The following is a 60,948-nucleotide window of genomic DNA, read 5'->3' as shown; positions in this document are numbered from 1 at the left end:
AAAGTCCTTCCAACTGCTTGGCACCGATCTCTTTTGGCATGTTATACAGCCCTGAAGCAACCAGCGAAGACCTCAGCTGTCTGCAGCTATTTGCAAGCAATACACAGAACCAGTGCTGTTTAAAATAGAAGTTCCTTTGAGGTTATCTCTAACTAGTTAACACAAATTTTGATCCAAACGGAATTCTAAATCAATGTCTCTCTAGCTTTAGGCAGTAAAGAATTCCAATAGAAATTATTTCTTTAATTTCCATTTACTTCATCATTTCTCCAACAACTAAGTACTGTTAGTGAGATCTGCTTTGTCTTTTATATTTCAGCTATCAGAAAACACTAGGTTGTCCAGGTCTTATTTTAAAATGCTTAATGTCAACTGAAAAAAAGAAACTGTCAGAAAGCTTTGATCAAAGACTTTTTTACATTAAAAACGTACATTACTATTATTATTCATGACCCCTTACATTTCTTGTTTCCCCGTCCCATGCTGAGACTGCACAAGTGCCCACTTCCCCTCGTACTGTACCCACTACTGTGTTCCCACTGCTGGCAGGGATCACTGGATATGTCTGCAGTATGGACTGGCTGCCAGCCCAGCTGCTTGGTACTCCTTTTTCCCTCTTGCTTGAATCTTCTATTTAAGAACTTCACTGCAATCTACCTTTGTAGTGCACGGACAGCAGCAAACAACTTTGTCTTCCACTCTCTGAGGAAGTACAACACCTAGAGAAAGAAAATTTAAGGACAACCTACCCACTCTCCACAAAAGCTGCACATCAGCCACACCGTACAGTCAGATACAGGGCTAGATGTCATGTCAGGTGGGTCTCCTGTCATGCCAAGCTCTGCATAGCTCAGAAGGCAATAGCAGTTCCTAGAAAAGCTTACAGCTGTATTTCAAACATACACATGACATTGCCTGTTAATTCTTCACTTTTCAATCAGGTATTTTCAAGCCACAATACCTTTGAGCTCTGTCTCTGCTCACCTCCTGCTGATTGTAGCCTAGGAGAGGTCCTTTGTCAGAGCCCAGAGTACAACTCCTCACCTTTCACTACTGCTGTGGAAACTTTATGAGGTTTAGACACAGGCGCCGGGGTGTTTCCAAGCAGGAGTTGGCTGTCCCCTCCCAGACAAGTCATGTGAAGCCAGTACCATGTCACTGTTAGCTCTGCCACTGCTCCCTGTGCATATGCACATGCTGTCACTCAGTTAAGCATTCAGAATACATCTCTGCAGGTAAGAGTTCTTCATCAAGAGTGAATGGCTGTATCTGAGAATAAAAAAGACAGCTATAACTTAAAGATAAGTAGTTTCTACCATACACTAACTCGTTTTTTGAGCACAAAGATGATGCCAGTGCAACTGAATGGGTCAAAGGTTTATTTGTGAGTTACAGAGGAGTTTGGCAAAAGCCAGCAGTTCAGTTTTCATCATGTCTCCCTAAATCTATAAACTTCACCAGCTGTCGCTACATCAAACAGTTACAGGAGTTGGTTCTATCTATGAGGATAAAATGCAAATAGGTTAGAATGTGGTTGGGCTCAGTTGTGTTTAAATATGCTTACCAACCATAAAGTCTGTAATTACAGGATTGCAAGATGTAACTTGCAGGAGTGTTGTCTTTATTATGCAGATGTGGCCCCAATCTATACTACTTACCCAATATACAGTGTCCTACTATAAACTAACCTCTGAGAAATGAGTGTTACTTGACATAACTTACCATGTTTTTTTTTCCACAGGAGGAAAAACAAGGACCACTTCCTCTCACAGTTAGCATCATACAGCCACTCCTGGGTGAAGCAACATCTGCTGCTGTTTTGTAAGCAGCATCTCAAGGTAGCAGCAGTTAGAACTGCAGAGAGATCTTCAAGCATGAGTAGTGGCCATGCCTTGTTGCCTCTGCCTCATTTCTTGTACCTACCATTATATTTTTACCAAGCAACATTTTCTTGAAGGAATATCCCTGAGCTCCCCCCCCCCCAGCCTCACACCATTTCATTTTACTGTTGCTTCATTTCTCTATTTGAGACTGTGCTACTGTTTCCACCGACACTTTCTCTTGACTAATACAAACTATTTCCTAGTGGGGTAAGAGTTTTTAATTCTCAGCTGCTGCGACTAATTGTTATTTATCATAGGCTTAATATGAAGCAACATGACTCCTCCAGACCATTTAGGTACATGCAAAGGAGGAAGAGGAAACTGGCATTTCAAGAGAATAAAGGTTGTCCAGGGTGTTATCGGGACTTGGTCTTGCTGTGGGAGCACTGTTAATCTAAAGCAGCTGATAAGAGTGAACTCTGCGGACCTCAGTGCTTCTTTTTAACCTCTGTTCAATTCAGACACGGGTTACATCTGAAGGATTTACACTGTAACGTCAGGGTAAAGGACGTCTTCGTTTACTTCGTTACCCCAATTGGGGTTTAGCATAGGTCAGCACGAAACGCAAAGCCCCTTACATGCACGGGACTTTTCCTTTGCTCGAGGTGGCAGATGCGTTTCTGCACACCCAGCACACAGTGTACGTCACAGAGCAGCAGAGACTGCAGATCTGAGCTGAGCAGGCGAAACACCGACTGTCGACCACAATAAACTGAACCAAATGACCTCAGAAGATGCTGACAGCACCGAGGCCAACTGAGAGCGAGCAGCGAGCAGCAAAACATCGCATTTCAGGGCTGCTCCCGCTACGAGCACCAAACCCGAGAGGCCCATCGAGCTGCCAAGATGCTCTCGTGGGTGCTGCATGCTAACAGTAAGCAGCAGCTGAGGCCACGCGAGACAACGAACAGACAGCAGTCCGGAGCAGCAGCAGAAACGCAGCGTCACAGACGCAACGCTGTGAACGGACAGTGACTCCAGAGCACGGAGAAGCTGAGCTCCCCGGACTGCTGAGCTCCCCGGAGCACCGCGCACCGCCACGTCACGCGCCACAAGCCCAGAGCCAGGCAGACTCTCCACAAGGACAATGACACTGCGCATGCGCGCCGCGGCAGAACCCCGCGTGGCGCTCCGCCTTCCCCGCCCCCTCCATTTCCATCCCCTCCGCGGGAGCGCGCACCAGGCGCGAGCCGCAACGTACCGCACCGCGCGCCTTCGCAGTAACTCTCGCGAGAGCGAGGCGCCGACCCGGAAATCCCGCCTCGGCCGGACGCTTCATCGCGCCTGCGCGGGGACGAGAGGCCCGGCCCCGGCTTCCGGGCAGGTAACGCTTGGGGGAGGGGATGGTGATGGGGAGCGGCGGAGCGGACGGGCCGTGGGGGGCGGGCGGGGCTCGAGATCCCCGCGGGAGGCGGTGCGGAGGGGCCGGGCGGGCTCCAGAAGGTGTGCGGGGCACTTCGAGGCGCGGCGGAGGCGGCCGGGTGGGCCCCTGCCCTGAGGCGGCGGGGCTCGTGAGGGCGAGCGGCGCGCGGGCTGTGGGGCGAGGCGCGCTCCCGCCTGGGCCGGCGCTGCGGCGATTGTGCGCTGCCGACAGCCGCTGGTGGGAGCCGTGCCGCGCCGTCCCGTGCCGCCTCGTTCCTTCGTGCAGCTCTGTCTTCACGCGGAGCGCTGATCTCTCTGTTTGATGCAGCACGCTGATCTGATCCCGCGGTTTGCGGTTGTGCGCTGCCATCTGAACTCCTGGGGAGCTGGCTTTGCCCTGGGCCCGGCAGGATGCCAGCAGCCCTGGCGGAGAACAGCCAGGTGATCTGTGAGGTGTGGGCCAACAACCTGGAGGAAGAGATGAGGAAGATCCGAGAGATTGTGCTGAGTTACAGCTACATCGCAATGGTAAATGTTTCGTACTTGACCACTTCCTCATGTTGGAGTAACTGGGTAGTGTGATAATTGGACCAAGAGACCTTTTCAACCTCAGTGATTGGTGGTTCTTGAGCAAGAAGCTATTGCCATCATCTCCTGTCAAACAAAGCTAGCAGTTAATTGGTGAAACATTAGGAAACGTTCCGGAAACAGCATGTCTTTGTTTTGCATTGATGGAAAGGTGGAGAAGAGAGAGACCACCTTAAGCAAGGGAATTAATTGGCAATCTAGCAATTCAGCATGTATTAGTTTATAAAATAGGAAGTGGGACAGGACAGCTGTACAGATCTTTAGATTTCCCCAGCATATTCATTCTGCAGATTTCTTGCCCACTTTGGCAGTGGAAGTTGACATGAAACTGTAGGACAGGAAACCCACAAGTGACAGCTTGTGAGCAGAGTTGGCTCCTTTTTAGTGTGCTCATGTATTGATTCTTCCAGAAGAAAAATATTCTGACTGGAGATACGACAGCGTGTTTCAGGAAGTTTTATGTCAGAATAGCAGAATGTTCTCCAGATGGGAGGAATCTCTTTCAGCTCCTAAAAGTCTGTATCTGCTTGGCAGCAGGCAGGCACTCGCATAGCTAACTGGTTTTAGTTATGATACTCTTAAGCTAAGATAGCTTTTACTGGGGATGCTAAACTCAAAGTTATGAGAATTGTGTAATCAAGGCATGACATAAAATTACATGTGCCTTCAGATTGCATAGAATTCAATGCAGAACAAAGTGGTGTAAGTGAACAGTAAATATATATATATTTGTTTGCTGGTTTGAAATGAGCTGTCTTGCTTCAGCGTGCTTTCTGTTTCATTTCATTCTGACCTGTTCTAGTTGCTGTGCTCTAAGAGTGGATACAGGAAGATGTGCAAGAGAGGAATTCTTTCATTTACTGGATTCTCTGAAGGTTTCTGTATGTGCTGTAGTCAGTAGATCTTATTTGAGCTGAGAGTCAAAATGAGTATGGTTGCGTGGTTGTTAAGGTCTGTTTTGATCTGCAGTAATTTCCATCCATGCAGGTGTTGGCTCTTTTTTCAGTAACTACAAAGTTTACTGTGATCTGTACTGGTGGGAGCACGGAATTTAACTCACATTTGGAACATGAAAGGACACTATTTTTTTTTGTTCGAAATAAATCATTTTCAGTAGATATTGGGAAAATAAAATATTGGTGCTTTGTGAGTAAGAGATGCTTAAATTATGTAGTAGCTCACACTGGACGATTTTATAACATCTCTGTTTTGGAAAGAAACAAAACTACAAGAAAGGTCACTCATGAGAAATGAATGAGTGCTATCATTTGACAAACGATGTGGGTTTCATTTTAGTTCTGACTTGGAGCAGTTTGAAGTCCATACAAGAATATGAAGCAGCATTAAAAATAAGTGGGTTTTTTTAATAGAAGAACTTATGGATTGCAGTACTGAGATCTGCAAGTGTGGATCTGAGCATACTCCTGCCATATGTGTGATAAGAGTTCTTCTTTTCTAGGACACAGAGTTTCCTGGGGTTGTTGTAAGGCCAATTGGTGAATTCCGCAGCTCCATAGACTATCAGTATCAGCTTCTTCGGTGTAATGTTGACCTTCTGAAAATTATCCAGCTGGGCCTGACTTTCACAAATGAGAAAGGAGAATATCCTTCTGGGATCAACACTTGGCAGTTTAACTTCAAATTCAACCTGACGTGAGTCTTCTGAGCTAGGGAATTACGTCTGCTTTGTACTGCTGGGAGTATGTGTGTGTTCACCATCAGTGGTTGGTTCTGAGCACTGAAAACTGAGATACCAGAACAAATTACGTGAGACTCAGTTTTGCCATGACAGGAATTGCAGTATTTCTGGAAGTCCTTGCTGTACTTTCCCTTGAATAACGTATACCAAGTAACTCTGTGTGCATTAATCTTGTTTTCTGAAATAGTTTTATGATCTTAAACTTAGCACGCTTCTTATATATTTCCATATATACTATATAATCAATTAAGTGCATATATAAATATGTAAATCTCTCTGCCATATAAACGTGGATGTGCTATTTTCAGCAAAAAGGAAAACGCCTCTCTGCAAAGCTTTGCAAAAGTGTAAACTGGCATCTAAAGGAAAATGTGTTGGTGGAATTACCACACGTGCTTGGGTTAATTAATTTTGTTAAAAGGTATGTGACAGTTGTTCTTGTCTCTTCCATACTGTGATTTCCTGGGCTACAGTTGAAGCAAGGTTCATTATCTCTTCCTGTATAATTACAAAGAGAAGTTCAGCATGTATGCCACTAAAGCTGCCTGCAAATAGATAAAAGTTTCTGTGGCAAATGTGCATGCTCTTTGGGAATCAGTGTTCTTGTGAAACACATTAACAAAGAACCTGCTAATGTAAGCTGATATACTATTCTTCAAAACAGGAGTTTTTGCTTCCACAACTCTGTCAGCCTCTTAAAAGCATTGAAATCACAACAAAGAGGTTTTGACACTGTGAACAGTATTTGACTCAATAATCATATTTGATACGAGTTTTGTTCTGTGTTGTCGTGTCCCCCACCTCCAGGTGGAGCTGGTCACTGGTTTTCCAAAATGAGATATGTGGGAAGGTTTTCTGAAACGTGCCTGACTTGTTAGTACCCTGACTGCAGAGATCTGCTCTTCTCCTTCAGGGAGGATATGTACTCTCAGGATTCCATTGACCTCCTTGCAAGCTCTGGGCTGCAGTTCCAGAAGCATGAAGAGGAAGGGATCGATACTTTGCATTTTGCTGAGTTGCTTATGACTTCAGGGGTTGTCCTTAGTGACAGCGTGAAGTGGCTGTCCTTTCACAGGTAGGTCTGGGGTGGTGCTGCAGAGTGGGATGTCTCTTTTTTTATTTTTAAATACTGCTGCTTTGGTGTGCGGGGACTGACACAGATTTTTAGAGAGACGTTTCAGCAGCTTGTTTAGAACTGTACAGGCAAACATGAAGGACACTTGGTACTTGGTTTTGTATCGGTGCATACTGCAGTCTGATTTTTGGGCATGTGTTGCTTGCGAATTCTTTTCTGTTACAGACTTCTTCTATGGGGAAAAAAGGTTGCGAGTACAGAAAAATACCCTCCTGCGAAGAATGTGACAGTAGTACCAGCTGAGTATAGGTGCTGCTCCTCAGGTTTCTGTACGTGTTTATTTTCAGTGGTTACGACTTTGGCTACATGGTGAAGCTGTTGACAGATTCCAGGTTACCTGAAGAGGAACATGAATTTTTCCACATCTTGAACCTTTTCTTCCCATCTATCTATGATGTAAAATACTTAATGAAGAGCTGCAAAAACCTCAAGGTACTTGCATCTTCAATGCAAACAAGGGGTGGGTTGGCAGCACCCCTGAGCATATGCAGGAAGCCCAATGACAGAGCTGTTGTCTCTCTAAACTGGAGTACCAAATCCAGTAGTCACACGCACACACTGAAGGCTGTTTGTATCTGATAGGTACTGCCTCCACAGTTATAAGCTTGTCAATACATTCATTATATTGGGAATGTTCACATAACCATGCGTATCACTTTTTTTTCTCCTGTGCAAAGTGGAACAGTTTTGTCATAAGTGAACTATTGCACAAGTTGATTAATTGCTAGGCACTCAGAGGGCTGGAAACTATTTATGTACTGAATCACAGCCTTGGTTCAGGAAAGGGTAGGAAAGGTGCAGCATTTGTAACCTGTGAATGTACCCACAGTCATCTCGTGTATCTGCAACAGGAAAGCAAGGTACCTGCTTTTGAATGGAGTATTTCTGCATTCTTGAACCGTATTTATCATTGTATTTCCCTCATAGCTGGGGTGTGTGTATTGCTGGAATCTGCATATTTGACAGCTGTGTTCTGGAGAAGTGTGGCACATATGGTAAGACACAGATTTCTAGAAAATAAACAGGTCTGTTTTCATTGTAGGGCGGCCTTCAAGAAGTGGCAGATCAGCTGGATTTGCAGCGAATTGGAAGACAACACCAGGCAGGATCGGACTCTCTTCTCACTGGAATGGCATTCTTCAGAATGAAAGAGGTAGTGCAGTAGTTTTGGTTCTCCTTTCTCCACTCTCCATCCATCAGTGTCAATACAAACCATGTGTCTCGTTTCTTTTTTGAGCCTTGTATCACAATTTAGAATGTTCAGTAATAGGAATTGTTTATATTGGCACAGAATTTTTCCCTTTATTCTTCTTTCCTGTCCTTGTTTTACTGCCTGTGCTGAATCTTAGAGGTGAATGACTTCAGATAAGCTCTGTAATTAAGTTAAGTTTAGGTGCTTTCCAGTTTCGAGGAACAATTTAATAATTCTTCTTCCTTCCTGTTCTTTTTTTTTCTCCACAGTTGTTTTTTGAGGATACGATTGATGATGCAAAGTATTGTGGGCGGTTGTACGGTCTTGGCACGGGAGTGGCTCAGAAACAGAATGAAGATGTGGACTCAGCCCAAGAGAAAATGAGCATTTTGGCTATTATCAACAACATGCAGCCATGATAAGTGGTAGCCCTCAGCAGAATATGTTTTTTGTATTGGCAGCTGCTGTCCTCAACCATTTTCCCAATTAGTGTCTCAAAGAGGCACAGTACACAATCTCCAGAAGGCCTGCAGTTTTGCTGAAGAGCTGCATCTTCATTTGAAACCCTGGAGAGAGTTGACTGAATTCCTAATGCCAGCATTTGTGATTTGCCATCTTTTTACTCTGAAGGGCAAAAGACAGAAACTACTGTGTATACCTCTGTTGTTTTCCTCTTTATACTGTACAGAATCTGCAAGGAAGACTTGATAGTGTAATACTCCTTTAAGATAAGGACCTGGAAATCCACTGAAGTCAGACACAGACATGCACATGAACTTACAAATTGTGCTTTAGAAAGCTTATTTTAAAACTTCTGCATGTTGTGAGGGTGACAGCTTCACCTCATCTTTTGCTTATTTTATCTTTGTGTAGTCTGTGGAAAATATGCTCCCTTTGATCACTGCAGAGGTTTGGGAAAGGACAACATTAAAAACGATCCTTGCAGCTAAAACTATTTGGAGATTTGCTTTAACAACAGTGGGAATGGATATTGCTAGAGGCTGGAGTTGATTTGGTCAGCTTCATAGTTTCTGCTTCTGTATGGTATAGTCCTGGTCCATAATAGCCTTGGCTTAGTTCTTATAGGTGTTAAACTGTTATAGGAGATTAAGAGGGCCTAGAAATCAACTTCTGCTTGAGAACCTCTTGGCAGGACCAACATTCTGACTTCAGTCTTCTTCAGCTTGACCTACAGCTTTTATTGTCGTGATAACTAATTTAGAAGATGGATAAACTTGTTCCTCTTCTCCCCCTTTTTACTCTATACTTAACAACTTGCAAAACAGCTCTCCTTCTTTTCATTGAAAGCACCTGAAACAAAGCTAGAGAACGGAAGAACAATGTGGGATTCTGACTTCGAAAAATCAAGCCACTCAGTCCTTTTTTTCTTCCTTGTCAGCTCTGCAATGATATTTAACAAAAAAAAAAAAAACCAAAAGTTTTGGACACAGCAAGCTTAAAATTTTGACGTGTTCATGCATTTTAAACAAGCTTAACCAATTCATTATTAGGAGCGAAGGTTTAGAGCTGGTATTTGAAATGCTTGTAAATAAGTACTTGTTTTTAGTTTTTGTAAAATAAATTTTTTTAAACAAGCCCTTGTTTGGGAATTTTAGTACTCGATGGAACTCAGCCTTTGAAGTCCAAATTCAAGAGATACCTGCATGCGAGAAAGGGAAGATGCTGAAGTTTCTTTCTTTCTTTACTGCTGCTGATATTGAACTGGGATAGTTCTTAAAATCTGCTTTTATCAGCTATTCTTCAGAAGCTTAAAATCTCTTTGATGGACTTACATTCTTGTTCTGACCTTCTGTTAGCTCAGCAAGCAGCTTTGCCACTTAAAATGACAACCCTATTGCGCTGATGGGTCTGCATGAAACTCCTGCTCCACCTTCTCAACAATACCAGTTCTTGTTCAACGATAGAGCTGTTTGGTCAAGCAGTAGCTCCCCCTCCTGGTTCAAGCAATTTCAAGTTAGCAGGAACAACTCACCGGGTGAATACATCTTTTGATACAACTCCCTGCTTTTACCTGCTGCTGTCTGAATCATTTGGCATTTTACAGCCTTGTTCTTTCAGGAAGAAGTTTCTGTGATGGGAAGGAAGCTGTAAGAATGGCCAAAACATTTCATGTTCAGGACTGCAGAAGCTAGGAATGCTTCTGACACATGAAGAAGAGAGGACTTGTTACTACCTCAAGTTTATCCTCACTATATTTTAAAACTAACAAACAAAACACAAAGCTAAGTTTGGTATGCAACAGACATCTGCTTTATCTAGTGTATTCAATTTCTATTGTTTTTGAAACAACAAAAATAGTTACTTTTAATTACATCTCATGAAATGCTTGTAGACTTTATTTAAATAAGGGGAAATAAAGCCACACTTTTCTTAAGTACAGTACTGGTTTGTACTGGTTTAAGGGTCATACTACTTGAAGGAACCATTATTTTCTTCAGAGAGTAGCTACTCCTCCTTCTGGAAGACTGATAGAGCTGCTCAAAACTATTCTGCATGTAAATTCCAAGAGGTTTCCTTAGCATAACTTCCAACAAACAAAAGACAGAAAAAAAACTCTTGTATACAGTTTCAAGGCTGTAAGCTACTACTTTTCAGTTAACACGATCTCATTGAGCAGTTGATGACCATGAATGTGCGAATAGAAACCTGATTTTTTAAACAACTGTATCCAAAACAGCAGCCATCAATAACTATATCCATAGAAACGAGCCTTCACTTTGAAGAAAGAACAGTCTTGGTGTTAATTGGTGCTAAGCTATTGTGGGCAGCTCCAAGGAGACGTGTCTGGTCTCAAATGTTCATGTCAAGAACTTCCTCACAGCCTTTTCGTAGATGTCAGCACTGCCATGTTTCCTAAGGAGATCCAATGCCTGTTCATGTAATTCAGGAGGACACTGGGCTCCAGTGTGAAGGAGTACAAGGCAGCACTCCAGCACATCAGGGAACGGAAAGACCTGCACACACAAAAAACAGAAAGTGAGGTCTATGCTTTCAGTTAGAATTGCTCTACTACAACATATTCAAGCAGCCACATCTAGAAACACTGCTTTATGATATCTTTGGAAGGGACACTCATGAGTCACGTGGATTTCTTCCTCTTCTTCCCCAACATTAGCACATGTTTAACCAACTTTGCTCTCTTGTGCTCTATCACCATGACTGCTTTTAGTTATATTATAGCCTAGACAACAGGGATGATACAGCCTGGAGACAGGGCTTTCAATCTCATGATGTGTTCTTTGAACTGTTTCTAATCGATGTAGGCCTTACCTGACATTCGTGATTTCACTATCAAAACGGTTTCCCTAAGTGTAATTACTCTACATAGCAAAGGATTGCTTTTAGAATACACAGGAGAGATTCATACAAGATATCCCATCGACTTGTCTCATGCAGAAATTTTATCTACATGCTCAAACTGCATGGAGAAAATCATGCCTGAAGCAAGAATCTAACTCTGATGCCTCGAAATAGCTACAGGGTTAGTTCAGGGAATGGGAGGGTGATTCTTCCCACCTATGTCAGCCTGCCTGTATTTAAACTACTAGCACCTTTATCTTACAAACCTACAGTGCAGCTGTGGCACAAAGAAAGACCCTGCTCCTTCAGTATGTATAAAAAAAGATTATAGGACTGTAGCAGAAATACTAAGACACGGCCTGAAGTAGTGATGGAGCACCTGGTGGGAAGGCAGGGCCAGCCCAGGGGAGCTCGGACATGCAGGAGCCAGGATCCACCCCATCCCAGACCTCATCTAAGGGCTGGCAATGGAGGCAAGGCGTTCTCTTACTGGAGATCCCTGTCTACCTGAGGCCTTCCAAAGGTAAGCAATTTTCTTTTCCTTTTGTTTCTGTGTCCATGACTGATGCATTCAGGCTTGTCCTCGTTTGTTACAGCCTAGCACTTTGCTACTCCACTATAATTGCTGTACTTTCCCTCACATTACAGCATTTCAATGACTTAAAAAAAAAAAAAGAAAAAAAAAAGGCTGTTTTCTTTCAGAACGAAACTTACCTTTAAACTGTCTGGAAATTCTGCTAGTTTTTGCTTTGCTTCCAAGAGTCGCTTTGTTAGCTCAGGGAGGGTAATTGTTTCTTTTATCTCATCTTTACTGTTAAAAAAAGAGCAGGTGTCATGAGCAACTGTTTTGTTTAAATGACTGCATAGCCTCCCTGCTATAATCAGAGCATGGAGAGGGAAGGGAATGAGGTTAGACAAGCGTTGCACTTTCCTGTTCTTCCTGAGGTCCCAAATAATTGTTCAACAAAGAAACAGAACTCTTAAATCGTGGCTGTTCTCCCTGTTTCAAGCTGCCCTGCTTATTCATTGCATCAACACACCTATCAAAAAAGTTGTTCAACTCTATTTTCACACACATTTAGTGGTGCCTTGTGGAAACGCAAGACTTCTCAGACATACATTAAGTGTCCCTGAGCGATCAGTATGAGATGAAAAGTAACCTGAGCAAGTAAGAAATCCACTGCACAAACTAAAAAGCAACACTTTTCAATTCATTTCTTCACATTCTAAAGCTTACCAGTTGATCTGGCTGCTGTCAGAGCATGGTTTATCTGATTCATTCTCTGAACTCTGCTGCACGTTGTTTTCCTGGATATTTCCATTTGTGGCTTCCTGGAGATTATTCCTCTGATGCTGGTGGATCATGTCCGCTAAAATCTTCTGGACCTCAGCTATATCTCTCTGTGTGCTCTGTAAAGCAGCAATTGCTTCTGAAAGAAGCACTTTGCAGCCACTCAGTTTTGACTGTCTGTCTGCCAAATTGACTGGGCTAGTTCTTGAGTCACTTTCTGTCTTGCATCTATGAAATTCAATAGTATTGTTGAGGTTTTCATTCATCTCAACTGCAGTTTGATCAGGGGTTTCTTCAGGAGAGGAGTGATCAGGAATACAACTCTGCTCAAGAGCTGTCTGCTCAGTGGGACACAACGCAGGATCCAAGGCAGCCTTTTGCAAGGCAGGAGAATCTTTGGGTGGGTTCCACCATAGATCGTACAGCAGTCCATAAGCCACAAAGCTCTCTAAACTTCTGCAAGCATCAATGCTTTGAGAGTTTGCATTGTCCAGCTTGTCTCTCAGGTAATCACAGCCTAATAAAAATAAAAAAAGTTACAAATATAGAAAGATTTCCAAATAAAAAAGACCAGATCTAGTAACTGAATGGCTATCCAGAAGACCCAGATGAGAGATTTACTCAGATGGCAGCAGAGCGATGCTGGAAGCAGAAAAGCTGAGCTTCCTTTCAGTCAGGAACCTTGATCACACAATGGCCACCACCCTGATTCCATGGGCCATTAAGTGACACAGACGTAGCATGGAACAATGCCACAGGTTTCCATATAATGGGAATGTTTTACGCCTTCAAATTGTTGTTATGCCTGTAAGATTAATGGACATACAGCTCTGCTTATGAGGCAGATTCCTGTATGTGTCACTGCCAGGAGATGTACAAGAAGAGACTTACCTTCAGGAAGGAAGATACTGCAGATCTCTTGCATCAGAGTAAAATTGCCAGCATCATAACTACGGGTCACAGCACCAAGAATACTTTTCACTACCTCATCCCAGGCAGCAGCCTGATAGCTCAGTGCTGCGAGGGTCAGATCATGGGAGATATAGAAAAGCACCTAGAGGAAGCAGCAGAGAGCACAATTAATAGTTTTACTGCTAAGTATGAATGGCTCCCTTGTTAAAACCTTTACAGAGAAGACCAAAAGCATATGACTTAACCAAGAGAAATTTTAACAGTGATGTAACTTATATAGTCTCCTTTATATAGGAAATCAGAGTGTCTTTAGATGTCTTGTCACTGTAATAATGAGCAGCTGTGCTTGTCTTTGTCCTCTTAAGAGGCTGAGAAGGTTGCTAATGGTCAGTGACCCACCAAGGGCAAGGATGCAGGAACATCAGTCTATGACCTGAGCTCTATTGTATTTTAACAAGCATCCCTGCCTCTCCTGGCTGTTCTAAACAAAACTTTGTATCACAGCTGAGAATACTCAGCTACACTAGTTGCTCCCACCCAGCACATGTGTGATCTCAGTGCTCATCACTGACACCACATGTCAGCTCCTAATCTACGCAGAAACACACTGGCAGTATGGAAGCTGCCCAGCTGTCTTATCATTAACTCTCTCAGACTGTAACCTCATCCTGCAGCAGAAAGCCATCCCCTGGAAACAGCTCACAGGACACCACAAAGTGGCTGTGTGGCTGCACACATCGTAGGGAGGCTTAGTGTGCATACAGACCTCAGTCCAATTACCTGCTTTGGGTGAGTGTTGCTGGTGGAAAGAGGATGCTCAATACTGCGCAGTTGCTCCCACACACATGTGGCTTTTTCAGTGGTGTTCATGCCCAGTACCTTCTGCCAAACTTCTATTACCATGTCAAAAAAGGAGGCAACTCTGTTCAGCTCCCAGTCGTGGTAACAGGGAGGCACGGGGCTTTTTCGATTGCAGGGATTTCTTTCACTAAGGCACTTACAAAGCAGTTCGTTGAGGCAGAAAACAAGTCTTTGCCCCTTTAACCAGAGAAGAAAAAAAAAGAGCATTGAGCTGAAAAGTAATCTCTTACTGATTACTCCAAGTGGCCAAATTAAAAAACAAGGCTAGTAGCAGATCGCTGGTGATAGCATACTTCACAACTGCAGCTCCAAAGGAAAAGTACTGACAGAGGCTCTAAGGTCAGAAGGAAACATCAGAACAAGCAAAGGTAACATTCTGCTTCTCAGTCTGTGCTATAAGAAACTCCTGGATTAAGCCCCTAACAGCAGATGGAGGTCCAGTGAGAACATTCATTCATCTAATGGAAACAGTGAATGCTCTTTAATTTGTCTCGTTATGATCAGAATTATGTACTAAAAAAAGAAATTTGTACTGTATAATTATAAAAAAGAACCACAATAAAACAAAAGCAAACAAAAACCTTCTGAACCCCCTCTCTTAGGCATGTAGCACACCTAGAGCCTGTGTTCCTCCTCACACACCCCTTTTCTCTGCAAAGACACCTTATTTTGAAGTGTCACTGCAATAAACTAGCAAAATGTTTTGAGGCAGAACAAGCTCAGGGCTACCTGTGGACTGCTAATACACAGGAAGACGTGTAAAGTTAAACAAGTTAATCTGGAGAGAGATGATGCTAAAATAAAGAAAGGAAAGAACAAGACTCACAAATAACGTTTTCTGTTCCTGAAGGACTTCCTGCGCTCCAACCCAGTTCCTGGATAACAGCATTTCTTGGGCACATCTGAAAGACAAACTTGCTGACAATTCCTCCTCTCCAGATATCAGAGCAAGCTCAGCAGCAGTTTTAAGGGATGCCACATCCCCCTTCTTTGCCAACACCTTAACTGCATCGTAGGGCGAGGAAGCCCCCAGATAACTGAAACGAGAAAAAAGCAAATTGACTCCAGGGCACACAGCCTAATGCTCTAGAATGAAACTTCTGGTGGCATGTATACCATGCATGGCTCAGAAGGGTAATGCAGATAGAACAGATTCAACAGACAAAAATTAGTGCCTCTGTCTGTATACCAACTGAATCCTTTTCAGAAGTGTGAAAACTCCAAAAATTGCCAGAGCTGAAATCATTGTCAAACAAAGCCACTGCACTATTCCAGGCCCAAATATTCCAAATATTAGATATTTCAGTAATCACAGATGTGAAGCCCTCCATTCTGTCTTCTAACTAGTAACACTTACCATTTAGCAGCCATGGAATAATGACCATCTTTTTCTAACAGAGCTGCCCAACTGGTGTAGAGATCCTTCAGAATTGGATCTTCTGGACGCAACCTGGCCTTAGCAATTACAATTGCTTCCCTAATGCACATAAGAGAAACCAGACAGAAGATTGATTGTATTAAAAATATATATAAATACCTTCTCCTTTCATAAAGGAAGCATCTCTTGTATTAAAAAAAAAAAACCTACCCCAAGTATTTTATGAAAAAAAAAAAAGAAGAAAAAGAATCTAAACAAAAACATGCAACAACCTGTAAAAATTATTCACTTTCAGGAGCTCGACAGCTTCATACACTTTATGGATGGACAGGAGATGGGAGGCAGCCTTCACATACTGCTCCTGAAAACACAGCTGCTTTGCAAAGGCTTCTACTGTCCAAACCCAAGCCTGATATCCAACTGCAAAAGAGAAGGCAATACAATTACAGGCAAAATTCCTGGTTTCTTCAAGAATTCATTGGTTTCTTCAACATGTACTTCTTCTCTACCCCCACCTAGGTACTTCATTCACCTCTCTAAGGCAAGCTATTTGAGGCAATAAAACAGGACAAAGCTTGGACTTGAACACAACTTTAGGACTTCACTAACAGTGAAATAACTTAAAAATTAACTTCTAAACCAACAGCAAGCCAGGACTGCTATGTACTGCAAAGTACCATCTTTGTCCTTGGAAGTACAGCCTGCTTCTCTGAAAAGCCCCAAAGGAAATCACTTTATTTTCTGCTGTACTAATCAGATGGTGCTTGTGGGAACATCCAGGCTTTGTCAAAAATTTGTGCTTTATTTTCGTCATCGTACTGTTAAAGAAGCAACCAGTATCCAGTCCAGAAGAGTCATGAGTTTAGAACCCAGAGCTAACACAACGAGGTGAAATTTGGCAGCTAATTCCATCTGCTTATGTGTTAAAAGAGCAAACATACCCATGGGTGACATTGCTACCAGCTGGTCTGTCAGCTCTCCCCTCTCAGCAGCAGCCTGGAGCACACCCTTCATGTCTCCTTTCCACAACATAAGCTGCTGAAAGAGCTCTGGATGTCCATTCTCCAAGTGATGTTGTCCTGTTTGAAGTAAACACACTTCCTAGTTACGTGTCAGCATGAGTGCACCACTATTATTTGACACAGTAAAATACCTTGTCAGAAAAGAGCTAGTTGAGGCTTAAGGCATTTTAAGATTGCATTTGAAAGCTGTAAAAACTGTTTGGGAAAAGTAAGCCTTTTGTTTTCTTCAAGCAGACCCGCATTCTTAATTCTGCACTTAAATACACAGTAGAAGTTTTCTCCTTAAATATCACAGTGACAATGGACATACTGCCAGACTGGGCTCATTATTCCACTTACCTTCCACATCAATCATGTTGTGCAGTGAAGCTCTGTCTGTGAACAGCCCCAAGTGGATTCGATTCTGGAGGTCAGGGGACACATCTTCATTATGATCTAACACAGATAAAGATAATGAACATTTAGGATTTGATACAACACAGGAAACCAGGATGTGCCAAGTCAGCATACTGCTCTGCTATACTCAACTACTGCAAATACTTCTGTCTTCCACTTTCCAGCAGATTTAAGAAGCTTGCACATTTGCAGATCGTCACTCAGAACTAAATTTGAGTAAAAGAATGTTGTGTGTGCAGGATATTTACTCCAAATCAAACGTAGGAAATTCTCTTGCATGCTCTGAATCTAAGGAAAAATACTGAGATGAGAAAAATATCTTCCTGATGATTTATTTTCCCTTTCACCTTGTGAGGGTAAGATTGTATAGCTATCTCTGTACTGCAGGATCCTAGACAAAACCTGTCTGGAGTGCCTTCAGAGTGCCACAGCATTACAAGAGATCACCATTTCCAGAACTTAATGCCAAGCTGTCCAGATCGAGTCCTTGGATTCATGACATGCTTCTGAATACTTTAGAGCACCTTCCCTTCAGGTATTGTACCCAGTTGATCATAGAGGGGAAGCTGTAGTTTAAGACTGATACCTTTGGTTTTCAGACATGTAGCCAGCCTCAAGCAATCCTGATGCAATTCATCTTTTGATCTGTGATCCATGGATGTGGTGAAGGGTAAAATAGAGCGAGGTTTCCTCTTCTTCAGAGAGGCGTCAGGAGCTGAAAAATCCATATATTTTAGTCACTGTTGCACAGAGAGAGCACAACTCTGATATATGCAAAAGCCAAAGACAAAACACCAAACCTACCAGTTCTTCACAGAGGAAAATAAAAAACAGATGCTCAATGGACACCTGCATCTCTATTACGATAATGCTAACTTTCAAACACTGATGGCTTTGTCTGTTTTCCTGCCCAGCCTGCCTGGACTAAAACTTACAACTAGAAGGCCCACATTAAACAACTATTCAACTGACTTGGCAAGCAGGGCAAGTGAGAGACTTGAAACATTTATGAGAATCTAAGAATACACTCTTCTTTTTCCACTACTCAGTAATAACAGAAGATGCAGTCAAGCCAGTCAAGAATGAAGAACTGTTTTGAGACAGGGCTGCTGCAAGTACATGAAACATACTAACCTGGTCTCTCTTTAGGTGGATCCTTTTTCACAGGAGTGGCTTTCTGGGTTACAAAAGGTTTTGACAAGCTGAATGAAGAGTAATCATATGCAGATGAAGATGTATCCTTGGACACTGCACAGTTAGATGATTAAAAATGATTAAGAAAGGATAAACAATACATGGAGAAGCCTGCAGCCATAACTGACATATTAATGTTCTGCAACAGCAATTTCAGATTATGCAGAAAGCAAGCTTTGCTTTGTCATGTAACTTAATAGCTTTTCAAGGAAAGGAAATAATAAGAAAACATTACAGAACTGTAAAAAAAAAAAGTACCTAAGATAGAAGACATTAATGACATTCTATTAGCATTAAGATTTATCACCAGAAATCAACAGTCATCAAAAATGACACTGTTCCAAGGCAAACACAGTTAACTTTGTATGTTAGTCCAGAGTCTCTTATTTAAAGACAACTAGTTCCAAACCAGTTTCTAAAGCTATGAAAGGTGTTATGGAATCATACTTCCTTCAAGTGGACTATTTCAACAAAACTGTTTCCTGCAGAAAGATGTTAGGCTTGCTGATGCTCTGAAGGCTAAGCATTCTGGAAGCCACTAAACAGAGTCAATTAAATTATTACCAGCCAAGGAATCTTTATCAGGCAACTCTGTCTCAGGAGCTTCTTTTTCTCCTTCATGGTCAGACACTCCATTTTCCTCTAGCAATGTATCCTTCACGCTCTCATCTCCATTCATGGCATCACTTAGATCTTGCTTGCCTGGACTCTTTCCTATAGGCTTTTTCTTCTTCTTGGCCTTTACTTTTGGTTGGATACTTCTTTTTTTCTCCAATTCTATACTTTTTCTGCCTATAAAAGGTCACAAGAAAGTTACTTAGATATTATCTGTAGAGATTTTTTAGGTATATGCTGTTTGCCTCTCAAGATCAACACTGAGTTTGCAAATAAGAATACAACTGAATTTAAACCTGACAACATTTATTCCTAAAGGGGCAGCAGGCAGAACTGAATTCAGCATAAAAGCTTCACTGTCATTTCAACATAGCAAACCTCTATTTCCCAGCTCCCAAACCACCTTCAGGAAAGGATCTTTGAAGATACTTACCCTGAGGGGGCCGTGTATGCTCCTGCTTTGAGATGAGCCACTTGTGAACAGAAAAATCATCAGCTCCAGTGTAAACAGTATCTGAATCCACTGGTGACCACTGGACACACAGCAGCCGGCCCTGATGCCCTCGGTAGTTGCAGAGTGGTTCTTCCTTCATAACATCCCACACCTTATGGGCAACACAGAAACCTAATTACTTAGAAAGCCTCCTCCACCCATAAAACTCTATGCTCCCTGGTTAGCAGTTTGCATTTGTAGGAGCTTGTCTAATGAGCTTGTAGAGATATTTCAATTACCAGCAAGGAAAAAGAGGAAATTCAGAAAGCTTTCTTTTTTTTTGTACCAATATGCTTGCATTATGTATTTCTTAAGAATCCAAGAATGCTAATATGAAAATGATAACAAATGGATTTACAAATCAAATTGCAAGGTGCAAAACCACACCTACTGCCCAGCTTCCCTCTGCTCATTCCCATAGGTCTGAACTAAAAGCCTTCTTCGTAACATTCTCACTTGTTCAGTGTGTTGGAAAAGTAGGAATAAGCAAAAGGAAAAATATATACCTCTGTATCAGGCATCCAGAATAAGATTGCTGCCAAGGGTACATATGCAGTAATTAAGTAGCTAAACTCACAAAAGCTTTGCTGTTCAGTCAACTTGGCTGTAAAATAGTGCAGAAAGGATGATTTGGAACTAAAAGAAATACACTTCTGAGTGTCTGTAGAGAAATACCTGTGCAGTGCCATCATAGCAAGCTGATACCAATCTTCCCTCATGGTGGGGACTCCAAGAGAGACTTGTGACTTTTGCTGTGTGTCCCGCCAGAGTTCGAAAAGGCTCTGTTATTGTCAAAGGACTTTCTGAAGTACTCTCTGAAAGAAGAAATAAAAAGATAATCTATGGCTAGCAATACAAACCAAGAATAAACCAAAACAAGATGCCAAGACATGGTATAGAATCTGCAAACCATTACCTATGACACTCTTCAGATTATGCACATAGATAATGGCATTGACTGAGCCTGAAGCTATCAAGTAACTCAACTCTGGATCACTCCCATGCTCGTGATGCCAACGAATAGCATTAATCAGTTTGTGATGCTGCTGGATAGTGCAGAGCAACTTCAAGCTTGGAGCCTGAAATATTTCAATTGACCTGAAATGCAAGAATAGCAATGTAAGAAATCTTCTAGTCAGTGAAAACGTGATCTTCTTTTGTTTGTCCTGCATGAGAAGAATGACGATCTATGAAACTAAATGAGATTTTCTGTTCTGGATCCAAGTCACACTCTGATTTAGTACATAAAGAAAGTGTGCTTCAATCATGAGTAGATTCTTGAAAAATGAAGTAACGTGATGTCATAGATCCTCCATACCAAGAGCAACTAAATGTAATATCAGCGAAGAGCCAAACCAGGACAACAAAAGTACTTTTGCCTCATAACAGTGATTTCTGTGGGTTACAGTTGTGTATGCACCAATCCTGACAAGTGAAACATACCCATCTTCGTTGCCAAGGGCCAAGAGTTTACCATCTGGTTTCCAGCTGATCTCTGTACGTGCAGGCAGTTTGTGCTGCGGAGAGAAGACAGGGCTATTACCAGCCATCACACAAACTCCTAGGTCTTTCTTCCATACATCAACAAAACACAACTGGCAGCTAGACAGAATTACTATTAGCCTGCAAAACAGAAGCCACACGAGTGTCCGCTGCATTCTGTAGCACTGACATAAGTTTGAGCAACTGAGGACGGAATGAACTGCAAGATGATGCAAGAACCAGTGACTGTTTTTATCAGTGCAGTGAAATGTCTCAAATGAAATCTGCCTGGATTCCAAAAGGACCTTGATGCTCCATCTCCTTATGCTTCTTAGAAAGCCATAGATGTTCCAAGAAAATTCAGAAGCCTACAACTACAGAGCTACAGCAATTATATAGCCACAAATCCATAGAAATAGAAAAAAATGACACTCACTTTGATTGAATTAGTGTCTCTGATGGTTTTGTTGATGTCATTTGCTTCTCCACTAAGTTTCCAAGGATTGTGTTGAAAAACAATACCTTCTCCAGCACAACTATATAAAGTTACTGAGGGGCTTTCACCTTCTTCTCCTATTCCACAGAGAAAAAAAAATATCAGAAAAAACTATGTTCTTCATCAGTCTTAGGAAAAGCAATTACTCTCACTATAAATCAAAACATTACTTTAAAATGCTGTATGTCTGCTTTGATTCTCTATGATCTGTAAGCAAGAAATTCTCAAAATACAATCCTCTGAAAGGACCTCTGACTCAAAATCTCTCCATAGCACAATTGCTGCACATGCTAAAACTCCCTTTAAGTTCTGGTCAATAAAAAACCCCAGGTTGCATAATATGATCAACGGAGCTGTTCAGTTCTAAAGATAGAAACACACTCATGGAGCTAAAGAATCTGTATCTGATCCTACAATTACTTTGGAGAGCCTATACTGATAGTTACTTGTTTGCAACATGCTGAAACATGTGGTGTTGTACTCTACTCCCACCTACTTCCTAAAGCTACTAGAATTCAAAATACAGAACAGATTATTTTGTTCCCTTGCGAAACTATTCACAATTCCTCAAGCAGAACACATCCTTAGTGGATAGAAAGTCAGCTACCAAGGAAACGAGGCTCATATTCTTAAGGAAGGAAAGTACACCAACTCTGTGGCATTTGTGTGCTCTGTATGGATTTCCTAATTTGTAACAGGACGTTGTAACACTCACCAGAAGACAGAGGAGGAGTTGGAGGTCCCCAGGCTAATGTGTATACAGTCCTCTTGTGGTAAGTACTGGAGATCTGAGGTGGCTTATTCTTAGCACTGTGCAGTAAGTAGATAAGGAAGGAGTAGTCAGATTTCAGCAAAGGGAAATACAGAATAAAATACAGAACAAAACAAAAACAAACCAAAACTAAACCAAATCCAAAACAGCAAAAAAACCCCAAAGCAATCAAAGTAATATATTTCCAGTGGTGAAAACAGACAACAGGTGCTGTAATATACTGAAGCAATGGCTCAGCCAAGCCTTGACACCTCCTGCAGAACAATACTAAAATCAGAACCAAAATGTCTTAATGAACTGCACCTGCACACTGCTCATTTTATGAAACTTTTTCTGGCCAAAGTCTTCCTTGACTGATGACTTCCAGCAGCTGACTGTTACACAACCTGACAAGGTTACCTTAGGAGCTACCAGACATAATGAAGAGGTGAAAAGATGCACTTAAAATCCATCTGACTACTTTTAATTTATTTTGAACTATTACCTAATAATAAGTGTATTCCTCGGGAAAGACCACATCACCTACTCATGCTGCCATACCAACAGGATCTGACACTAATGAATTTGAAAACTACTTCCTTACCTGCTGGAGAAGGTGTCAAATATGCCAACTTTTCCATCATCTGTTCCAAAAGCCAAGCAACCTTCTTTAGCTGGATGCCATGCTAACTGCAAGAAAAACGGAAAGAGCCCCATGACAACAAAAAGAATTGACAATTTATTTTAAACAATAAACAAAAAGTTAAGCATTGAAACCAAAGAGCAAACACTGTCCCTTATATCCACCCTGCCAACTACAGGGACTCAGTTTAACAACGCTGTGATGAGAATCAAAGACATTCACCAGTTACTGGGGCAAGATGAAGGGAACTCAAATCACTGAAATACTACCTGATATCTACATTACAACATAGAAATAAAGGATATTTTAAAACAGTGAGAAAGCTTTAGGCATGATCAACTACCATGTTTTGATGCTACCACCTTCTACTAGACATTAGCTTTTAACCAATTGCTGGTCAAACACAAACTGAAGACCTCCATGCCAGTTTTTCACATGTCAAACTTCTTAGCACACCAAAAAAAAACAGAGGGTGATGCAAGGAATGATCACAAAAGTGTACAACACCAAGCAGGTGATAAAATAACAACCTGAAATTCAGCTTATTTTCAGTATGTGTAATGTAAATGCTCTAAAAAGGTCTAAAATGTATTGTTCAATCTTAAAATTTGTATCAAACGAATTAAGAACAGAAGTAACAGCTTGGCATTACAGTATTTAGCTGGGAAAAACCTTCTTCAGAGTGAAAGAAAAACATTATTAAAAGAGAAAAATGGAGGAAGGAGAGAAAAAAACAGGAATCAAAAGCACACTTACAGCTGTAACCTTAGATTTTATGCTTTGCCAGTAGGTTTTAACATCATAGATGTTGCTCATAGACAAGGTATTCCACACACGGATCATGCTGTCTCCAACACCAATGGCAAGACAGCCTGGGTCCACAGGGGAGAAGGCAAGACTATAAACAAATCCCCCAAGTGAAGGCATCGTCCAGCTACAATCCAGAGTTGATAGGTCCCAGCACTTTACCTAAAGAATATTTAAGGAACAATGAGTGATAAATTTAAAGCAGCCGGTATGGTAGGGAAAAAACGAAGCACAGGTGAGAGGAAGACTCAAAGCATGCAATGTATGGTTTAATTCTCTGATCCTCTTCTGAATTCAAAATAGGAGGCTCTCTGCTGCCTTTAAATGGAAAACAAACCACTCAAACCAAACAACACTCCCCTCCTACCCTGCCACCCCCCCACCAAAAAAATAAAAATAAAAATAAGGCAGATACAGTAATCTCCAGCTACTAAATGTTTAATTTTCAAGCTCAGAGGGCATAACCATTCTGTCCACCACGGTAAAAGCTTGAGCTTACAAACTAACAAAGAAATGCACAACTTGTGCACAGAATAAACCTTGAGCCATGCTGTTATAAAAGGCAGAGATAAGCCTGCTTTAGGAGGAAATACACGGTGATAAAAGCAGTAGTTGCACTCCATCAAGCTGAACTGACCCTGTTATTTTGATGTTAATTTAAAAATCGGTTCTTACATCTCTATCCATTGAAATGGAAAGAAGCAGGTCTTTGTCTTGATGCTTCAGGGAACACAGATTGAACACAATACGGGAGTGATTTTGTCCTTCTGAAGATCCCAAAAGCGTCCACTTGCGTTTTCCAGGTTGGGTCAAATCCCAGTGCAGCAGTTCTCCTCTGCAAAATATAAAGTGCCTATCTCTCACTGCTCACTTTAAAAAACAATTAATACAGACTATCAGCGCTAATGCACAGACTGCAAAGTGTAGGTAATACACAGACACATGCACTACACATCCCTCTACAGAGATAAAACTACTCTACAGATACCCATTTTTAATCACATTGGAAGTGTACATGTCATATATTTCCATTAAATGGGCACAATTTAAACACAATTAAAAAACACAATTAGTACCATTAGCAGTCAGTACCCAGTTAGGTTATTAGATGAACTGTGGGCAAATAACAGTTCTCTATCTCAGCCTGTCCTCTCTCTGGATATACCAGGAAGAAAGGAAGGAATGAAGATGGGGGTGTCAGTGTTTCCTGCCAGTTCTTCAAACATCTATGAATTAATTTACAATTGCTGTCTGCACCTAACCTGCTTTGTCTCCTACTTACCCAAAAGAGCTGGATACAATTTCTGTGGGACGACCACAAGGCCAATGAACAGTGAGCCAAATACGTTCTTTAACAGCAGGATCAACAGCTCCACCTCTTCTCTTTGTGGGTGGCAACTTCAGAGTCATTACACCTGCAGAAAAGAAAAGGATCATCTAGACTTTGTACATCAAAACTTTCTGATAGAAAAAAAGTCATGTGAATCTGAAAGTATGCTTCCCACTCTTTCAACTACTGGGTTAGCAAATGAAACCTGCAGTTAGGCAAGAGCACTTCAACCATACTATAGTCTCACTTAGATTATTAATCTGACTTACTTCTGCCTTTATTACAGCTCCATATTCGTATTGTCTGATCTTTGCTTCCTGAAGCCAAGTAACAACCTTTCTTCATGGCTGTATCTTGTTTCAGCTCCCCATTTGGAACATCACCTTCTTCTGAAGGAAACAGTATTGAAGTCCGTTATTATACTATAGAAGTGAAAACTCTAAAAATTAACTGAAAATCTATTATTCTGGATCAGAAAACGTTATATCTGAATTCATCAGTTACCTCTAATTAGCTACTTACTGACTCTATAGGGATAAGAAATTCAGTTCCCCAACAGGGACATTTTCCTGAGTTAAAACCCACTTCACACACAGTGTATCATTTCTACATACCATGGAGCTCATCTTGCCAAGCAGGTAACTTCCCTTCACCAGGCACAGGGCACCAGGCCAGACAATGAATTTCATCATCATGACCTCTTAACCGATGAAGAATTTCTTTTTTCCTGCTGATATCAATTATAACCACCATGCCATCCTTGTAGCTAAAAACAGAGATTTCAATTAATGACTAGATTCTCAGACCCTTGTGGAATAACACCTAATCTGATTACTAAGCTATTACTCAGGATCAGTATCTACACATTACAGAGAAACCCAATCACAAGTTGAAGGGAGACTATTCAACTTGAGCTCAGGTGTAGCACAAGCACAAATGCAGCTGCTTTCTCTTCAAGACGTGCAACTAGATGGTACATTTGGCTCCAAGAATAACACCAATTTATGACCAATAATGTTTTCAGAGTCTTAAAAAACAACGGTGGCTTTTATAAGAGGAAAACCTTTTCCTTTTCCACAAATAACTTTCATTCCCTCCCATCTCTTCTCTTTGTTCTCTTTCGAGAGGAGAAATCTGAGGGGCTTCTCACATTTCTGCTTCATTCAGTATAGTCTTGGGTGCCAAAGGACAGGAAAGGCAGTAGTTGACAAACACCTAATAAAACTATGGAACTCTCTTCAGATGAGGTAACCTGTGACAACCATTAAGGAGGTCTAATTAAAAAATACTAGTTTTAAGTAACTGCAGAGTTTAAACCAAACTCAGTCCTGTAAATTGTTACAGAATTGTACACATTGCACGTGTACGAATCAAAATGTCATTTCTACATTGTTGTATACAATTTGGAATAGAGCGAAAACAACAACAACAACAACCAGCCAATTCTTAATAACAGCCCTACAACTGTGTAGCAAAAAATCCAGACAAGACCCTTTCAGGTGAAGAACAGAAAGCAAAACGTAACACTTACCCAATAGCCACCAGGTTTTCATGATGAGGAGAACAAGTGAGACAAAAAATCGTCCGAGGCTCTGGGAAGAATTGCTGGCTATCGCTTCTGCTATGCCAGTAACAAACAATTACCCCTTTCTCATCACCAGATACAATCAAATCTTTCACAAGGGGTGACCAGTGTAACGCTGTGATTGCATTCTGAAGAAAGGCAATTGAACACATGTAAAGCCATCTAGCATGCTTGGCCACTAAATTCATTTTGTAGGTTCTTTAAAGAACTAAAGAACAAAATAAAGCAGCGGGCTCTTTTGAGATTGAAAACAGAATGTTGCTCTAACAGCCTGACTTTGTCGGCTGGCTACAGATCATCCTCAGAATGTGGTGAGGCCCTCGTGCTGCTGCCCAGAGAGCCGGGGATGCCCCATCCCTCGAGGTGCTCAAGCCCATGGATGGGGCCCTGAGGCTCATTTGGGCGAAGGTGTTCCTGCAGCAAGTCAGAACCCGATGGTCTTTGAGATCCCTTCCAACTCAACCATTCTGTGACTATAGCACAGGATAACGAGCAGAAACAAACCTGCAATCACTCCCCGACCTAAGCTGTCAGAGTCCACCTATCTGCCGCCGTCCCGAGCCGCAGTAACCACCCACGTGCGCGCTCTTCCCCTGCCCCGCGTGAGACGCCAAAGGCTACGGCTGCAAGGAGGCGCCGACAGCGACGAACCGCCCGCGTACGCCTAAGGCTACGGGAAAAACCCGCCCAGCAGCTCGAGCTCCCCCGCGCCCGGCTCTCACCTGGTGCAGGCCGTGCTCGCCCCGCGGGCTCAGGCCCGCCGCATCCCACAGCCGCACGCTGCCGTCGTCCGAGCCGCTGGCGCACAGAGAGCCGTGCTCGCGGTGCGGGCAGAAGGTGAAGGCGGCGATGCGCTCCGTGTGCCCGATGAGCTCCCCTGCACCGAGAGAAGCGCTGTGAGAACGCGGGATCCCCCACCCCCCACGCGCTCCATCCATCCCCCAACAGGGGCTCACGGCCGTACCGTGAAACGTCGGCGTAGCGCTGCTGACATCCAGCACGCTGATGCGGTGCCTGGCGGCGAAGCCGAAGAGCCGCCCGTCTCCGCTGGTGTCGCTGCAGCGGCTGCAGTACCAGTTGGGCGAGGCGGGCAACACCCGCACGGAGCCCGCCGCCATGGCCCCGCGCCGCGCCGCCGCCACACGCTCCAAGGGGCGGCTGGCGCCGAGCAAAGCGTCGCAAACTGTGGCAAAGCCGCCCAAACGCATCGCTACGCGTGCGCCGGGAACGGCGGCCGTAAAGCGAGGCGGGAAAGATGGCTGCGCGGTGTGCTGGTGGAGGCGGTGAGTGTGTGGGGGGCGGGCGCGGTGCTCTGCGGGTATCGCCCGCTCCTCCCCGGGCTCAGCTCGTTTCTTCCTTGCAGGTAGCGTCTGGCTGCGGGGCCTCCTCGGCTGGGTGCGGCCGGAGAGGTGAGTACTGGGCTCCGCCGGCCTGCAGCAGTACCGGGCGGGGGCTGTGGTTGCTGGGCCGCTCACCGTCCCTGTACCCGTCTTCTTGTGCACTCGGGCTCTGTGGCACGGTGAAGGTCTCTCTTTTGGCCGAGTTCTGCCACGTGCACATGTTTTTCTCTGTTCCATGGCTCATTGTGTGCTAAGATGGCATCTCCTGCACCCGTCTGTGCCCTCCCCAGTCACTGCTCTCCACCAGTAGCCGATCCTTTGCTCTGGAGGAGCAGCATAGGGGAGTGCTGATCGCTGCCCACTGCATCCCCCGTTTCAGAAGAAAAGCTGAGTGTGTGGTGCTTGAAATGCAGGACTTTTGTCTGCTGGAGCCTGCAGAGGTCAATCACAGAGCTCTGTCACTGAAGAAAATAAAATAAAGGCATACGTTGTTCTTGTGTTACTGTCCTTCAGCTCAGCTACATCTTTCACTGGTCTTGGTCAGTTCTTTTATTCTGTATGTCTCCCACCTGTTGCTTATGTATGTTTCTTCCTGTGAAGTTATGTAGTATTAAACTTACCCAAAAGAACAATTTGGATGTAGAGTATGAAAACTTGTGTTGCTTGTCACTTTCTTTTTCTGGCATTGTGTTTGTTTCCGCTTCCCTCTCTTGGAATTATGATTAAAAAAAAAATTGTTCTCTGGTGCTTTTTTCACTGTTATTTAGGCTGTGAAACTGCAAAATGATATTCCTGTGCTGGTCAAATATTGTCCCATATTAATCGATGGCATTATGTCTGGTGATGGTAAACTGTTGTTTTGATAAATAACCGGGGAAAAAAGTGCCAAACACTTTTTATTTAGTATCCTTTTCTCTATTGATATGTGAACACTTCCTAAGGTGTACAACACTTTTGTGAAGCTAATCAGCGTGTTCTGCTTGCCAGTCATTTTAAAATGTTTTGCCCAACTTGGCAGTCCACATAGAGTTGTTACAGCCTTGTTAAAGCTCCAAGGGTTTCATTTTGAACTCGTCAATTTCTTGCCGTTGTGAGCAGCTGCCAATACAGCTCGATCTGTCTGAATCTGAGTGAGCAAACTGACTGAAAGCTGAAAAAAAATTTATTTGCTGTCTTACATTGGTTTCCTTGCATTTTGAAAGCTGAGATTATTTTCCTTTTCAAATTTCAGGCAGTAGAAGTGCTTACATGCTTCTGATGCTTTTTTCTTCTCTCTCAGACCCTTAAAAAGCTAGAAATTATTGCTATTAGAAGGTTTGTTGTTAAAAGTTAAACGAGTATTGGTTAGTCTTGGGAAAAGTACTTGATATGAATTGTTTATGCAAGTAATGAACTGCACCCATGAGAAGAGATGGTGGTGTCTGTGGTGATCAGGCGACACTAGTATCTGATGCTATATAGATATAACTTCAGCTACTTGGCATGCTTTGGGAAGCCTAAAGCTTTTTGTTAAATTAAAAAGCCCTTCAATGTAAACTGTAAAGGACTTTAACAATGTTACTTGGAAAGTAGACAAATGTGTCAGTTCTCTTTATCAAGACAAGCAAGTTCACAATTTTTTCAGGTAATCTGGACAGGGACAAAGAACTGTTACGTTCAGCAGCAGTGACTGTGGTGTTGTCTTGCAGGTGGTTTGCAGCTGGTAGTGTTTTCCCGCTGTCATGCATCCACACAAGTACATCTCTGCAGAAACTTGGGAAGTGGGAGAAAAAGAACAGGATTGTTTACCCTCCTCAGCTGCCTGGGGAACCTCGCAGACCAGCTGTAAGCACACACCTGCAAGTTTCTTTACGAGAATGTGTTTAGCAATTGCAAAACAGATTGTCTCTGGATGACTCCAGGAGGCACATGTATGGCAGCTTATTCATGGATTAAGATTTTAGTCTGCTTCTAATGTTGAAATTCTAAGAGTTAACATTGCTTTGGTTGTTCTGTTTCTAACTTAATTGGAACTTGAAGCTGCTGTGCAGCTGATCATCTACTGAGGGTGCTGTGAGCTGCACAGATGTCATCCTCTGCTTGTAGAATTCTCTGAACTACAGAGATGAAAGTTACCAAGAATGTGTTGTTATACGCTTGTGCTGTTCATACCAGCAGTAGGTAACCAGAAAAGAAGACAGAAAAGAAGACAGATGGATTGTTTCTTGTGCATAAAACTATAAGTGTAACTTTCCTTCAGCAGTGAAAGTAATGGTGCTTGTTTAAATGGAGTGCATGCTTTTTTAATTTCTTGATTTATCTGCTTTATAGGATTCTCTGAGGTTTGATTCTCTGTTGCTTCTTGCTGTGGCCTCCCTCTTAATGGGGCTGTTCATAGATTGTCTACTCTCATAATGGTTGCTTCATTTGTTTGACGTGTGAGGGATTATAAAGTTGTGTGGGTACAGACATGGGAGTCAGGTAGGGAATGAGATGGCAGAAGTCTCCTTTCCTTAAGAAATTATTTTGTACAATGTACAGAGGAATTGTTCTCGAGTCTGTTACACAGTAACTTGTGTTCACTAAGTCATAAATTGAAGCAGAGAGCCTAATATCAGTGAAGGCCTGATAGCCATTGAAGACAACTTTTGGAGAAGTAAGTTTAAGTAAAATGATTTCTTTCTTTTTTAAAGGTCGTCATAACAGATAATACTAGTTTTTGATAGCAGCAAGTTTATGCACGCTTCTCTCTGTCCCCTCTTCTTGAGCATCTTATACCTGGGAGGCACAAATAAGTGTGAATAGAAGCAAGTCTTCTAATCTCAGTCAATTGTGGAAAGTTCAGTGTCGTCTTTGGTCACTGAGGAGGGTAATGATTGTTTTCTCTGTACCTTACCCTGAGAGTATTTTAGGTGAATTTTTCAGAATTTCCTCATTCTTGAGAACTGACGTATTGGATTTTCATTTTTTAAATTGTACTTGGGAAGCAATGTCTTGTGTCCTTTTTTAGATGTGCTGCTTATCAAAATAAAAGTATTTGCATCTCACAAGAATATTTTTTTTCCTGACATGCTTCTGTGAACCATTAGCATCTATCATCTATCAATATTATGGTCTAGAACTAGAAATACATGCTGTGCACTGTGCTGACTAATGCAATATGTATGTGAAATTGGAGTTACCAACCATCTTGCTTAAATTCTTTTCCTGTGCATAAAAGATTCCACATCCTTCAAATTTGTCTCGATGTTAAATTTTACTAGCTGCTTTTGCTCTCTTGGTACAGTAATAATGTTAAATGGCTCTTTGGAGACACCTCGTCATGTCAGTCAAACTCAACCCCTCCTCACTTCTGATGTGCTAATTAAATTCATTTGGTGTCGAGTTGCTATCCCAGCAACTCAACTGTGTGACAGCATGGTAATACCTTTAAGACTGAGTGGGCGTGAGTCTTTAGACTGCTTCAAAAGGTGGGGAGGAGGTAACAAAAACATAATGAAAAAATGCACTGTGGTTTTTAAGATCTTTGTTTATAAACTAATTTAATTATTATAAGATTGTATGATATTGGTAAACTATAATGCAATATGAAAGTTTACAGTTTAAAATGACAACAGGATCCCTACCTTGGTCAGTTCGAGGTATGAGTAATGGGAAAGCCCTTTTTTGATTTCCTAGAAGGAATATGCATTGCATAGTAGACATGTGTGCTTCATCCTTGTTCTCACAGTAAAATTACTTGTCCTCTGTTCTATGCACCTAGGAAATATATCATTGTCGGAGAGAAATAAAATACAGCAAAGATAAGATGTGGTATCTGGCAAAACTGGTAAGCAAAAGTACTTTTTTGTGTTCTAAAATTCACAACAAATCTTAATTGTTGTATATGTTCTGTCTAGTTACATCAGAGTGTAATCAGTATCTTTATGATAGAGTACTGAGGATGCACTTCTGCAGCAGGGAGTTGGTTGTAGTTTGGTTTAGCCACTTAATCTTAGTATGCTCTCAAATAGGTTCTCAGGGATCTTTGAAGTGGAGGAATGTGCTGTTTTTTCACTCTGAGAAAAAAGGAAAAAAGTTGAGTCATTTGTCATTCAACATTTAGCTGGGAAAAGCTGTATGTATGACACGGCACTGAAGAAATGTCAGTTGAGGAATCTTAAGTCTTCTGATTTGTTCTTTGTAACAGCAAAATAATTTAAAGACTATTTTCCTCCCTTCTTTGGAGAAGGGAAGTATTTGTAATGACACACGTTAACTTTAACACTTGCTTTGCAGATTAAAGGAATGTCCATTGATCAAGCTCTTGCTCAGTTGGAATTTAATGATAAGAAGGGAGCAAAGGTGATAAAAGAGGTATGTGGAAGTGTTCTCTAACAAACCCAGTTTCAAGAAAACTTTCCAATTATTGGTGATAGGTGTTGGTTTTAAATGTTTCTGGTAAGCCTGTGAGAACCCATTGAAACCACATTCTTAAAGCAGTCATGTCTTGTTGTGACTTTAGGGATACGCAGAAGTAGTTCGTGCTGAGTGTTTTAAATTGTTGATACCAAACAACATGTGGGCACCTCTGCTGTAACAGTCTTTGGATTTAAAATCATGGTAAATAATACAGAATCTGTCATTAATAGCTGCTCTGTCAATGTACTTCATTTCTTCAAAATCATAAATGATGAGGAATATCACTGGGGAAGGGATTGAGCTTTGTTAATGCATAGGAATTTTTCATACACAGTAGTTGATGCATCAGATTGTTTGCTTTGCCAAAGCATTGGTTTCTGGCATGAGTAAGTAGCATTAAGTTTTAGCTCAGAAATATTGAATGGCATGAGTTGATGTCTACCTATATCTGTTTCTAGTCTGATATCAAATCAATTGGAGGTCCATACCCTGACAGCTGTTGGTGGGAGCCATCTAACTCGCTTCCTTTCCTCCCCAAAAACGTAATAAGGTTGACCTGAAGTTTTTCAGTTTTGTGTGCAGACAATGTAATATAAAATGTAAGTCTGATTTGAACAATTCTGATGTCTCTGAAATACTTTTCTGTAATTGACTTAAACTTGAAAATTTCTTCATCTTATCCAGAGATAAGAAATAATGTTGCCTCAATTCCTGTTCAGTACTTCTGTCTCTTTTTGTTACAGGTTCTGTTAGAGGCTCAGGAAATGGCAGTAAGAAATCACAATGTTGAATTCAAATCAAATTTATATATAGGTAATTTCTTTTTTATTTTAGCACAGAAAAACATCATCCTACTCTATGAAAAATTTATCCTTACTAAGACTTTGTTGCTTCAAATTGGCAGAAATGGATAGATTACAGTTCCTAGTAAATATCTGTAGGAAAACATTAAAGATGTGCTTTCTACTTGCAGCACATCTGACTTTAATTATCTTCGCATGCTTACTTTCTAAATTCACCTTTTGGTGCTTCTGAAGTGTTAGTTCAACTCCAGGGTTTCCTCTGTAGCAGTCATCTGCTAGATGTTATGGAAGGTGGAGAAGAGAAACAATAATTCAATTAAACTTTTAATTTGCAATCATGGAAAAATCCATTGGTAAGGCAGTGTTCCAGTTGCAGATATATAGTGCTTAATCTGAGATTGACTAGTCCTCTCCTCCCCACCTGTTTTCCTTCAGCTGAGTCACTGGCAGGCAAAGGCCACTATACCAAACGGATCCGTTACCATGGGAAAGGCATGTTTGGCATCATGAAAATCGTCAAGTGCCACTACTTTGTGAAGTTGGTGGAAGGTCCTCCTCCTCCTCCAGAGCCACGAAGGACTGGTTTTGACCAAGCAAAAGAATACGTGCAACAGCTGCGCAATAGAACACTTGTTCATACACTGTGACGAACTTTTGTGACTGTATGGGTACTTCTTATTTGAATGTAAATTAATAAAAACTTGTTTTAGGTGTATTTCTGTTGCTGTTGGAGCTGGATGATACAAGAGTGATCATAGGTCTCTTATTTCTCAAGCCTAAGTTGCGAAAATGTTGGAAAAGTGGCAACAGATGCAACAGAAGTTACTTTTTGAGTTACTTGGACTACAACTTTCCACTTCTCTGGGCTTAAAATTTAGCAGGAATTCTGTGGTGAAGTTCATGCACTATCTTTGTTGTGCATGTTCAGGTCCTTTACTGCAGAAGCATACAATTGGCAGTCAGGTTGCAGGCTCAAGATTTGGAGTAAAATTACCAAAATTGGACATCTGAAAGTAGCTACGACAGTACAACAAAACTGGCATTGATCTTAGATTATCAGGCACCAGATTATGATTTCATTATCTGGGCTGTCATGACACCTTCTCACTGTTTGTTGTGTACCGTAGGCATTGTGTTTGGGAGCGGGGAGTGAAAAATTCCAAGTTGAGATTTTGGCATTGTCAGTAGGTGGCATTGTTTAGTTTGTCAGGGAGGGATGTGGCAGTGAAAACTTGCAGTACATTGAAACAGTTTTTGATTCTGACCATGGCATTAATAGTCTGATACGTGTGTGGAGTTCACGCTGTTCTCTGTGGAAACTCAATATATGAGTAGTGAAGAGTGAACTGATTCTACTGTCTGGGAACAAATTGCTTTTGTAATGTTGTGGGAAGTAAAATACTGTATGGATTTAATGTGGAATGGCTCGTTGCATACACGAACTAGATTTCCAGTTCTCTGGGAAAAAAATGATAAAAATAGCATTATTACTTTAATGAAGAGAAAGTGGTGAAAAGGTCTTTACCCTGTCATGTTTTCACCCAGGTAGTCAGAGGTCTTGAGCATCAGTGTAGAAAGAATTACAGTTGCTTGTTTATGAAAATGACTGATATTTAGACCCTTCCATTCTGAGAGCATTAGAATGGAAGACAGCTTACCTCATTTGGGTCTTCTTACCATACTGACTGAAGTGACAACTCTTCTTATCTTTATATCCATCAGTACTTGAATGATGGTAAAGGGACAGTTCCTGTAAGAAAACAGGTGATCTTTTCTGTCCTAATGGAAGTGGCATACAGCTGTTTGTTTTGGTGCCTGAGGAGTCTTATGATCGAAGGGATTGTGAAGTTGTACAAGAAGTATATACATGGCTCCTACCACTAATGGTGCATATTTACCTTCTATTCTTCTGTAGAGTGCTTGCAGACACTACTTGTTTTGATGGAGAGTTGTCAATGATCTGAGGAAAGATTAAAGAATTGCAAAATAATCCATACTTAACAGCACTTGATCTGGAAGTCAGGTTTTACATGCTCACGTGACATTTATCCCAGTACCTCTTTCAGGAGAAAGCTGTTGATTTTCCTTCAGATCCCTTTTGGACCTCCACACGATTTCTCTGAAAACTGGAAGAAAAGTGAGAACGTGGCTGATGCCTTATCCACCTTCATGGTGCAGCTGGTGGCCCTGACACTTCTTTAAATGGTCTCCAGTCAAAAGGCAAGATGCTTGCCTTCTGTGGTTGTTGCTTGTCATTTGTTTTCTTCCTCAAAACAGAAAGTAGCAGGACTCCTTTTGGCTGTGCTTTACAGTCCTCATCTTACCTCCTGCTTCTTCACGATGTATAACATGTAGAGGATCCTTATGGTATTGGCCAAGGAATGTCCACAACCTTGGCTGTAACAGCACACTGGGAGGTCTGGTGATCTAAGGAGCTTGAACTGACTTGATCCCTTCCCTTCACTTGTAGGAGGGTAGAAGTGTCTGAAGTGATTTATGGAGCCTGCCTGGGTCTTGATTTCAGTAAAATCAAGTGATAAAGCTTTATACTGTCAAGTTCTATATATATAAAATTGTTTGGCTTTTATTTATTCTGCTGTGCTTTCTCGCTAATTAGTACATCTGCACTTGTGAGATGGATTCAGAAGGGAAGTACTGTTAATTGCAACAAGTCTTCTGCAGAAGGTGATTGTTTATTCCTGTGACCTCCAATAAAAGAACATTCTTAAATGAGTTGTCACCAGACAGGAGGGGAGAGGCACCTAGGCCTCTACTTGATGCCAATTTTGTTAATAGCATCTGTAAACTCGCCACTTGTGTACCTGTGTGCTGATGTTACAGAAACTGCAGAAGGAGCAAGTATGCGTGAAGGTGTAGTAAGGCTTCAGGGAAATCTGAAGAGAGGAGAACTGTGAGTTGTGCTCAGCAATGTGAGATTTAATTGATGAAAGCTTGAAAGCCTGCTGTTGGGCTTGTTCATATACGTTTTAAAGTACTCGCTGAGAAAGTCAAAGTCTTTCTGCCAACTTGTTTTGCTGGATGTGTTGTGAATTTTTTTTGGTTTTTCCTATTTAGAACTCTGTGGCAATTACTGAGGAGGTTACTGATGAGTCTTTCCTAAATCTGCTTTTGGACTTAGTGTTCCTGAAAAACGTGGAAGTGTGATTGAACAGTGACCTGTTGTGGCTGGGATGATACACACTACAGACCAGCCCAGTGCTTCAGGTGGAATAAACTTTTGACTAGACCAAGGTCATGCAGCATAAATCTGCTGATTAACTGCTCACACAACTCTGGAGCTGTGTAAGGGTGCTGCCCCCTCAGCATCCAGATGCTTGGGAAGTTCTTCACTCAACTGGAGCAAATGAACAATAGGAATTGCTCTTTGCTTTCTGTCAGTCCCTTTTGAAACCCACCAGTGGGATGCTGGGAGGTCATTTGCAAACAGAGTTCTCCTTTAAAGAGAAATAAGTTTGCTCCTAATACCTTCAATGAACCATGTAAACAGTGTGACATTCTTCATTGTATGATCTATAGCTTTCTTGAAAGTGCCCCTATTTCTAGCTTTAAAAAAAATAGGTATTTCTTGCTGAATGACAGCTATCCAGTAGAGCCGTGTAATTTAAAATAATTACTAATTAAACAAAATAAGAGACTGTAACAATGCTAATAATTGCATGAGTTACTGTTTGCTGGAGCCTTACCTAGGGAAAATAACTTAAAGGGAGGGGAAAGTTGCAGGAACTGTTGCCAGGAGCTGACTTTTGAATGCTTAGACTGAAGTAAGGAACAGGGTATCTCTTGGGAGTAGACAGCAAATGCAGAGCTAATTTTATATTTGCTTTATCAACTCTCATTTCAAGGAAGTTATGTGCTGGTACAAAGGGCAGGCTGCCATTGAATGGAGCAAGCCAAGGAGAGTGTAACTTTACATCAGGCAAATTATGCATCCATCTCAGATTATTAACTGAGGAAATGAATCTGGAAGTATGTAATGTGCTTGAAGAGCTGAGCATTCTTGCACCTAAAGACAAAATGTGGGTCAGTGCATCTGCTTGCTTTACTGCCATGTGGAGGTGATACTTCTGTATGTTGCCGAGTTTGGTATGGTAGTATTAGTTTTGTCATATATGAACCTAAATTCAGTTCCTTTTTTTTCTTCCTTTCAACAAAAGTAATGAATTGAAGTCTTAAACTACATCTTCATGTTATATTTTCATGTGACATTATATGGAGTGGGACCATTTTTCACACTGCGTTGGGTCATCAATGTTTTTGTCCAGCAATTATTAGGAGCCTGCAAAGGCTGAAATCCAGCTACCTCTCTGGGAGCTTGTACTAATACTGTGCTGCTCTCTCTGTGCAAACATCTTACAAAGCCCAGCCTCAATCTCCCAGATCATGCTCTGTAGCTGCAATCCTTTGTTTTATTGTGTGGTGCTATGGAGAAATGGTTGATTATCACGTTGTAACTGTTGCTGTCGGATCACCCTCTGGACCCTCTTTTTTGGCAGGATGAACCAGCCCAAAATCAGCCTCACTTCATAAATTCAGTTCTCCAGGCCTTGTGCTGTACACTTCCCAGTTTTTTCCCTCTCTATTGCTCTGGGGAACCTGAAACCAAATTTGATATTCTAGGTGCACCTCTGCCAGCATTGAGTGGAGGGGGATAACTGCCTTCTGTCTGCTGGCCACACTTCTAATAGAGCCAAGTGTGCTGGTTGTTGTATCTGTGAGAGTGTGTTGTTGGCTCACATTCAGCCTGATGCTCGTGCAACTCTCAGGTCCTTTTTAGATTGCTTTTCAAAGTTGCTTCTGGTACACTTGTTGAAGCTCTCATTGCTTTCCTATATATGCTGGTGCAGGCTCTTTCACCACCAGGAAATTGTTCTGCTGTGTGGATGATGATCCTTCTTTCTTTCCCAATAGGGGAGCTGCAGAACTGTGTTCTGGCTTATGTTATTAATCAGACTCTTAGGCAAACTAAGAGTGGAATGAAAGCATTTATACTTGTGGTTAAAATCCATCAGTGTATGCAGCTAATAAGCAATGAAATGTGTCTTGGTCTCTCTTGCTGATTATCTTTTTCGGAGGAAGACAAACATAGGATCTTACTGTATGCTGGCCATGTAAATTAAAGCTATAATTAAAAGAAAACAGAGTGGCCCATGAGGTGTGCTAGACTGTGTCATTAAAAGATTGCTGTTCAGAACTAGCTCTTTTAGATGTCCCCAACACCTTGCCTTAGTTTTCCCTGCTTAGAATTCCCAATAGTGCTTTAAGATGAACTCAGTAGTTAGTAAATTTTCCCCTCTGTGGTTTACAAGCTCAAGGTTATGGGCTAGAACAAGTAGTGTCATGCTATAAATCAGGTGTAATGGAACAGCTTGAGAGCATACCTAGAAGTCCTGTTTTCCCTTATGCAGTGTGTGTCCTAAAATTCTGAAGGTAGAATTGGCAGAAAATCAGAAGCCCCCCAAATGGCTAATTAAATTATTAATTAATGAGCCTCATCCTGATGCCCTCTCTCTTCTGAACTGAAGAGTACTAGAAAGCTCTTACAAGGCTGCAAATCAGAAAAGGAGCTTTCAGTGGAACGAGGAGGCAGCTGAACTCCACTGTAGTGCAGCATGGACTGTGGGACCTCTGTCTCTTGGTATGTCTCCTTCCAGTAAATAAATGCTTTTTATCAGTGTGCTGGAGCTATGTTCTGTCTGTCCTGTCCACTGGGGAAGCATCCCAAAATCGTGGTTTTGCAGTGACTTTTTAGAAATAACTCCTGCAAAGTTTTTATCCTGCCCGTGGCCACTGGTATTAGATAAATGTAGAACAAATGTCCCCTTCTTGACTGAGAGATGTGCATGTGCAGCAACTGGAATTGGAGGGTGGTGCAGCTATGTCTCTTATCTACAAAAGTATATAGAAACTTCTGTTGGAGCTCTTGGCTATACCATGTAAACTATTGGCTGATAAATAAATAAAAACAGCTGCATTTGTCTCTAGAATGCCACATTTAAAAGCAGAGATTCCCATCCATTTTTCATCAAGTCATGGAGTTTCCAAAGATGCTCTTAGTTTTATTTTCCTTTTATTATCTCTTTTGCTGTGCTCACTACTTTTGTGGGGTGCTTGGAAAACAATTGCTATCCATCCTTCCATCCATTCCTGTTCTGGTTAAGTTGGTTGTTTAAAAGGTTTTCAGAGTCTGTATTGGGAATGTATTTCTTTTCCTAGTATCTTGAGGGATTTATATTTTAATGAGTATTTGTTTTATCTATTGCATGTTAGATTTATTAATTTGATAATCTTAATCTGTCAGTAATGCAGGCAGTGGTTTCCGGTCCTGATCTAGCATGCAGGGATTTTAATAGTTTAACAGTTTGGTGTTTGGATCAGATAGCCATTGGAGGTAAGTCCTGCAATGTGCTGAGTGCGCTCAGCACCACTGGAACTGTGAGCATTGGTAACTTGCAGGGAGCCTGCAGCATCCTTAAGGACTGTGCTCTTAGCAGCTTTCTTAACACATGAAGCATCTGAATAAGTTACTGTGCAGTGCACGTCTTTCCTTGCTGGACCATATCCTTTAATATGATTTCTCTCTGATAAGTGAGACTTGATGAAATTTTTTGCAATGACTGCTTATGCTCGTTTAACCCCTTTTGGGTTTCTTGCTAGTTCTTTTCTGTGCTCATCTCCTTTCATGTGAAACAAAAGTGTTCTTCCTTCTTCAAGGACTGCTGCATTAAACTTGGCTGGAAAATAGAGGCCGCAAAAAAGAAAAAAGCTTTCATGAAGTGACACTTCTAACTTAGAAGTAGGTTTGAGATGCTATATTTGGGGCCAAATTTCTAGGCTTGCACTCATGGCACTGATGTTTTGTGGCAACTGCACAAAGCAGACAACTGATTATTTTACTAATGATTGTTTCTCAGTGCTCTCCTCCTTCATGTGCCCCAAAGAGGGAAATTTCCCCCCTGTATTCTGTTCTCTTGGATAGTGACATAAATGTATTCTTTCTATAAGGGGTAACACCACAGTGTGGGCTGTTTCTTCTCTAAGTTCCCTCCTTCTCTAGACTTTAATTGATCCTGTCTGTAATCTTCAAATGTGGTCCTTTTCTGTCAGTTTTAAAAGGAGGAAGACTAATTGAAGGCTATCCTCTAACTCAACACTGTTGTCAGCTATGGAATCCAATACAGCACTTTCATCTACTGACAGTGATGTAGTGGTTATTAAATGCAATAGAAATCATTCGGACCCCTTTTCATTAAAACTTCACTCATATCTGGTTTTCTGTGTTCTTGGAAAAGAGCTGAGTGGAAATACACAGCTAGAGAACTGCAACCCTACATTGTTTTTTGAGGGAGAGGGCATTCAAGTACACGGAATAGGCATTTGCATTTAAAGCAAAGGATCAATGTGTTATCTTATTCTTGAGACACTGGGGAGCTGCTCCTCCCCACCTCGGCACAGGGCTAATGAGCAATGATTCTAATGGATTGAACTATGTAGAAATGTCATCTTTTGGGTCCCCATCATGGAATAAAGCACCAAACATTTGAGAGAGAACCATTGCTTCTTATTTAAGATGTGCCAGGAAAAGTATGGAAAAAATGTCAGAGCCCTTCTATTAGCCAGCTTGTTTGAATACAAACATAAAATATTAATTTAAATCAACTAAAAGGCATTAAAAACTTGATGTTCCCTCTTTGCCCCAGAAGTAGTCTGCTGATAAGAAACAAATTATAAATGCAGAGTTTTTGAATAGCAAAAATGCTGCGTGTTTCAAATGAAGTTGGTGTTTTTATGTGAAACATTTTGGACTAAAAAAAACAATATTAAGTGCACATAAAAATGATTACTGTAAATGGTGAAGACATCAAAGTTTGGCATCAAAGTTAAATGAAAGCACTTGGAAGTCTGTTTGTTTGATCTGTACATAAAAAAGCTTAAAAAGAAGCCAGTACTTTTTTTTTTCTTCAGCTGGAACTGGGTAGCGAGTTCAAATTCTGCTGCATCCTAGGGATTCCCAAACTAGGTTAGACCCAAACATGCTTATTGGTTTTTTTGGTGATTTTTTTTTTTTTCCCTTATGCATTTTCCCAGTCCAATTTTATGCTGATGCACCAGGGAAAGTGAGTCGGAAGAAGCAATGTGTGCCACAGTCTCTACTGAGTGCCTTCATTCAAGTTCATCTGAAGAGTGGACACACTCTGTGATAGTGAAATAAGTCTCTTTTCTCTTCTAGACCGGGGACAAGGTCTACCAAAAACAAAGGAAATTGAGTTTTTAACCTTCTTGAAGGTGTTCATTGCTAGCTGTAGTAATCCTCATGGTGTTTTACCACCAAAGATGCACTCCTGGCTTGATAAGAAGGTATGAATTAGGAAAATGAAGAAAAGCTATGTTAATTTATATCAGCTAAGGATCTGCTGAAGAATTGAGCCCTATTAATGCTCAGTTAATTCTCTGTTAGGGAAGAAAATAACAGCAACATCAAAAGCTTGAAAAGTGGAATCTGTAAGAAGGAATAGCACTTTGTCTCTTTAGGGGCTTTCACCCCAGACCTCACTGTGCTTTACCAGTGATTAACTCTTACTGGAAAACTGCATGGCACAGAGGAATTACTCTGTATTCTAGGAGCCCTTTTGGTATAGTGCAAATGTGAGGCTTTCATCTACAAAGAGCCAAACTTGAGCTCTTTTCATTTGTGAGCTGAAAGTTGTAAGCAACAAGAAATAAGACTTTAAAGAAAGGCACCTTGACCTCTGGGACTTCTGCGTGGTGGCCCAAAGCTTTTGGGATTAGCAAACTTGGAACATGTGTGATAGTAGATGTGTTTATTGTAGATGCTAATTAATAGTGTTTAGTTTATTCTAGTTTTGCACAGGCTACTGTATTCTCCATTGTTTCCACTTGGTGCTAAATTGAACTTCAGTGTGGGCCTAAACACATCCCAACAGAGGGCTAAAGAAGGAGGCTCCTCTACAAGTGCAATAAAATTGTTTTCCTATGAATCCAAGAGAGCTCTTGAAATAATCCAATTTCAATCCCTCCTGTTACTTTCCATGGGTTCTGGGATGAGCTGGTTGCTGTGCATAGCTTTTTTTTTTACATACAGATTTTGGTTTGGACCCAATTAAAAGCAGAATCTTTGCTAAAACAAAGGCGAGGGGAACAGCGGGGAAGGCTTTGATGCAAATGAACCAAACAACAAAACCAGGAGGGCTGAATGTTTGTTATTCATGCATATTCTTAGAGACAATTATTGTTATTTCATTCCTAAAACCTGCCCATTCTAACAGGAAATGATTGTATTCTAATAAGTACTTGTTTATTAAACTTGTGGGAACTGAAGTTGAATATGAATTATTAAAATGTCTTTGAGGTTCAGAGTTGTTTTTCTTTTGGCAGGTGTCTGTGGAAAAATAGAAACAACGGGAGAACATGCAGCAGAGGAAGAGAAGTGAAATGTAAGGAAAGAACTGGCCTTGGATCAAAGCCCCAGTCCTGCTGGCTATGGGATCTGTGTAACGTGGAGGGTGGCCATTGTCCTGGGGTCTGAGGAAGGATCTGTCCTGCCCAGAGAACCAGGCTGACTCTTTTTCATAAACTCGTGGGAGGCTGTGCCATAACTTTCCCTTGAGAAACAAAGGGAAATTTGGGATGGGAATATAATGCTGTGAGGGCAAAAGCAATGGCAAGTGGATGGTGTACCCCATGACTTCCAATCAGTGAAGGGATTTTGGCAAGGAAGTAAGACCTGAGCAAGGGAAGTCTGGAGAACCTGATAGATTTGGTATTGTTAAAAGTTAATGGCTTCTCTCTTAAAATCTTACAGAAAATGTAATTGTTTGGGCGATGGGTTTGACGTGTATTCTGGCAGAAAGTGCAAGTGAAGATGTTGCCTGTGTTTGCTCTAAGCTTTTGAGTTTACTCTGTCGCTATGGGAAATTCACCATAAGAAAGGAGAAAAAGAAAGAGCGGATGTGGAGTTATGTTACAAACTGTTCACCATGGTTTACTAAAGAAAGGAAACTTATGCCACCTGCAGTGTTTGCAGATACCTCCCAGGTGCCCCAGTGCTGTCAAAACCTGCTGACCAAGTTTGCTAGTTGGGGACAAGTGTGGAAGAGAATGAAATTTCTAGAAAGTCAGTGACAAGGAGAGCAGAGATCCTAATAAGCACCTGAATCAGTTGTGGTGATGTCCAGAAAAGAGACCTTATCCTGGACCCATTCCAGGAAAGTGTTTATCTGGAGTTCGTATTTTGCTGCAGCGTGATCTCCATTGGTCACTTGACACAAACCAATGGGAAATCAAAGTACAATATTTCTTTTTGTGCTAATGCGGGTGAATTCTGGACAGCTATCAGACCTAAGCATCCTGAACAGGTAATCTAGCTGATCTCAATGGGACATTCTGTGCTATGAAGACGTTCACCTCGTTTGAACAGCACCGGTGCAACTGCATTCTTTAATTCCCTTCTGATTCTTGGGAGTTAGTACAGTTTTGTCTATGAGAACTATAAGCCAAACTGCATTTCTCTAAACACGACCAGCTGCTACGTACAGCCATATATATTTATTTTTGTTGCTGGATGTTTGTGTAAGGTGCTGTATGCAACTGTGCCATTTTAGCTGAGCTCCCTGCTGTGCTTTTGTTGGTCTCCCCTCAGAAGAACGTGTTTTGCCCGAGTGATATCTGCACGTTACTGTTTTCTTCATTGCACTCATATCCTTAACATTTATAATTTAAACGTCTCCAGAAAGAATTGACAGTTGCCTTCTCCAAAGTAAAGGACAAAATGACTTGTGTTAATTATTCTTTCTCACTTACTCGCTTACCAGGACATATATTATTCTGAGGCTTTTAGTGCCTTAAGCCAAAAAGGGTCATTACAGCAAGCAGCATAATGACCTGACCAAAAAATATAAGAGGGAGAGAATGAGTCCTCCTCCGTTGAACTCTCTGAAGTCATTAATGGATGCCTTGGGAATTCTACAGAGCAACAGCTCAGAAAATAAACAGAATTGTTCAGTGTTGGATATCACTCTCGTGACATCTATGCTATTACAAAGATTTACAGCTGGAATAATTCGGTCTGGGTTTTTCTTTTGCCCCCATTGACTCACATTTTGGAAGGCACTCAGACCCTGAGAGTTGGGTTTTGCATAATTGAAGCACCAGAACATATTAAATGGAAAAGCTAATGGGGATGAAGCTTTCCCCTTCCTTCCAGTCTGGGTTATCAATTATGAATTAGCGACAATCTGAGATCAAAGGAGTTCCATTTTTGCAGCTGAATTTAAAGATTTTGGAACTGAACAGATGAAATGAAGTTAATGACTCATTTCAGGAATGCAGAGACAGGAGTTAACTGACAAGGGTGGAGTTAAGTATTTGCTTTAATGCGATTCTGAACATGGACATATTCACAAAAGTAAAATGGGACACAGATCGAGCTCCTTGTATAACAGGATACTGTTAAGACCTTGTGCCCTTTGTGGGGCATAACACGCTAATCTGATCTGTGATATTCATCCTACTACTGTATATGACCTAGATATTGAGATGTACTGTTTAAGTGCATTAGGGTTACCATTGTATGAGTTACACAGCTTTTTTTTCCTTAACGTGAGTTCATTGCTGCAGAGAAAATGCATCTCTCCAGCAAGAACAATTTGACACAGGCTTAATTTGAAAAACCTAGAGGGTTTTAACTTACAAACTGCTATGGCTTTATGGAGGGGAATTAAAAAAGAAGTCCAAGGCAGGACATGGTTATGTGCTCCCCCAAGCAGCAAACAGTAAAGCACTTTATGATTTAAGATAGTAGGTCATGCCACAAAGATCTCAGAAGCCCAAGGGAACAAATAACAACCTTAGACCATCTATGCTTTTTGTGAGTGCACAAATACTCACCAAAACAGACACGTGCCAATTGTTTAAAGTTGTTTTTCATTGAAATACTCTGGTTTTGTGTAATTGGTATCCACACTGAACCCACCCAGGTGTTTGTGATTAGGGGCTGAGGAGTTGGGTTAGCTCAGCAGAGAGGGAGTATGGGGCACTGGGGGTGGGTGGGAAGCACAGGTGGTGCTCATGATCAGCTGGGGAGGACACAGGTGTGTGTTGGGGCACACAGGGAGAAGAGACCAAGTATGGGGCTTATTTGCAGTTAGAGAGGAGGAATTTCTTCACCCCAAGGCTTGAAGGCATTCCGAGTCCTGGCTGCAATGATGATGGTGAGTGACTGGTGTGATTACACCCTGAGAAGAGTATTTAGGGGGAGAGGCTGGTTGAATGAAAAGGGTGAACTAGAACTAGCCTTGGGGGATTGCAGTGGCTATGAGGGGTGTGTGGGTTTGCTGGATTTGTTGCTTGGAGTCTCCCTGGCCTCTCTGTTCTGGCACTGTGGCTAGCTGGCCACTTCTGCTGGAGAAATACCGCAGAAAAAGTCTGTTTTGTTTTTTTCATGTACTTCTAAGGATTTTTTTTTTCTTTTGGCCTTTAAGTCATCGTTTTTAATAGGATTTCAGATAAATTTCATGGTATGTATTACTTATTTTGCTTGTGTAATGGCTTGTAAGTAGGATTTTAGATTAATTTAATTTTAATTGTTTCTTATTTTGTTTGGATAATGTCTTATAGTAGGACTTTTGAAATTAATGTGAACCTATTACCACATTATAATGCAGTAATTATGAAAATAATGAATTTATTATCGCAATTATTGTTAGAATAAATAAGGAGATTCTAATGACCTGAGTCTCCCTTGCCTTTGCTGATATATCAAAGGAAAACATAGTCTGGAGTCTTGCATTTTATATTCAAACATTTTAATGTTTGGGTAAGTTTTCAGAAGCTCACACTCACCTGGAATGTCAGAGGAATATTTTTGTTATGGAACGAAACTGCTTTTGTAACCAGGCTGAGTGAGGAGGCCAAACTCACAAAGCCAGCTTCAGCTTTTATTCAGGAGCAGTTGTTGTTGGTTTTCTTTTGCCTTGGTGACTTCAAACACTTCCTTGAGACTTCCTAATGAAGTGTGCTTTTTTAAATGTTGCTTTTGTTTGATCAGGTTCTGATTTTTTTTTGGGGGGGAATGTGGGAACGCGTGTCCCATTGCTCTGAGTTGCACAAAGCTTAATTTATTTATTTAAGGTGTTCTGGTAATGATAAGTGCTTGGGGGTGAGACTATCTACCTCTACAAAACAGCAAAGAATCTCCTTAAGATACTGTTTCAGAGTGGTTTGTTTGTTTTTGTTTGGGTTGCTCTGGATTTGTTCATAAGTTGTTGCTCATGTTTCTCCAAGAGGTTCTCTAATTCCCAGTGGTATTTTTATTTGGCTGTTTGGTAACTTGTAAACATCTGAGAGAAGGTATCGTAGAATCACAATATGGTTGGCTTGAAGGCACCTAAGTGTCCATCCAGTCCCAACCCTTGGGCAGGAGCACCTCCCACCAGCTGAGGCTGCCCAGTGCCCCATTCATGATCTGGACACCTCCAGGGATGAAGCATCCACAGTTCTGGGTAGCAGTGCTACCCCTGGAGTGAAGAATTTCCTCCTAACATCTCATATAAATCTCCTTTCTTCTTGTTGTTCCCTCTCGTCCTGTCACAACACTCCTTGATGGAGGCCCTCCCCAGCCTTCTTGTAGTCTCACTTTAGGTACCGGACAGATAGGATCCTAGGTTGACCTTGATGTGGTCTGTTAGGAAATAAATAAATATTATCATAGGGAAAGTACATGGATGAAAGACTGTGCCCTTGTTTAAAATGCTGGGATAAACTTGTGCTGATTACCACTTTCAAATCATAGTGGGGGATTCTTTCTACAAAGGCTCTTCTTGTGTAAGCAGAGCTATCCTGAAGGATTCACTATTCTGTCTGGAAAGGGATGCTAACTTGTGTGCTGAACATAGCGATGATAACATCTCTTCCATTGATGTATTATTTGCTGTCTGATGTTTTTTCTGCTCCAGAAGTAGGTAGCTCTGACCTCTTTCCTCCTGTGGAACAGTTCAGTTCACCAACCTGGGGAGTGTTGCATCCTGCAGACACAGATGGTGGGAGTAGCTCAGGAAACTGTGTCCTTGCAAAGCACTGAGCTGGGCTGTCATGTTCGCTGGGTTGGGGAGCTGAAGCCCGTTCTGTCTCTCTGCCATCTCTAAGGCTCTGTGTCCTCTGGGCTCTCCCCTCACGCTGACAAACCATGCAGTGATGCCATTCCCTGGAGCGTGCCAGTGATGTGAGCAGGTCTCATCCCCTGCTTTTGCTGTTTATTTTATTTGGTGCGTTGTTAACCTTTACTTGCTGCACTTATTTACTTTGGGTTTTAATAGTGTGATAAGGTCACAACAAATTTAGTGGGAGGCATTTTAAGCACTTAGAGTAATAAATCACAGTGTACATCACCCTTATGCATTTTATCCAGAACCAAAGAAATCCAATTTGATACCTAGCTTTATTTGGCCTTCATATTATGGACCACAGTGAGAAAGCTTTGACATATTGCTCTGAAAGAACCTATACACTTCTCCTCTATAAATTAGGGGATATTTTGCAGAGCTGACAAGTAGCTGATATTCTTGGAACTAGTCCTATTTGTGAATTTTTTTCCTCTTCCCCTTCTTCCATTCCGGCCTTATGAAAATCTAAAGAGAAGGAGGAAGGGGGGGATGGGGAGTGTAAAACAGTTTCTTTTCTAATGTGGATTTTAATGCACTAGAGGTGTGGATAGATCTTGCAAGTACAATGAACTTGCTGGTAGTGCATAAAACCCTGAAACCTTGGGGAGTCATCTCTGCAGGAGTAAGTTCTTATCTATGCCTTTATAAACCAAATGCTTTTTCTTAGACAAGACAGTCTTTGCAGGTGTAGGATCAAACCAGCATGCAGGTCACCTGAAGAGCTGCAGAATCCCAGTGACCAGAATGAATAGCTCTGGGTCCAGCTCAGGACCTGTAGATAAAGCACAAGGGAATGTGTCATGGGCCACTAAACTGCGCTGGGCAGGAAATGGGCTCAATAACCTGGCATATATATCCTGCTTTAATTCTGGTTGGTTTATGGCCCCTGCAGTATCCCAGGAGCCCTGTCGGCTGCCTGACCTTACCCCTGCTCTAGTTCAGCAAAATTGAAAGGGTATTTGAGAGGGGAGCGAGGAGGGGGAGGAATGCATTACTGCAAGCGGTGCTGGTGGACTCTTAGCTCTTTAAGTGACCCAAAAGAAGATGGATTTTGCTGATGTGTAAAGCCTGGCAATCAGCTGGGTTCTGCCAGGCAGGGCTGCCCCGCACTGTGCTGAACACTCCCTGCAAGAGACTCCTCCAGGGAGAGTGAGAAGCAGCAAGAGCTCCTCAGAATCCGGACACATCTTTTTTTCTAAAGGTAAATAAACTGTTTCTATGGAAGAATAGAGGGACTGCATGAATTTGTGTGGGATGCGGGCAAGGCATACTATGCTTTCACCATCATGGGGGTGTTTAGGGTACTCATAACCCTGTTATTCTGCCATTTTAACTTTGACTCTTTGATTTTCTTGTGGCTGTAGCTCATAGAAGCCATAGTTTTCTTGTGAAGGCCTGGGCCTCCTACCTTCATCTGCATAGTTGGATTGGGAGTATGTCAGCGTCAGGCTGAGGGGAGACCCAAACTTTTATCCTGAAATCCCAGGCCTTTTAGGTAGTGTAGCTTTAGATTACTGTGACTCAGACTACTGAAGAGATGCACAACTGATGCACGGGCCCTGTGCAGGCAGAGGGAGGACCTGATGTCAAAACCTATGACAGCAGCCAGTCCTCACCATAACCCTTAGGAACCCAAGGGTGGAGGTTTCAATAGACTGGATATGCCACGGCTGCAGGTGGAAACTCCAGATCAACAGAGTCCTTGGGAAAAGAAGTGCTTGTCTCTAAGCAATGCTTCCACCTGAAGCCTTGCGGCCACCCTCAGCTGCCACTGGCCAAAGGTGGCAGCTCCACGGTGCATTGCATGCAGAATTGTCTCAGTCACTGTTCACAGCCCCACTATTCTGATCATCCTCTTTGTTTTTCTTGATAACTGCATCCATAACTTTTGCTCTAGTAAAAGCCTGCTAATTAATGCACAGCCATGTTGTAAAGTGGAGCTACAGTTCCAACATGTCTAATCCTAAAAGAGGCATTTGTTCAAAAAGGTCTTTTTCACTTGGAAATGCGCTTTGATTTGCGGAACAGAGAATGTGTTCATGTAACTGAGCTATTCATGTGACAGGGCACTATTTCACCCCTTTTGTGCAGTAAAAATTTATTTTTTTAAATAGGTTTACTGCTTTTTGGTTATTCGCCTCCAAAGGACTGACTCGAGTGCTTCAGCTCTGATCTGGAGTGCAGAAAATTAATTCTTTTTATGGTAGTCTATTCCTTTCACAAGTCCTCATTTTAAGTGCAGCTCAACTGTATTGCAAGTAACAGTATGTGGTCCTAGAGGGAGTAGCAAGGCTCTAATTTAATCGTGTACTGGAGGCCTTATAATGTCAGCATAGTGGAGTGCAGCTCTCTTTGAGCTCTCTGTGCCACAGTGGGAGTTGAGTGGATGGCAGTGAGGTACCAGGAATAAGGGACCCGATGCTCTTCCCTATGATGGCCCGCTGTTGGGTCTCTCCTTGACAGAAGGCCTCCCTTTCAAGGTGACTTTAATAACTGGAGCCTTTATCATCTCTTACATCGTGGGGAAACTGAGAAGTTATCGGCAGCTGTGTGGCCCTGCTTACATGAGAAACAGGCAGCCACCATCTGTGAAATTAAGTACATTCCCTCAAAAAATTAATTTAATTAGCCCTGATTCCATAAGTAATACAACTAGATCTCCCCGTTGCCTCCCAGGAGAAGCCCGTTCTAAGTCAAGTGTACCAGGAGACCATATTTGGAAGCGAGTCAATTATTAGTTTAATTCAGTCATTAATTTAATTTTAGAGAAGCAGGAATGTCGACCAGTAGAGAGGTGGCTGTGGTCTGCAGGGGCTCTGGCTCGAGCAGCGTGAGGATGTGCAGGCCGTACTGACCATGGCTGAACCACCCTTAGCTGAAAGTCACCCCTTGGTCTGTTCTCTGTGCTTTTCCAGATGTTTTGTTTTATTCTGCCCTCAGCACAAGATCATCCAAGGGCTGCAACATCGTCCTGTGCTGCAGCTGCTCTATAGCCTGAGCTGCAGAAAGCATGGAGAGACTGAGGCCAGGCATTGGCCAGGGCTATTAAATGCAGCTTGCTAATCAGCCATGGAAGAGAAGCAGTCGTGACACTTGAATTAGAGTCTGATAGTAGATAGTTTGACTACAGCCCTAAGCACTGCCATGAAATGCATTAAGTGACCTGTCACATGTGGTTTGCTGTTTTGCTCATCCTCTGCCCTGCAGAGGTCTGCGTGCACAGTGACTTCCTCGTGGCAATGGGAATTCTTAAGACTACCACGCACCCATCTCTGCTGGAGCAAGCAAACTGAGGTGTAGAGATGGATGCTTTATGCGCTACGGATACTTCATCGACCACTAGGTTATCCACATCTGCAGTACAGCAACAGTCTGGCAGGTGGAAAATGTTTGATATTAATATAAATATTTTAACCCATGAAGTGCAAGAAGGTGAGGAAGTTTTATTCCATGTAATTCTCAAGCTCTAATGCTGAGAGGTTCTTCTCTGTGTTCAGTGTCCCTGGATTTACTAGTGACTTTCTTAGAGAAAACCTGTACCTTTGGGTAGGTATGGAAACTGGTAAGTGGGCAAACTCTGTGGTCCAGCACCTCAGAGCAGGCTCTGAGTGGGATGAAACAAGGCAGCACGTGGAGGTAAATATTCGGTACTGTATGTGGGAAATTCAGCCATCCGTGATTGCTGCTAATGGTAATGACAGTTGTGAGTGTATGTCTTTGTGCATCAGGTTGCAAAATCAACCCCTTTGTGCCAGTGGAGAGTCTCTTAAGGTTTTCTCTTCCCTTCCTGCTATCAGCCAGAGCAGCTGCTTCTCCTCTAGAGCCCACCATGAGATCTGCTCTGCCACTCTCATGTAGCAGGTGTCGTTATCCAGGGTATTCCATTAGGATTTACCTTAGAGGGGATCTAAATAGCTCTGCCAATACACTGTAATAAAAAATTAGAGCAATTCAAAGCAAACAAACAAAAAATACCCCAGCTTTTGAGACAATACTTATTTCCCTGGTACCTAGCACACAGAGTGAGGCCCTGCTGAATTTGTTGTCCACTTTTCCAACTGTGGGAGCAGCTCCTACTGATTATTTTGTTACCTACATGCAGTTTGGCCACTTCAACAACAGGAATTGCTGGGCACTGCCAGGTTAATCTGGCACCTGCTTAATTAGCACCTCAAGTGTTGTCCATCAAATGGTCTGCTACAGCCAGAGCTCCTGGGGCATCTCCAGCACTGTCCAAACTTCCCCCTCTTGTGACTGATTGGCTTGGCTGAGGTGCCACCCATTGCCTCCATGTCCCTTTGTTACCTTTGGATGAAGGGATTATCATGGGAGTTCCTGGGTCACCCTAGGTAGTGGTGACCACATGCATGCAGCCATGACCCACTGAGTTGTGTTGGGATTGCTGCTCGCTGAAATCATCATCCCATAATTTCAAAGAGCTTCCTTCAGATACTGGGTTAGGTTCTGGTTTCTGGGCCTGCTAGGGAAGTGCAGAGAGCTCATGGTTTGTCTTTTAGGGAGGCTCCAGATCTGGGCAAAAGCCCCTCTGCCAGCCTTGAAAAGGGCTGAGTAAAATGAGCTGTGTGATGTTGGGCTTGATTGTCTGCATCTAGATGGCTTCAGGTCTCTGCTAAATATCTGTTATCATTTATACTGTTACTGTGCCCGTGTAACGTCAGCCAGTGGCACTCAGGGGCCTCTCCCCCAAGAGCAGGTGATTGCTGTGCAGGGAAGGATGCTGAACTGAGTATGGATGGTAGAAGACCATACCTTCTAGGTGTGCTTAAACTGTGCTTGGAAATCACAGGTTTGGCTGAATCTGGAGCACGGACCACAGGCATGATCCAGTTCATTCTCTGTTGGTGTGTCATTCACTTTGGCCCCAGATATGCTGAGGCAGCTCAGGAAGTGACACCTGCCTGTAAGGGCCTGTGGCAGTGGGAAGGGATTTCTGTTGTTGGGGTGTCTAGGCCAGCTTCACAGCAACGGGGCTAAATCCTCACTGGTGCAATCTGCTCAGCTCATTGGTGCTGCACCAGGAAGGGATCTGACCCTGGCTGCAGTTTTCTTGCCCACTTAAGCATGTTTACTTCTCTTTGCCAAAAAGATGGTGCATGAAAATGGCTTTTATTATCAGAAAAAGAAGTTTGCAGTGGAACCTGTCTCCTTGGGTGCGCTGATTCTATTTTACAAAGAAAGAACATATTGTTTTAATTAATCATATGAAAGCAAAATTAACATGATTATGTGAAAGGTGCTGTAAATCATTCTGATTCACGTCGTTGAACAAAGAGTGCTTAGTTATTCCAGAGTTGTTAAAGATTTTATCTACCCAAGTGAAAATTCAATTAGCACAACCCTGTCTCGTATAAAAGTAAGGATTCTGACTGCAGGAAAAACTTTGTGTGTGAATACTACCTTGTGCCACTTTGATAAATTACTGTAATTAACTGTATCCCACGCAAGCTAAACAAAACTTACAGAAATGCTGTTGTGCAGAGGGAAGATCTCCTCTCTTGCTCTTAGGTAGGAATTCAAATAGTCTCCACAATATTGTTTTGAGCATCCTGTTCTACGTCAAGGTAGAAAAAAAATTGTCCACAAATGCAGACAGCTCTGAAACACACTTCTCCCCTTCCTGCTGCGTTACAAACAGGCACCGCACTTCACATGTTTCAATTAAGCAACTTGAATTCAATTAGTTAACTCAAGACATTAGTAGTGATAGGCAAACTAAGAAATGAGGTTGCTGGGGAAGGGCTCTGTTCGCACTCCCAGGCCTGGGGGAGAGACGTGCAGAGGTGTTTAAAAAAACAAAAGAGCAGAAATGCTGAGGGTGGCACACTCTGCCAGAATGCATCATCTTAATGGAAAAATAAGTACACAAACAAATGGGTTTGCATTCTTGGGCATGTCTTCCCCCTCCTGCTAATTACATTTGTCAGGTTTGGGCTGAATCCTCCTCCTGTAAGGTGTCTGTGGGGTCGGGCTCTTTGCTACCTGTGCTCAAGGTGAGGTGGGTGCAGCTCTGGTTTGGGGCTGCTCTCTGAGCTGCTCCCCTCCAGTGCTGCTCTTTGTGTGTGTGGCAATGTGCACTGTTAAGGAAATAGCAGTGCCCTTTCTTGTGGGAGTGGTAAAGCGGTGTTCAAGTGGCAGCTTTTAGTGTTTTTCATACTCTTCCATAGAGGGATTTTCTTCCATAGGTGTTCTACACTGTGTTTTCTGACTTCTGTGTAGGTGAAGTCATATGTGGTACACAGTGTCCCATGGCCAGGACTATTCTACCTACCTACTATTTTATTCTGTAGGTTAATCTACTGTGTGTACTGGGAGGGCAGTCTTGCAGGATCTTGAAAGCGATGGCTGCATGTTCTGGTTGGAGATGATGCTGTTTGGAAATTGAGATGGTTCCTTCCATCATCCTATCTTCAGCAGACTTACCCACTGAGAAACAAGAAAAACATGAATGTTAAATCTGTGCAATCAGAGGGAAGAAAAAGACCGTGGGACTCACCTTACTCTGCTGTGTGCTTGGATGAAATGTATACCCCTTCTCTTTTCGATTGTCTACTTTGATTCCATGTTTTTGGTTGTATTTAGTAGCTTTAATTTCCCTTCCAATTTGACTGAATTGTCCAAACTGGCAAGTGTTTGCCAAAAATGGTGCACATGAGAAGTCTTGGACTGTGGAAGCTCTGTCTGTGAGTAGCACCTTGCCAGACTTGTGGGATCTTCTGCTTTTTGGAATGGAAAAAGATGAATGCAAGTTAGGTTTGAGTTATAAAATGGACCTGACGTGTGTCCCTGGAATTTTAACCCTGACACAAGACTTCATGACAGCTCTTGGCATGTATATTAATTGGGAGAGTATGCTTGCTGGCTAAGATCCCTGTGCACTGTTGTATTGATTGAGAGAGAATAAAACTTAGGAATGGCAGAATTGCTGGCTTTGCTCTCTGCAGCACCTGAAAGCATTGTGGAAGTCTCCCAGGCATGTAATGTCCTGCTCTGATCCTTCTTCTATTACAGCTCAAGCACTGGAAGTTGTGGGGTCAGATCCTCAGCTGGAATATACGAGCACTGCTCTGATTCAGGTCAGAGATCTATGCCAGTTAGATCTGCCAGGGATCTATCTTCTGAAATGGTTTTTTTTGTTTGATTTTTTTTTTTTTAAAGGAAGTTGTGGGCAAATATAACTGGTAACAAGTGAGATACAAATGGCTGTAGGTTTAGGCAAGGGAAAGTGAGTGTGGCAGGGAGCGAAGGCGGTGGTGAGCACTGGGAGCTGTCACTGCAGTTCGGATGAAGTGCAAACAGCTGGCTGTGCTTTGTCACACTGCAACATGTTCCCTGGGAGGTGAATGTCAGGGGAGCTGATCAAACACCCAAACCCCGGTGCTGATGAGGGGATGGCTGGGATCTGCCTCTGTACCCACACACAAATCCCCTGACCTGCAGCAGCGTCCCTCCTTAGTGCAAACTGCTGTTTCTCAGCAGCTTGCTCTCCCTGCCAGCTTAATTTCAAGTCTGTTGGATTTCAGGATTTCTCCTTTTAATCCCCCACTTATTTCTTTCAACAGAAACAGTCAACAGTTTTGGGTCGAGGTGGATTAGTCCGGGCAGTGTGTGCGTTAGCAGCGAGCGCTCTCGTGGTGCGGGAAAGCCCGCAGCGTGTTCCCTCTCTGTGCCAGATTAGCTCCACCATTCCCCGCTGAGCGAGGAAATGGGTCATTGCTAATGCTTAATTTGGTTTCTCCGAGGTGTGCTGCACTGCCATGTAGCACCAGTGCATGAGGTTTGCTGCTCCTGAGCCTCTGCCCCTTTCCACGGCGGTGCTCGCACAGAGCTGCAGTGAGGCAGTGGTGGGGCCTTCTGGTTTTAGCCCTTCTCTGATGCCATTCTGCATTCCTCACAGAGACAAAGTTCATGTCATCAAAGTCAGACTTGCTGGGTGGTAAAACTAGTCTGTTATCCCTGTCTTCCAGAAGCCTGCAGCAGTACTGTGTGAAACAGGAGCTGTGCAACTGCCTGCCTTAAACATCCTTTGGGGCGAGGCTCGGAGCTGCCCCCTTGGTGATGACCATTCCCTTTGCAGAGTCCTGATATTGTCTCTAAGCATGAAGAGGTGGGGCTGGAAGTTTGGTTTGGGGCAGGCATGATTCCTGCTATATCTCTTGGATTTCTAAAGAAATATTCCATAAAAAGCAACTAGTCTAAGTTCTTATTCTATATATATTTTGATTCCACTTCAGTACTTTGCAAATAAGTATAATTCTAGGGAACCTCTGCCCTGTGTCTGTGTGTGCTTATGCGTGGGTAGCAGTGGGTGCTGGCAGTGCAACCAACCTCTGTTAACAGCACTGTGACCTCTGGTTTGTCACAGGACAGTATGCTCCTGGTGTGACCAACTGATTCCTGTGCCACAGGTGGCTGAGATCTGGGGTTCAGACTGCTGTGCAAACCCATGCAGGTGCTTGTCTTCCTTGCCTGTTGCAAAGCAGTGGCAGCAGAGCTAGGGCTGCCCTCCCTGTCTCTTGAGCTGATTTAAAAGCCAGTTGTTGGCTGAATACTTTATTCATCCTTCACTCCTTGCTCCCCTTTGTGCTTTCTTGGTCTGTTTTCTAAACAAACATTAACTCACATAATTTTACTGGTTGTCAAGCAGTGGTGGAGTTTATTTGGCTAGTCACTTTTTGTTTTGCAAAATTAATTTGCTACGGTTGGATTTAAGTGGCTGTGGAAGTCATTAATGAAACCTTACGTTCTCATTAGCCAGAATAATACAGTTGCTCTATTGTAATCTTTAGAATCTCTGCAGAGTGAATGAGATGGATGCTGGTGACCTTTCTCTGCAGGGTGGTGGGATGGTTGTTTGCCATCAATGTGCCTCCTTCAGAAAGGGCATCCTTCTTGGGCAGAGCTGTGGAGCATGACCAGGAGGCTAATCATGGTGGTCAGGAGCACAGTCAGCACTTTGGGAATGTCTCCATGACAATTTCTGCCTTCCCTTCCCATTGCTAAAGGGATCCCTTCCCACCCCAACACTGCAGGTTCTCTGCTGGGTAAGGGCTACCCAGGGTTTATTGCATTACAGATGAGTGCTTCAGCTATATGAAAAGGTACATACAGAAAGGTACATAGTGATGGAGCAGCTCTTCTCTCAGTCACAGGAGTAAGCTGGGTTTGGGGCATGAGAATGAATTTCTTATGGAAGGAAAGTTAATTTCAGAGATGTTTCTAGGGAAAGCTGGTTGGAGGCTGATGTTGCAGGGGTGTGCGGGCAGCAGCCATGCCAGGGAGAAGGCAGAAATACCCTCTCTTCAGGGCAGGCAGAAGAGAAAGAGGAATGCGTTCCTTTCCTTTAAAAATAAAGAGGAATGTAGGACAAAGGAGAAGGTAATAGAAAAAATTGAATGGGGCAGAAGAAAAACCCCAGCTCATGGAGCATAATGGGATCGTGCTATTGTTTGAAGGCTTGTTCCTTTCATGGTTTTTTTTGAGATGTTATATTTTGTTGTCACAAATGCTACTATACTTAAAAAATAAAAAAAATAAAAAAATCATTCTTTCTGTTGGGACAAATAAAAAGCCCAACTTTGTTTTAGAGTAAAGTAGGATTTTGGTGTTGTGCTGGGCTCAGAGATTCACCTTTACCAAATTAGAGTTCATCCCTCTATTTGTAGACCAAATGGGAATCTTATATTTAGGGGGATCAAGCTCTGCTGCTGCGGAGAGGATGAGCTGTTGTGAATGCAGAGCTGCAGCCTGTGAGCAGAAAGGTGATTGAATTCCAGGGAGACAAACAGGCCGAGCTGTACAGACATACAGCTGGGGATGTGGTTCTGGGGTGGATGAGTCCTTCTATAAATAATTGTCAAGGAATACAACATGGGATACAAAGGACAGAAAGTGATGTGAAGGACAAAGTTGCACAACTAGGGAATACACAGAGTGGAAAGAATCGTATAGAAAAAAAAAACAAAAAACAAACCAGAAGTTCTGAGGTTACAGCAAGTAATGATGCTTCCCTCCTGTAGAGTGCTTTGAATGAAAAGCACTTGGTGAAAGTGGCTTGTAAACTGTACACTGGATTAAATTCCTTCTGAAGCTCATGGAATTGCTTCAATTTATTTTTCTTTAATGAGTAGGCCTTGAGAGCCACATTTTGATCCCTTGTGCCTTCTGAATGTTCTCTTACCCTTCTGGGCAAATGCATCAATTGATTTCAGTTGGAAAGTTTGAGCACTAAGACTGCTAATTGTGAGCTAAAATTCTCCTGTTGTCGCCTAGGATTGTCAGCTGTCACAGGATCAAGAGCCTTTTTCCATATCAGTTTTATAAAGGACTTCTGGTACCAGCACAGATAAATCCCAGTGCAATGCTGAGTAGGATTATGGCTGGGGAAATATTACTTGAAGGAGAAATGGAGAGCTGAACAGGTTGAAACTGCTTGCAAACCTGGGCAGAACTCAGAAGATGTTTTCAACTGGGAAATCTAAGTGGAGAACCGGCGTCAGAGCAAGGCTCCCTAACGTTTCCCTTCAAAGTGGCATGAGGAATTTGCCTCAGTTAATATTGCACAGGTCGTGTATCTTGTTGTATCTGCTAAACAGCTAGCTTGTCAGATGTTTGTAGCTGACTCAGATTTTTACATGTTTTAGCCTCAAAGCTGAAAAGACCACATTGCACTCATCTCTTGGGGGAAAACAGCCATCTCAAAGTAGCAGGAGTATGAGGCAGTAGAACGGCCTAAACATGAGACCATTTCCAAAGTGTTGCTGAATCTTTAAATCTTACAAGATTTCCATCCCCTTTCCAGACCTTCTGGTTAAGGTAATGCTGGGGCACTGTCACCTGCATGACTTGGAGAACAGCATTGCGTATTGCCGTACTGACATCTCAGCTGAACCTCTTCAGATTTTCCTTCTTTCCCTCTAAATTAATAACTGCTACCCTCTTTGTTTTAAGGTTTACTGTGACCGTGCACCACATAATTGCAGTTAAGGGTGTAAATCAGGGAAAGGAACCCCGGGCCTGACATTTATTATCAATAAATAATCAGAACAATCTGGGAGCTGTAGCATGACGAGGAGTGTCTGTGGACTAAAGGGGGCAGGACTCTGAAAGTGCAGTGAAGCAGGAGAGTGGAGAGAAAAATAACTAATGCTTATTGAATAAAACCATTCTGCTCTCAATCACTGAGAATTAGATTTAGAAAGAATTAGATTTTGAAGAGAGTTGAGCAAGCTGATTTGGTGATGTGTAGTGCTGGGGTCTGCCTTGTTTGCAGAAGCGTGGGCATTGAGGTTATGCCTCTGAACTGTGTGTGATTGGGTAGGGATAATAATGAAAGACATTCTTGGTGAGTCTGAACTGCTGGCACAAAGCATAACAACATGATGGTTGTAATTAAAAGATGTGATTAAACTTTTCAGCTGGGCAGAGCTTGGTACCACACTGTATGTTAGCTGCCTAAAATCCCCTAAAATCAAGAAAGTGCTAACAGTGAGCAGGATGGGCTTGTATTGGGGGAACTGTACTGTGTAAATCAAGTCTTGGACTTGCGTGGTGTTTGGAGTTATGTCTGGGCAAGTGGTAAGGCAGCAGAAGAGAACGTGGGACCACTGAGTGGCATGGTTTAGAGGACATGCTGATGATGGACTGATGGTTGGACTAGATGATCTTAGTGGCTTTTTTCTACCTTAATGATTCTATGACCAGAGATGTTTCCTTGCCCCAATGGTAAGGGGTGAGCTCTCCTCTCCCATGAAACTGGCAGAACAGATGGCTGCTGATTAGGGCTGGAGCTTTAGCTTTGTTTTTACTCCCCTATGGTCTGCAACTTTCAGTCCTTCCTGGCCACTTCTTTACCCTTCCACATTGCCTTCCTCCTGTCTGTGATTCCCTCTATGTTATCTAGGAGAGTGTTGGCAGAAGGGCTGTCACTCCTGACGATTGACAAAACGAAGGGCATTTGTCCTTTTGTCTACCAGTGTGATAAGCAAATCCAGTGCCAGTCATTTGCATGCAGAGAGGACCGTTTCATTAAGAATTTCATTAAGATGGTAATGTTTAATGTTTCCTGGAAAAAATGAGTTTTTGGGTTGTTCAATTATATAATTAAAGTCAGAGAATTAGGGAAGATTGCAAGCTGCTTGCATAATGTGGGCAAGTTTAATGGTAAAACTTGTAAATAAGTTCAAAGGAAATGAGCTTTCTTTGTTAGTTGCCTTGAATGGAGTTTGTCTCCCGCAAGGGTGAAGGATGGAGAGGAGGGCAGATGGGGAGTTAACGGGTTTTGATACAGGAGTGTTTGAGGAATAGCTCTCTCTTTTCCTCTGAGTTTGGGCAGTGGGAGGCAGGTGATCTGGTACAGCACAGCCAGCCTGCTGAGAGAACCGTACCCGTGGGCCCTGCAGAAATCATTCCTTGTGGAGGCTGAGACTTAAGAACATTTCTTTCGCTTTGTTTAGCACTGGCTCACAATGGCATTGCCTTAGTATTTTGCAAACTAGATTTTTTTTTTTCCATGTCATTATATCTGAGTAAGGATGGAGTGCAGCATGTATGTTGTGGCAGAACTGCCTGCTCCCCCTGTGTGCACAGGGAGGATAATCCAGTGCTGACCTGACTAAGGGTTGAAGGTAGTGTATATCCAGGCTAGTTAGGTAGAATCAAGGTATGGGAGGTGTGCACACATGCTTACATGTCTATGTAGATACACGTATGTCTATCTGAAAGGAACAAATTCAGACACAGCAGTGCTAATACGGTAAGCCAACAGAGTACGCCCCGTCTGCTTTGCTCTAGAACGAGCTTCCTTCATGTCAAAAGCCAAGGCAATGGCTGTGAGTTAAGAGGGATTCTCTCCCCTGCTGGATACAGGCTCTCATGATGACTGTGCCCCCGATAACCCTGCAGCAGCTTGACATCCTTGTGTCTACTCAGTTTTACCAAATCCTACTGCTAGGAGAGTGTTCCAGAGCACTACAGGAGCTGAACCTGGAATCCTTCTAGCATCCAGGTGGCTTATTAGACTCCCTGACAAACATCTAGCACCAGCACTGGTTATCATTCAAGTGGGACATGTGGCAGGGAGCTGCTGTGCTCCTTTCTACTGAGGGTTACCAAAACATCTAGCACCAGCACTGGTTGTCATTCAAGTGGGACGTGTGGCAGGGAGCTGCTGTGCTCCTTTCTACTGAGGGTTACCAGATCCAAGCAGTTATTCCAGAAGCTCTCTGAATCTTTTAATAGCATCCTTTAAATGATAGTCCTGAAAGGGAACATAAAAAGGGGATTTATTAGGGAGAATTCCCTACAGAAGCTCAAGCAATATAACACCTTAAAAAGAAAATGGTGACCTGACAACACTGCAACAATAAGTCATGTATTATGTCCTTCTCTTTCTAGTGCTTTATGTACTTTAAGGAGATGACCGTTTTGGATGCACCATTATTCTTTATAAAGAAGATCTATATTTGAGTGATTGAAAATAACAACTGTTCCCTGCTTTAGTTTCTTTCAGTGTTCCTTTTCAGTTCATTGTGAGCCTTTATTTTGATTTGCAACATTTGAAAGTTGGCCAGCACATTAATATTTCATATAGAAAAATCATTTATACAGATTAATTTATTCAGTACTCTCTTCCTTGTTCAGCTTCTACGAGATCTGCAAAGATATCCTGAAATTTCTTAAATCCTGTTTCGTTTTGTTTTAAACAAAATATTTCCTAAATATTTTGCAACTATCACCTTGGGTTGTGGGATAATTTGGACCATTTCATTTGGA

At 42.3% G+C, this 60,948-nt stretch overlaps 3 protein-coding genes across 4 annotated transcripts; 2 read left to right on the top strand and 1 right to left on the bottom strand.

The window, feature by feature from the left end:
- The first annotated feature begins 3,132 nt into the window (after nucleotides 1–3,132).
- On the top strand, nucleotides 3,133–8,811 carry CNOT8 (CCR4-NOT transcription complex subunit 8). Of its 2 annotated transcripts, none has more exons than XM_065734663.1 (7): nucleotides 3,133–3,207; nucleotides 3,574–3,773; nucleotides 5,293–5,486; nucleotides 6,446–6,607; nucleotides 6,955–7,099; nucleotides 7,710–7,820; nucleotides 8,129–8,811. In XM_065734663.1, exons 2-7 carry the CDS (start codon nucleotides 3,657–3,659, stop codon nucleotides 8,276–8,278), a joined length of 879 nt encoding a protein of 292 aa, XP_065590735.1. In that variant the 5' UTR covers nucleotides 3,133–3,207; nucleotides 3,574–3,656; the 3' UTR covers nucleotides 8,279–8,811. The 2 variants fall into 2 exon arrangements, with proteins under 2 accessions (XP_065590735.1, XP_065590736.1); XM_065734664.1 differs by lacking the exon at nucleotides 3,133–3,207 and adding an exon at nucleotides 3,272–3,326.
- A 1,683-nt stretch (nucleotides 8,812–10,494) lies between these two features.
- GEMIN5 (gem nuclear organelle associated protein 5) lies at nucleotides 10,495–27,567 on the bottom strand. Its single transcript, XM_065734667.1, has 28 exons — nucleotides 27,401–27,567; nucleotides 27,159–27,313; nucleotides 26,383–26,564; nucleotides 25,466–25,617; nucleotides 25,121–25,240; nucleotides 24,804–24,936; nucleotides 24,197–24,356; nucleotides 23,471–23,683; nucleotides 22,676–22,761; nucleotides 22,036–22,130; nucleotides 21,261–21,397; nucleotides 20,786–20,859; nucleotides 20,259–20,440; nucleotides 20,018–20,157; nucleotides 19,283–19,454; nucleotides 18,799–19,026; nucleotides 18,175–18,288; nucleotides 17,627–17,755; nucleotides 16,984–17,079; nucleotides 16,564–16,701; nucleotides 15,895–16,042; nucleotides 15,602–15,721; nucleotides 15,071–15,281; nucleotides 14,164–14,421; nucleotides 13,363–13,525; nucleotides 12,418–12,988; nucleotides 11,895–11,991; nucleotides 10,495–10,834 (listed from the first exon to the last, which is right to left on the bottom strand). The coding sequence occupies exons 1-28, from the start codon at nucleotides 27,552–27,554 to the stop codon at nucleotides 10,679–10,681; spliced, it is 4,584 nt and encodes a 1,527-aa protein (XP_065590739.1). The 5' UTR covers nucleotides 27,555–27,567; the 3' UTR covers nucleotides 10,495–10,678.
- Nucleotides 27,568–29,517: 1,950 nt separating this feature from the next.
- On the top strand, nucleotides 29,518–33,828 carry MRPL22 (mitochondrial ribosomal protein L22). The gene is made up of 5 exons (XM_065734662.1): nucleotides 29,518–29,600; nucleotides 31,519–31,584; nucleotides 32,034–32,111; nucleotides 32,900–32,969; nucleotides 33,395–33,828. The coding sequence occupies exons 2-5, from the start codon at nucleotides 31,564–31,566 to the stop codon at nucleotides 33,604–33,606; spliced, it is 381 nt and encodes a 126-aa protein (XP_065590734.1). The 5' UTR covers nucleotides 29,518–29,600; nucleotides 31,519–31,563; the 3' UTR covers nucleotides 33,607–33,828.
- Nucleotides 33,829–60,948: the final 27,120 nt, after the last annotated feature.

Source organism: Cyrtonyx montezumae, unplaced genomic scaffold (genome assembly GCF_038088225.1).
Source record: "Cyrtonyx montezumae isolate F1298 unplaced genomic scaffold, pur_monq_1.0 scaffold_18, whole genome shotgun sequence".
Taxonomy (NCBI): Eukaryota; Metazoa; Chordata; class Aves; order Galliformes; family Odontophoridae; genus Cyrtonyx; species Cyrtonyx montezumae.
Note: the sequence above shows the minus strand (reverse complement) of the source record. Positions and strands in the feature narration are given on the sequence as shown.

Excerpts from the sequence above, each read along its gene's own strand:
- CNOT8 (XM_065734663.1), top strand. The coding sequence starts at position 3,657 with ATGCCAGCAGCCCTGGCGGAGAACAGCCAGGTGATCTGTGAGGTGTGG. Across the intron at positions 5,487-6,445 it reads AACTTCAAATTCAACCTGAC|GGAGGATATGTACTCTCAGG; the intron begins GTGAGTCTTCTG and ends CTTCTCCTTCAG. Across the intron at positions 7,100-7,709 it reads AGAGCTGCAAAAACCTCAAG|GGCGGCCTTCAAGAAGTGGC; the intron begins GTACTTGCATCT and ends TTTTCATTGTAG.
- MRPL22 (XM_065734662.1), top strand. The coding sequence starts at position 31,564 with ATGTGGTATCTGGCAAAACTG. Across the intron at positions 31,585-32,033 it reads TGTGGTATCTGGCAAAACTG|ATTAAAGGAATGTCCATTGA; the intron begins GTAAGCAAAAGT and ends CTTGCTTTGCAG. Across the intron at positions 32,970-33,394 it reads CAAATCAAATTTATATATAG|CTGAGTCACTGGCAGGCAAA; the intron begins GTAATTTCTTTT and ends GTTTTCCTTCAG.
- GEMIN5 (XM_065734667.1), bottom strand. The coding sequence starts at position 27,554 with ATGGCGGCGGGCTCCGTGCGGGTGTTGCCCGCCTCGCCCAACTGGTAC. Across the intron at positions 17,756-18,174 it reads TCCACCTAAAGAGAGACCAG|CTCCTGACGCCTCTCTGAAG; the intron begins GTTAGTATGTTT and ends TGGATTTTTCAG. Across the intron at positions 17,080-17,626 it reads TACATGTCTGAAAACCAAAG|ATCATAATGAAGATGTGTCC; the intron begins GTATCAGTCTTA and ends TATCTGTGTTAG.